Consider the following 60,992-nt stretch of genomic DNA (forward strand, 5'->3'; position numbering starts at 1 on the left):
CCAAAAAAATAAAGCATAGATATAATTATATATATTAAGGTGAATAATATAATTGGATCATAGATCCACGTTGAACTTATACGTAAATTACATAATTATATATCGTGGATAGTTAAATAAGATTAGCCCATCAATCTTTTTCGTGAGGTCAATATATTTTGTGGTCTGACATGGGCCTCATTTTTATTTTATATTTTTTGAAAATTTGTAATTACATTTTTATATATGCAACGAGTCTATCTCTCTCACAATTTTTATAATTATAAATATACGCACACATCAAATTTTGAAGTTTGAACTATTCATTTGATAAATATCTCTAACTCTTCTTCAAGACCAAATTTTTTTCATAAATTCAGTTTGAAAGTTTGAGAATAGGAAAACAAGGTAAAATTAAGGAAGATGGTAGCTACGACTTATGAATGAGCACAAAATTAGTCAATTAAATAATAATATATAGATGTATTAAATTTTAAAGGAATTTGGGAACATACCACCACCGATGTCATGTCATCTTCACCCATGATACACGTGGCATTTGCACATCAAATGATTGTAAATTTGTAATAGACATCAAAATAAAATATTAATATGCTAGCTTTGTGGAGGGATGCAAATGATAGTATGTCAAGTCGAATTATTGTTAAAACAATTATAATAAAATTTAAATTTTTTTATTTTACTGTATTATTATAGTAATGAGCTTTTAAATAACTAACTTTTAATTAATTGATAAAGTTTGAAATAAAATTATGATTATATTTTAATTTAATTTTTAATAAAATCAAAATTATTGAACAAACTGGTCATGGTTTTATTTTTTTTAGTCATTAGATTTTATGACATTCGATATCTTTATTTGTATTTTTAAATTTTTAGATCAAATAGTTATCACTTCAAGTTGCAACAGATTCTCTTCTGACAGTGCAGGCAGTCACAGCTGGTTTAGAGGATCTTGGATATATAGACACTCTTATTTCAGAGATCAGTGAGCGGCTGAAGAATCCTGTGATATCAGAATTAATACATGTTCGTAGTTCAGCCAATAAAGTTGCTCATAATTTGGCTCGTTTTGCTTTTTCTTTCCCTTCATCGTTTGTTTGGATGAATGATGAATTTTCTTTTTGGTTGGTTCAACTTGTAATGACTGATATTAATCAATAATATTACGAGTTTTTCGTCCAAAAAAAAAAAGAAAATGAATTAACATAAAAATTTTTATGTATATGCACGCATCGCGTGCAAGAAAAGTTAGTTTTTAATAAAATTTTAAGATGTTTTTCCATAAATTTTATTTTAATAAAACTATACTTGATTACTTTCCACAGTTAGAAATGATTTTCGTTTTTTTTTTTCAATTGGATAATTTTGTGATTTTTTCAAATAATTTAAATTTTAAAACTTGTTATACCAAGATACCACTATGCTTCTCTTACACAGTAAAGTGATATTATCGGATCGTAGTACATACGATTCATTGTTTACCTTAATTTTTTTTAAAATTAAAATTATTAAATTTTGAAATAAGTAAATTCATTTTTTTTACAAGGAGTAAATTCATTTTGATATACAAACTATTAAAAAATTGATAAATTGATACGTGAACTATTAATTGATACTAACGTCTCGGAGCACGCGTTGCGTGATTGTACAATCATAATTTTATTTTTTTCTAAATACTTGTAATTAAATTATAAAATAAAATATTTGTAAAAAAAAAGGTAAATAAAATTTTAGAAAAAAAATAATTAAGGATATTATTAGCATATTTAAAAAAGTCTCACCAAAAGTTAGTTACTATTCACTCATTTCCCTTAATTAAAGGTATAAATATTATTAAAAAAATTAATTTTATCTTTAACCTAAATTATTTTTAAGTAAATTACTATTATTCAATTAGGCACACAATTTTATTTTCAAGACTGTTTAATTAATTAATTTAAAAATATTATATTTATTTAAAATTATATTTTGATAAATTATCAACTCAAATTATATAGTAAATATTTCTTATTGTTGTCACTCATGAGAAATTATTACATTTTATGTCAAAAATACTACTTATTATAAATATAAATAGAGTTGCCCATTTTAACGGATGAAAGTCTATGAGATGGTCTCACAAGAGATCTACTCTAAAATAAATATACGTCGTCGGAGCGCTGTGATAATGTTTCTAGACTGTTAAAACAAATATATATAATCACAATTTCAATTTCCTGATATCTAGTATAATCTGTTGAAAATTTAGAAAAGAACATTCAAAAACTCTCATGAGATTGTCTGAGCTAAATCTGTAAGATGATCTTAAAATGAAATTTAAAAATCATTTATTTACGGAAAGATGGTATTTTTGGTCCACTATGTATTCTTTACTATCTTGATTAGGGGTGTTCACGATTCGGATAACCACCCGAACCGAACCGAAACCGAAAATTCGGTTTGAACCGAAAATCGAACCGTTTATTCGGTTCAATTTTCGAATTTTCGATTTCCTGTTCGGTTCGGTTTTTCCCTGCGGTTAATCGAACCGAACCGGAAAATTGTTTTTTTTATTTCAATTTCTTTATCAATCAAATAATATCTGGAATGGATCGATGTTGCCTTATACACATATCTGCATTATATATTATATTATTTTTTTATAAATTCATAAATTATAATTATTGAAATTTAAAATGTTAGCAGTTTTTTTGTTCTCAGTGCAGTTATTTTCAAATACATTTTTCGAAGCAGTAAAACACAAACATTTGATTGAATCAATTGTTAATTTTTCCCAAAAAATTATTTATTAACAGAATAACTAAAAAATCAAAATTTCAGTTTGGTTCGAGCTGTTCAGACCAGACCGAATGAACACCCCTAATCTTGATCATCTATTAAATTTCAATTTTCATAATGTAACTTTCATTTTTGACAATTGTAACGCTCAGAAATTCGTCACGTAAATTCGCATGCATAACTAGGAGATTTTATAATTTTATAATAATGTGAAAATGTGTTAAATTGTTTTTATGAGTGATTATTTAAATTAAATGATTTATTTGCATGTTTTAAATATTGTTTCGGCATTTAAATATGTATGATGTGATTTATGAATTTATTTGAGAAAGTTTATTTTATGATCGCGTAGGCGGGGTCGTGGACGGACGAGTTGTGATTTTCACCCAAAAATATTTTATGAGTTTATGAGCCTTAAAATATTATTTTAAGATATTTTGTCAAGAAAATTTTAGTATTTTATTATATATTTATTTAAGGATTTATTTTTAGCCAAATTAAGTCATTTTGATGACTTTTATTAAATTTTAAAAATCCCCTATTATTTTATTTCGGGATTAAGGATTTAATATCAGATTAATTCTTGTATTTAAAAATCTTTGAGTAGGGTATACTATTATTTTTTTTAATTAATTAGTAGACTAGATATTTTATTTTCTAGAAACATTCTAACCCTACCCCAACCCCACACCTCACGTTTTTACTCTCCCTTAGCCGCCTCCATCAACCTTCAGAAAGTTTTCCATCATCAAAAACACAGCACACACGATTTTCTTGAGGTTTTTTGGCAAGGATTTTTAAAGTCGTTCGTCCCGGCGAGCTCGATACGCGTCGTTTTCTTTGTTTGGTCCAAATCTTCAACAAGGCACGTTTCGAATCCATCTTTGAACACCATTTAAATCATATACAATATTTTTTTTTAATCATGAATGTTCTGTTAATGCATGATATTTAAGTTTTGAATGAAGTTATTTGAAGATCATGAAGTTACTCACGTTTTTCATGTGCATGGCCGGTTTCTTTTGTGATTTCTGCTTAAGGCTGGTTCGAGGGGCTGACCAAGGGCTATGGGTCTGATCTAGGGTCCTTAGGGTCGGGTTTGGAAGGCTGGTTCAGGGCTGGAAGCAGCTGGAACCATGCGGGAATGAGCCATGACAGCAGCTAGGCGTGCAGATTTTTGTATGGGATTTAGGGGCCTTGGCCGAGCCATGCATGGCTTGGCTCGGGCCAGGGCTGGGTCACGTGTTGTGACTGGACCCTGGGAGGGTCCAGTAGCCGGGGCTCCGGCCAGTAGTGGCCGGAGCAGGTCGAAAAGGGAAAGGGAAGTGAGTGTGTACAGAAGCATGTGTGCACAGGTTTTATGCTTGAGAAAACCAGCCATGGCCGAGCCATGCACTGCATGGTTCGAGCCAAGGCTGGACCAGGAAGGACCCACAGGACCCTGGGGAGGTCCTGTGGGCGGGGCTCCGGCCAGGGGTGGCCGGAGCAGGGCGGCCGAATGGCCAACATGTGAGGCTGCCGTGAGAAGTTGAAGGGAAGAGGGGCTAGAGTTGTGTCTTGTGTTTAAGTGGGCCGGGCTCGGGTTTTTTGGTCCGGGTCTGGGTTTTATTAGTTGGGCTTGGGTGTTTTTATTTTAAATTAAATAAGATATTAATTAACAATTAATGGGTTTGGGCTTGGTTAATTAATTAATTAGACTAATTTAATGGGCTTTAATAATTATGAAAGTGAGCCCACTAATTTTTCATGGGCCGTGTGATCAATGAGAATTATTGGGCCAAGCGAAGTCGGGTTTAATAATTTTATCGGTCTAATTTATAAGTTAATGGTTAGTTAATAATTTTATTAATTTAATTTTAAGTTAATTAGTTAATGGGCCTAAATTATGTTTTTAGTGAGCCCATTAGTTTCTCATGGGCTTGGGGGCCCATGAAGCTTAATGGGCCAGGTCAGGTTGGGCTTTTTGGTTTTTGAGCCAGTCTAGGAATTTTTGAGTTAAATCTAGTGGTCAGCAGCTCGAACAAGTCCTTGGAAAAATAAATGTTCGTAAATATATATTTAATTCATGCATGCATTTTTATTAGATATATAAGTATTATTTTTAAGAAAATAAATTAAATATATATTTACGGACAAATTTTCATGAAAATAAAGAAATAATGAGAATTTTTATGTTCATGCATCATGTAACAATTTTTATGATAATTTTAAATGCATGTTAAGAAAAAAATATTTTTATGGAAGTTGAAGTGAAAGTGGAAAGTGATGTGGTTGGAGGCCGGGATACCTGGGCCCGGTGACCTTCCTAATGATGTATAAGTATGATGAGCTTATGGATCCAGCTGAGAGGGCTGGTGAAGTGGCAGCACAGAGGTGGAAACCCCACCGCCGCGTACGTTGGTTTAAGATTGATCAATCGCTCAGTATGATGCCACCGACATGGATACGACATGTTGAGAACTAAGAAATCATGATATGTTATTTTTACGAAAATTATAAAGTATGATGAATTATGTTATAGCATGATGATTTAGCAGTATGATTATTTATTTATGTTTATATGCATATAATTTTAAGATCATGCACGTATAATTATTATTCACGTATTTTATATGATGTGTGCTTGTGTGTGGTTTCATTTTGTTATGTAAGGATAGAACGTGCTGAGCCTCTAGGCTCACTAGATTTAAATGGTGCAGGTGAGCAGAATGTTAATGAAGTTAATGTGTTCCCGACTGGCGGCGAGGGCGTATGAGTATCCAGGCGGCTAGAACCCGTGACCATTGCTCTAAGATGAATTTTATGTTGAGACTAGAACATTTATTTCCGCATATGTTTTATTATTATAGATTTTTCAGTATATGCATGAATTTTAGATTTAAGTATTTATTTTCTAAGTTTTCCTGAATTTTTGTGAAAGAAATATTATTTAGGAATTTTATTATGGCATTCTTATAAATTATTATTTAGTAATTAATTTTAAGTATTTGATTGCATGCGTGTACTTTTATTGTATCCTTTGTGTATTTGTATTTTAAATTAAATAAAGTTATTTTTATGTATGATATATATATGTATGTGCATATATATATTTATATTCATTATTTTATAATTAGAGATTTAAAAAAAAAAAAAAATTCACTAAAAGTTCTAGGATGTTTCAACAATTTTTCAAGAATACTAATATGCCACCATAGTGATTGACCCTATATTAGGAAATGATTAAAATTGCGAAAAAAATATAGACAACGGACTATGTAAAAAAAAAACAAAAAAACGTTTTTTCCCTTTATTTATAAAGAAAATCGAAGGTAATTTCTTCAACAAAATAGAAAACTGCATGACCAAATGTGTCAACGCCTCAACGGATACGGAATTAAATTTGAAAATGTAAGAAAAACATGACATTATTCGCACCCCCACCAATTATATGACTCAAATTTCAATTATAAACAAAGATAACAGACATTAATATATATTTTTTGAAACTTGATTTCAACAACTTTGGTTCGCTCGGGATATTTTCGAACAGCAGACCACAATCCAAAGGAACAAATTCACTCAATCATCTCTATACCTTGTAAACGACCACATAAGTTAAAAACAAATTATATGTATCCAAGAAAAAAAAAATACTGTGGTCAGAAGAAAATTTTAAATTTATATAAAGAAATCTATCATCTAAAAGGGAAGATGGAACCCAAAAAAATGCCCCTTACCCCTCCTCTCCAGGATTATTTTCTTGTTCTGAAACCCCAGGAAGCGTGGTTCCTTCACCGGCGACATTATCTTCCTTCTTAAGAATAGATGCTTCAAGGGTCGGTAAGGCGGTCGGCTTCCCCAAGAACATATCAAAAGGAAGAGTAGCGACATTCATCAATGTTGTCAGGCTCATGCCATCCTCTTCACGTAACGGATCACAGTTCAAATCCAATCTTCCCAATTTCGCCTCTTCCAAATGCATTCGATTTCCATCTTCGTTTTCCTGCTGGTGGTTCATGTCTAAAAGAGCATTACCGGCGATATCATCTTCTTCTTCTTCCTTCTCGAAACAAATTTTGGCAAGAGCGGACTTATCTTTCTCCTGGGCGAGCTCAGCTTCACGTTCTGATTGTCTCTTCTTCTTCCGCATCATTAGAGTCTTGAATCGGCGTTTTACGGTTGAACAGACATTGCATTTGCACGTGGGTTCGTGTTTTCCTTTCCCACTCGGAGGCTGGATGCAAACAATGCAAGAGCATCCTGGCCGGTGTCGAGGATGCCTTGTGGTGGCCCCAGCAGAAGACTCTGTCATGTCGCCAATGTTATCTCCTAGAACAGCAATGGTAGCCAACGCATCTAAGCCAGATGGCTCCCCTGCTTTTGACACATTATCTGATATTCTTCTCTTCTTAAACTCTGGAAATCATACACGAAACAACTCAAGACTCGTACACAAGAACAATTAATCGGTTAAGGAAACATATAGAAAGTGGTTTACAATAGACGTAAATACGTGGTACATACGGACTAACAATATAGAGAAGTTGCAATGTCCACAAAAGGAGGCGGAATTTTTACATTGAACAGTCCTTATAATTCATACCATTATTATAGGTAAAGAGAGCTTCCAGATCATGAAGACTTATATCGTCTGGAGCTGAACATGAACACCTGAAGCAAATAAACAGTACATCGATAATTTTTATTTTGCTCCGACTCTGATGGAGCAGTAAAGGCTCAAAATTACTGCTATGACATATTTAGAAATAAAAGAAAAAAAGTATTAATAACCTGAACGAGTTACCGATAATTCATAGAGAAGTCTCAAGAATATGGATGTGGGATCAGAATTATACAAATCTCAAGAGTGTTTTTCGTGTTAAGACTGAACTGAATCATTTAATCCTGTTCTAGTATCATTAGCAAGAAGCCGAAAGATACTCAAATTTGATAATTTTGCTTTTAGCATCCCTTTTTTTGCTGATGTTGAATTTTTAGGAATGACCCTCCAATTTAAATGAATTAAAAAAAATACCTTAAAAAAATGAATTAAAAAAATATCTGCATTGACCTTGAACATTTCTAGTCTACATCTATTCAAACAATTGTTCCAAAAATTTATTGATGCACTCAGAAAGTTCAAGAATTCGTGCTCTGAAGTTTATGGATTCAATATTTCCGTCTATATCAAACCTCTCAAAGTACTAACCTACTCGTGTCCCAAGTATTATCTGAACACGTCCACTTGGCAGAAAGAAGAGCATCAACGGGTAACCTTCGCCATTTTGAGCAAATGTCGCATTGTGCAAGTTGTTCCTGTTCTCTGGTAAAATTATCCAACATTGAAATTAATAAACACGCAAAAAGGAAAAAAAAATCTCACACTCGTTTAAATTTGACTCGCAGTCGCATATGATTTTTTTTTATAAAAAAAACAAAAACTTAAATTCTTACCCTGTAAGTCGAGAAGTGAAGATTGTCCTCTTCCCAAAAATTGGTGGCTCCTAAGCAACAGAAGAATAATTATTAATAGAAACTACTACTAAAGTAAAAAAAGAATTTTGCATCAAAAATAAAATAAAATAAGAATCTAAACAGCCAAACATTAACTCCTGCAACAAAAGTTACAGATGATAGTAAAAAGTATAACACAATGATTTACAAGTGAAACAGTCAATGCATCATGTTTCAATTGACGTGCCATGTTAGTAGATATACAAAATATAACAATAAAAAGTGAAATCCAAAAAATCATGACCATAGCAATGTACAAGGTTTCATAATCTTACACCTTAAAACATGAACACCATTTTATTAAATTAACATGTAGGATGACTGCATGAAACTTTTCTTACATCAAATTCTTCGAATTCAAGGTCCTCAACCAAGACGATGGTTGGTTTGGCAGATGGTGAGGGACGCAGCAACTCCTGTGCTTCTTCCCATGTAATCCTCAGCTCCACAGCATCATCATTGTGCATAAGAAGCCGTTTATTTTTAATGTTTCTCAACTTCTTCTCAGATGCATGATTATTCTGCTGCATGGAATCATCAGATGTTCGGCCTCCAGTCTTCCAAAGTTAGGGAAACAAGATTATACCATTATCATAGACGTAAAAAATAAATAAAATAATGAACTAAGCAAAAGAGCAAGTAATAACTTACGGGAAGCAGAGTGTCTGTAACACCAGAATACGACGTTTCTCCAGGAGAATTACCATTTAGAAGGATGGTGGCATGGGAATCCTACATGTTTCGCAATAATATTACATGTCAGTAATTTAAATAATCAACAGGGTCATGCATAACATGCTTACCAGCACATCACTGTTATTTATCGCCTTCCGACAGCCTATCACGAGCTGACCCCCAGGATCTATCCGACTAAACGTCACTGCCCAAAACACAAATAATGCACAGTAAGATAATATTAGTATCAATCAAACAGTTTAAAAAATAATCGTTGAAGGTGAATACTTCCAACTGATTTAAAAAATATATAATTATCTGGGGATGTACCTACGTCACCGGCTTGTACTTGCATATTTTGGATGCAAGGGGTAACACCCTCCAATACATACATTCGGCTGTTATTATTAGGCCAAAATCTAAATTGAAATGTCCAATGCTTTCCTTTTATGTCCTGAATCCTTATAGGTATACCTTCTGATTGATTAATAGGCGGAAAATATGCCTGCAGCAAAGATTATTATGATGATCATTACTGAAGTTTTGCCACTAGATGCTGAAAAGTGAAAAGAGTAATAACACTAAGCAAAAACAAAAGACTAACTTCAGCACAGGCTTTAGGAAGGACCAAGCGACCAATTCGGCCAGCATCACTTGCACTCAGGATTTTTTCAAACAATGGTACGATCGAGGATTTCAAGCTGAAAATCTGTTAAGGCAAACTCGGCATAAATTTTTCTTTTCTTACAAAGAAAAATCCGTGTCAGGAAAAAATAGGAAACAATAAAATTATATAGGATACTCTCCCGATAATTGCTGCAATTCTTGGTCAGTGATCTTAGGCCAATACCGAGGAAGCAGCTGAGTCCGACCCCGCCCATCAGCTGGAGGCCTAGCAAAACGTTTTTGTGTGATATTGCCTTTATTTGTCTCCGAACTGGCTGCAGCACTATTCTTGACTGGTTTTGACAATGCTGGCCTTGTACTTTTACCATGTTGGAAAGAATTTTTGCTCTGTTCGACCCCGTCAGTAATCTCTCCGCCAAAAGGCAGAACCGAACTTGAACTACCTAAAGGAGTTGCCAAAGAGAAATTTAGAGACTGCTGAGCCAGAGACTCGTATGTATCTTTAACTTCTTGTTTTGGTTGACCGATATCTGGTTTGAGAAAAGCAGGTGACGAACACTGCTGTCTGAGATTTGATAAGCATTTTTGGGTGTCCACAGTTTTCAACATGGATTCTTCTCGTCTAAGTTGCTCGAGCTTCGAAATCACGTCAGTTGCTCCCACAGCATTCGTCAACTGAAGAAGCCTCTCGGTACTAAATTTGTCGTCATTTCTTTTATGCTCGGGAACTAGTGGATACACATCTTTTACACCATTTGTAAAAAACGGGCCACAGAGAAGATCACCGGGAGTCTGCATGAATGATTCAAGCATAAATACCATGGAATCAGCCTATCATCTCATAAGAGAAGAGAGATTCAAAATTAATCACATCATCATGCATTACAAATAAACACAGTTCAACTTCAGAGGCTTTCAAAGGGACAACAATTCACAGACTGCAATCAAGACGAGAATCTCTACTAAATGTGAATACACATAATGTTAAGGAAATTGATACAATAGTAACTGACTTCTTAGTAAAATGGTCAATTCATAAAGCATGCAATACATGATCCTGGAATCCAAAGATGACAGTGTAAGATGGAATGAAATTTGTAATTTCAGATAAATAGTAAAAAATTCTGCATACCATAACACCACCCAAAAACAAAAACTATAAAAAAAAACTACACACTAGATTTACCACTCAAAATAAGCACATTTTCGTTGCATTTTGCAATGTTAAGGGAAAAATAACCTGAACTGGTTGCACAGGTTGAATTTCCATATGCGTTGCACAGCTTAGGCAAGTGATACCTCCAAAATCCATGTATTCATACAGATATCTTGAAGCAGTGCACCCACAGTGGAGGATCTGTCATGCCAAATGACAAAAAGATAGACAAACACAATTTTTGAAAAATAATTAAAAAAAATTAACTAACACATAAGAACAACTTTAAAAAGACGGTGTGGATGTCAGAATATTATTACCTTCCCACATACTCTGCATTCCCGCCAACCAGATTCCTTAAAGTGGAATGTCTCACAGAAGACTGCATTATCATATGCTAATCTGAATCCACATTAGGTCATATCACGACACGAATTGAGCAGAGCCACACAAATTAACTAACTGACTAAGTGAAAAGAAACTTCTTTGATTCCTAGAAAAAATCTAGGTCAGTAAACAAATACATACAAGATATAGACACAAAACTCTAGCACAGCCAGTGATGTATACGGATGAAAACCTTGATCTTTCAAAGAGATACAGATCCCATATATCTATATAAATAGCTCATGAGCCAATTTAAATACAGATAAAAAAAGTTTTTTTTTTTGAAGCTTTTTTTAAAAATTGAACAGATTACATAATGGAAAATAACGAACGAGGAAAAACTACGATCAACGGGAGGAAAAGACGAGGGAACCAAAATGGCGCAGATAATATAAGAAAAATTCTAAAAATAGGAAACACACAATGACACAAAGGACAGAGAAAACTTTATACAAGCAGAGAAAAACTCTCCAACGAAACGATATTTTAGGAATCAATAATTCACATCCCCAAATTACCCCCACGAACTGAAATCAGACGCGGATGGAGGTGATAAACTGTATGCAGAATTGAAAAGGGTCAAATGTGGCATTGAGAAATTACCCGCAGGTGTAACAAAGCGTGGCGAATCCTCCTGATTTCAAGCTCCAACCTTTCTTCCACTCAGACGACGTCGTCGTACGGCACGCCTCATTCACGCAATTCATTGACCCCATTTCTCGCAAGTTTCAACTCCCCAACTCAAAATCCCTATTAAACCCAAACACAAATACATCCAAAATCAAAACCCTAAAACCCCATAAAAATGAAATCTTGCTGACCTATATGGACAAAACAGTTAATTCTTCGGGTAAATCAAAAGAAAACCAAGAGAAACCTTCCCATGTACCTTAATTTTTCAGAAAAAAAAAAAAAAAGAATTTCATGTTCCACTCACCTCGTCCAAATCAATCAAATGCACGACGGCATGTAAAACATCTCCAGGCCGAATCAATCAAAACCCACGTCGCCAAAAAAAATTTTACATAACAAACTATAAATCTTGGATTGAATCTGAGATTCAAAAATCAAAAGTCAAAACGGGGGCGGCAGCCGGTGGCCACGTCGGTGGTGCTACTGATTCTTGCAGTGCCCAAATCAAATTAACTAAAATTAAATAAAAATTAGATAAACAATCGGATTAGACATAGAGATGTGTGTAGTGGTGTAGATATATGGATGTGTATGTAGCGTGTGTGTATGCGACAATGCGTAGAAAAAGAAATGAGAGAGAGAAAGGAGAGGGGGGCGTGCATGCAAACGGGAACAAATGCACAAAATGCATGCACGAAGACATAATTCACTCGATTTGTTTCTTTCGCACCCAATATATCGTGCATCGATATTGATAGACGATATACATTAAAATTACATCGTACACCAATATTTATAAAAATTTTATCACGAGATACTCTCATTAGTAATATCGTTAGAGTTTGTACTTTACGACGTTTCATGATATTTTGATAAATAGAATTTTTGTATTGTATTTTACAAGATGTAAAAATTGATGTACAAATATTATGTACATATAATATCACTCTTTTTTTCCAATCCCAAACTGAAGCTTAATCATTGAGAATTAATTCTTTTCTCAACAACTTCGTGAATGATAAATACTATACATATTTGTTTTGATCTTGTTATGCATTTTAAGATAATTAACTTAAATAACTTTCCTACGTAATTAAAACGTAAAAAAAATATTTTTAAAATATATGTTAGTTATTGTATTAAAAAAAGCTAGTAATTTCAAATTTCAAAACAAAAAATATTTATGGAAAACAAGCTTTTTCGTAATAATCGCTTATAACTGTGTTTAGTCTCACACAGGTATAATAATTCCTATTTTATTCCATATTTGTGAAAATTTTTAGTTGAAATTATTATTTATTCATATGTTAATTATCTATTTCAAAATAAATCAATCGTGAACGAATAAGACAATATACATATCTAACATTTTACTTTATATATTGTTACTATATTATAAATGATAAACCCATTAGAGAAACTAACTTTGGTCATTTTAATAGATTTTCAAATTTATCCTTATAATTTTTTTAAACATATTCAATGATTAAGAGGCAAAAATGTAATTTAAGATTCAAAAACTTCCCACCTCTTATTACCACTATCTCATTATCATAATTTTTAATTATAATTATCTCATTACCTAATGGAAGAAAACATATAAATAAATTCAATTCTATAAAAATATATTATGTGCACATGCATTAGTACTAGTATTTATAATTATTAAAATGGTAAAACTGTAATTCAATGATCAATCTCAAATTTTACCAATCAAGTCAAAAAAAATTTATTATTTAACTATGACTATTTCATATCTTACTCATATACAGATATACTTCAATAATCACAGCATTATTTATCATATAAAATCTCATTAACCAAATTAAATGCAATCTTGAATAATGTCACGTATAACACACGTTCTCAAGATGCTTAGTGTGTACATGCATACATGGTCAAATTATAATTTTCGGTTTCGTATGTGGGTTTTTTGAGATTTTTTTTAAAAAAGGTTTTTTTTGAGATTTTGTTTCTCTATCATATTAAATTTTAGCTTTTAAAAAAAAATAAAATTAATCCTTTGTTGAGATTGCATTGCAAACGGGATAATTATGTCTTAAAGTTATCCATGAGAAAATTGAAATCGTTAAAAATTCAAAAAAAATTATAAAGTACATTCCCTTATATATAAATAATTTGTCAATTAGACACCATCTTTTTTTTTTTTTTTTCAAAATTGCCCTTATACTAAATATGTAAATTTGATTCTATTTATTCATATTTTTCTCAACTAACAATTATAGATAAGATAAATAACTTTTAAATTTATTTATACATTATTTATAAATTAAAAAAATCATAATTAAATTATCATATTTAAAATCAATGTTTTCATAACCGGACCGGTGATCGAACTAGTCTACCGTAAAAAAATGGTCCAACCGGTCCGACCGTTTTAACCGGACGGTCGAACCGAAAAACCGTTTATATAATATAGTATAATTAATAATATATTTTAAATTTTAAAAACCTAAAAGATGTATATAAATAGACAAAAATATATTTATCATAATTTAAAAAATAAATAATTATATAAATATATTCAAAATATTAATTATAATTATACATATATTTTTGAAAATAAATTAATTAATTAAAAAAACTATAATAGTACTAAAATAAAATTTTTAACGAAGTACAAATTCCAAATAATCATGTATATATATATAAAAATATTAAATTAAAATTTAAAAATTTAAAAAAACACAATTTTTAAAAAAAATAAAAAAAAATTCGAAAAACCGATTTGACCGGTTTTCTGGCCGGTTCTTGGGACCGGTTCTTGGCCGGTTCGGCCGGTTTTGACCGGTTCTGAGCGGTTGAACCGTTAAAACGGTTGTTGGGGGTGTTTCGGACCGGACCAGTGACCGGTCGGTCCGGTCCGGTTTTGAAAACATTGTTTAAAATAATTAATGAAAAATTGAAATATATTATTTATATATAACATATAATGATAAATATATTATTTTATTTTATACACACATCGTGTGTGCATGATTATATTAAGGGTGAATTGGTGTTCAGTCCCTAAATCCAAAAGCAAATTAAGAATCAGTCCCTTGTCAGAAAAAATTTGTTTGCACTCTCTGGGCCCACATTATTTTACTCGGATAAAATTAAGTACAAAACATTGAAAATATGGTACAAATACAAAGTATTTGAGCACTAATTGTTCAAGATCGAGTACAAAATACAATTTTGAGTATAAAATCTAAACATCTTTATTAATGTGAACTTGCAACATGTGTTTGAGTACTCAAAAATCATATATTTGTACCAGATATAACACATTGGGTACTCAAAAATCACATATGGGTACCATATTTTCAATGTTTTGTACCGATTTTCCTCCAAATAAGATAAATGTGTTATTAATATCAATATTTTTTAGTTTTAGAAAATCATATATTTATACTAGATCTAACACATTTGATACTCAAATATCATGTATTTGTACCATATTTTTCATGTTTTGTACCGAATTTTATCCGAAACAAAACATGTGGGCCCAGGGAGTTTAAACAAAGTTTTTTTTTTCTGACAGGGACTAATCATTAATTTTTGTTTAGGTTTGGGGACTGAATTTTAATTAACCGTTATATTAATCTATACTATCTATATTATTATTATCTTACTATTTTATAATAGTTGAGTGAGTTAGAATAACCGTTGATTTTAGGACACCAACTTTCTTACCCATTTTACCATCTCTTCATATTTTTACCTTAATAATTCTTACACATCAATCTTCACTCTCATAATTACGTGAGTCATGATCCTCAATCCATAACTTCCCCACTATCCCACTAAATCCCCCAATTATTTCATGTTTATTTAAAAATAAATTTTATTTTACACACGTATAGAGTGTGTACTTTTTTACTAGTTATTTATAAAGACCGAAGACCTTTGAGTAACTGTTTTTTGGTGTATCATGACACACCTAAAATAACTTCCAATTTTACCTTTTATCCACATTTTTCTCAACTTTTTTTCTCTTCCACCTTTTTTATTATATTAGCATATTAAATTATTATTATCTTCTCAATAACTAATTTTCTATTTTTAATTACTAAATAATATATTATTTTATAAATAAAAATTCATAAAATATTCATATATTATATCACACACGCAACTGCGTGTGCTTCTGTTGCTAATTATTATATAAAAAGATGGACCTATTATACTAAACAACTTTGAGAACACTAAAATTCTTTATTACGTAATTATCCTTCATATCCACTATCCAACTAAACCTCTCACTTACTCCATTTTTTGCTTTAAAAAAAATACACTACATAAAAATCCTCTATTTTACACTTGCAAAGCATGTGCATTTTTCACTAGTATATATCTTACTATCTTACTATTTAATAAAGGAAGAGGGACTCATATTAACTGTATTTGGTATTTTAATGTAAACGTCCTAAAATACCTCTAATTATATTAATTGAAATGTAAAAAAAAAAACCAAAACAAGAAGGATAAAAAAAATAATATTTCATTCTCACTATCCACTTTCTCAACCTCTCTTTCACGTTCATCACCACTATTATAAAAACATAAAACATTTCATGTCCTTTCATCTTTTTTTTCACTCAAATTTTTCTTTCAATTATTGTATTTTATGTAGTTTTCACACACAAACGTATGTGTTTTTTTGCTAGTAAAAGATGACCACACACAAGCCATCGTAATTTTAAACACAAAAACTCTTGTGAGATATTTTTATTGGTAAATTTTTTTAGACGGATTTTCTGTTATGGTCACTAATCATTTTTATGTCAATTTATGAAAAAAATTGACTCGTCTCACAGATAAAATCCGCCAATCCATCTCACAAGAAATCCATTCAATTTGCTTCCAGAAGGTGTCCTAGTTGGTGGAGTACTAGGTGACATATTGACCAGAGGTCAGGAGTTCGATTCCCCTTGCCAACACTTTCTTGGATTAGCCTGTCACACAGAGTTTGCCCAGTGTGGTTTATCTGACTAACGTAATTTGCAGGCTATTACGTTAGTACGGGGATTTATTCAAAGCGCACTGAAAAGTAGCGGCGACGGGTTCTCATATTAGAAAAAAAAAAAAAAGAAAGAGAAAGAAATCCATTCAACTTTGAATAACTAGTATACACGTGGCATTTTCACATCAATTGCTTGTAAAAAAGACATGACGCCTAACTTTGGAGGAGACAACGCAATAACAAGGGTTTGAAATTGAAACTGCTCTCTAATCTACGGGTCTTATATTTTGTAGCATTCGATACTTGAATATATAATATTAATAATAATACATATAATAATTAGGTTGTATTTCCGGACAAAATTTGCAGAAATTATTTAGTGGATATTTTGCATGTATTGGAATGAAAAGATATTCCATGTGAAACCAAATTTCTCGAAACCAGACTAACATGTTTGGAGTTTGTTATATATTATTATTGGGGTTAATTGCATCCACACCCTCTGTAAAAAGTCTAAAAGACATAAAACCTCTTAAGAAATATTAATAGGCTAATGCATCCCTCAATTTTTTAAAATGTAGCACATTTCACCCCTATGTTATACAAACTCGGGCACATTTATACCCTCTCATAGGGGTTTTTATGCTAATTTTTTTAAAACATAGGGTCTAACATGCTATTAATTTTACACAGGAGATTTTATGTCTTTTAGACTTTTCACAGGGGATGTGGATGCAATTAGCCCATTATTATTGTCCTGGCAGCTAGCAATTACGATAATTGTAATTATTAGGCAATTATAACAAGTGCCATGCTACCAAATTTCAAGTCCATGCCCAATACCATTAAATTAAGTGGGGTTGGGTGGTTACTTCTTTTGCATTCTTGTTGTTATGATATAAACTAATATTATGTTTACTATATTAAATAAAAATTCATATAATATTTATTATGATGGAACAACATGGTCAGGACCAAAAATAGGGCTACATTTAATTTTAGTTGCAGGGAATCATGCTTTTGTCAATGGACTTTCATTTGTGAGAAGGTGTGGTAGCCATAAAATTTTTTTCGACACTAGACTCAAAATGCAACATCTAATGATATATCGATGAACATATGAATACAAAAACTCAGATATTGAATTTATGAAAGCGTATTATTTTTTATGTTTAAAGTATTATGTTTAACTACAAACATGTTTCATGAGTATAGATCTATAATATCATCTTATAAGATACATATTTATGTATTTATTACGATATATGATATAAGATCACCATATGCTAAGTTAGTGTTTGATGTTATGGATTACTAATTTATGTATTAATAATTTTATCTAGTCACATGTTTTTTTTTGCTATATTATTTATTCATCTTTCAATTATTTATATCACATCAATCAAAAAATTAATTATTTATATTACATCAATCAAATCATTAAATTTAAACTACTATATTACCCTTTATAAATAATATTATTTATATTTTATTAATTATTAAAAGGATAAAATGATAATTTACTATTTTTATATAAAATATAACCAATCAAATCAAACAAACCATAATTTATTAATCAAATCAAATCTTATATTAACTATCTTTTTTTATTTATTTTTTATTACAATATATTACTTATCTCTATATTATAATCTATTAATCAAATCAAATCTTATATTAACTATATTATAGAGTTATCATGTATATTTGGATTTGCCTTAAACATCCTCCCATCTTATCAAACCAACCACATGGTTAACTATATTATACTAGCATTTTTCTTTTTATTTATTCTCTCCTACCAATACTATTTCAAAATTTAATAACTTATATTTTAAAAATTTTAAAAAACAATTCATTCTTTAATTTTTATAGATCACACATTGTGCATACCACAATGCACCGATAAAATTATTATTTATATCGTTTAAATATTTATTGGTGCTCACGCATAAAAAAAAATGAATGATGGATTTGTAAACGTCACAACCACGATACTTACCTGACCTATAGTAGAAAATAAAGAACGATGAGATTATTACCATTGACCTTTTGGTATTTTTCTCATAAAATTCCCAAAAGAGAGAGAAATAAAATCATAAGCATTGATCGGGGACTCGGACCAAAACTAATCCAAAGTCCATACATCAAATTTTAAGAAAAAATATACAAAAACAAAAACAAAAAACAACCAAATGTAATTTCGATCCTTTTCCTTACTCCTAAGACTGGAAATTTTTATTTCAGCACTTGCACTTATGTATGTATTAATGTATATACGTATATTTGTCTGTATATTTTTTTTTGTCTGTATATTGCTTAGGAATATTTGTGCGTATAGGATGGGTCCAAGGCCCAACAAGAAGAATGTCACGTATATAATTAGAATTTGGAAGAGCATATAATAATTGATCTCTGAATTAATTATTAAGAATAAAGATACTACAACTTGGCATGAATCACGAGTCAATCAGGCACGGGTGATCACGAAACTGCCATGATATATTAAATTCATTTCCGACGTCAGCAATGTGGTGGTGTGACAAAAAGCTTCCGCAAGTAACATGTGCATTGCATGCATGTATTTTATTTACAGAAACAAGACTTCCATTTGTAAAAATATTGTTAATTACTTAATTATTGTAATATCATGAATAGATATTTATCGAAGATAAAATCTCTAAACTTGTGAATATGTCTGTATTTTATGCATTCTACAATTACTTCCTTTAACGTATTAAAAAAAATAAAATGTCAAATACATGAAGTTCTGGAGAGACGAACGTATATATAATCGAAAACTCGTACATCTTATATTTTTTTAATTGAAATGTGATGAATAACTGCACAAGATATTAGATATGGTCAGGTCAACTAATTAGAGGGATTTGTAAGCTTATTATTTTCCCTCATTTTCTAGTCTACTAGCATTTGTTCACAAAAAAGAACTTCATTCTTGGCACAAAATCTATAAATTTACTGAAGAGTTAACCAGCAAGACCGCCTAGCGTAGTTGCATCAACACTCATGTATTGTCTTACATTGCAGGTGCCTGGAATTATCACAAGTCACAGAATTGATATTAAAACCACACAAATCCCAATCAATCTGATGCCAAAATAATGAAACTAACCAAACCTCATCAACCCACTGGTGGCGGATCCAGAAAACCCGGGGAATCGCTTAATGTACTTGAAGGAGGGGAGGGGGGAAGGATGCAGAATTTTAGAAAAAAATTGCATAAAATTTCGATATTTTTCATGTGATATGAACTCCCACCCCAACTGCTTGATCAACCCCCACACAAAATCAATGCCTTCATAGAATGATAACAAAGACGTACCACTCAGAACAGAGTGAACAAGAATTTCAGAGAATTGTGAATAATCTGAACACGATGGAAATCAAATGATGCTGTTACATTACATATATATCCCAATTGTCGACCATTTCAACATCAAATAGCTGTATTCAAACTGTAAATCACAGAATATCATGTAGAATATCTACCCCACTGATATGTACAGAGGAAAAACAATTCACCGACCTTACCCAGAACTGATCATTCTTGGCGGCTTATAATGTATACCAGCGGGAATCATCTGGCAAACCATACTGATAATAGCGTTTGGTGCACTACTTTCTATAATTCTTTCTTTACTCGAAGGTTCTTTTTCAAGATTTCTTGGTTGCATCACCCCTCACTGAATGCAAAAAATTAACCACATTAAAAAGGTTCACAATTGAAAGAAGAAATGCATACATATATGTGTGTCTGCGTGCTCGTGTCTATGTTGCGGAACCTTAGTATGTCAAATTGATAAACTAACCTGCTGTGGAAGAGCATGATTCTTCACTGTGCATGAAAAAATGAAATTTAAATGAGTTTCACGGGAATAAAATGGAAAAAAATTGATATGCTAAACAGGAATGAGAAATGGTAAACCTCATCCGACTCATCTCTCTTGTGTCTTCACTCGCAAAGCAGGTAGAGTTATCTTTATCCTCATCATCAATTCTGATAGTAGTGAACCTGCCATTATGCAGAACCAAACTCTTAGAGAGCACAATTTTAACTTTAAAATTCTTCAGATAATTTGAATCTCACCTTGAATCTGAAATTTTGAAATCAGGATATTCTTCCAGTATATTGTACTTTGGATATGGACTAAGTGTATCTGATAAAATGAAAAAAAGCGAACATAAATTTTTTAAATGAACTTCGAATGGGAAAAGAAGCAGCAATATATGGTGTCCAGAATCTATCATTCTTACTGGAGAAGCTGATGAACTTGAAATGGGAAAAGAAGCATGAATTTTTAAAGAAAACAATAGACGAAACTACGCTCTTGAACTTGAGGAAAAATTTGAAGGAAGTTGAAAATGCTAGAAGGTTGAGTCGGAAATCTAATTTCTGAAGGATTGCTGCAGGAATGAGAAAACTGAAACTTAGGATAAAAAATTTAAAAAATTTATTCTAGCAATTGGTGGTTAAATATGTTGATTGTTTCCCTACAGCAGCCTAAGTCAGTATATCAATTTTGCCCTAGAGGCTAGAACAATGTTTAGGCTTAGTAATACTGAAGATGGCATGCAACTATTTTACCACACCAAAGCATACAGAGAACCTTCTTTTTTCCCATAATCAGAGTTCTTTGTGCCATGTGATTATGAACTCACATTGATGTTGTACCATAGATCTACAAATAATGCAGAAAACTGAAGAGAATTCATGCAAAATTTAATGAATCCTGTACTTTGATTGGTAAAATATCGAAAAGAAAAATTACCAGCCACATCAAAACTTTCATTTTGTTTGGTACTGAACCTGTAGTCACAAGAGATCTATCAGTAAAACACGTGAGAAGATTGGAGAAAATATTTAATATGAGGGGCAAACCTTTTATTCTGTAGATTCCAGTCTTCAAAGTTGAAATCTTTTTTCCAATGATTTTCCATATTGAAATGATCATTAAACCCAACATCACTAGGATCTGCCCGAGTATTGCTAAAAGATTCATACTCTCCCAAGTCCCCAACATCGGCATCTAAGAAGCTTGGACCTAAAGAATGGCAAAAGAACAAATGATCGCAGTGCTATCATTTTGATATAGTAAATCAGTAAACAGAAATTGGCTTGGCCAATACAATATGATATGTACCAACTTCTTCGCATATAGAATAAAATATTACATGGCATTGGTGAAACATCAGTCATTAAGCAACCTAAAGGACCAACTCAAGAAAGTAATTCCAGGAAAAAAGAAATCTGATGCCCAAATTTTCCATGATAAGTACTAGTAGCAACAAAAATGTCATGATGATGCCTTTCTTATGAGGCGGGATGTCATTAATAACCCCTTAAAAAATTACAAGTTAAAGGTGGGTGCTAGCTAGTTCACCAGTAACAATTGATTTGAAAGAGCATGTTTCAAATAACAAAGGCTACATGTTTAAATTAGAGTCAAAGAAGATTAGCACTTATATACACGGTATGCTGGTAAAAAAATTTCATAGGTGTTCCGAAAGCATCGGACTATCAAATCACAGAGCGACAAACAGATTCAACTTCCTCTCGAGATGTTTGATAGAGTCCACCAAAAATGAACCATGGACCCAAATACTACACCCTTTTGGCGAAATGAACTTTTAGATTCTTTTGATCGCGAAAATTAGACCAGATGATGCATACTCAACAATTCCTCGTATATCACTTCAAATCATAAATTAAAACAAAGAAAAATAGGCTATAAATGAAGAGGTATATCGAACAACAAACACTACCATTCCAAATGATTCTGCCATTCTCTCGGCCGTTGCAGAAGAGCTCATCCTTGCTAAAAACACCGGGCGAATCACTTCCATTCCTATAGAATGGAGAGGACTTTCTAAAATTTACGAATTTTGGGTTTGGATCACCAATTATATTCACCTCATCTGTTGAGCAGAAAGGGTATTTTCTAGAGCTGGCATAAGGTGAAAATTCAGAATCTTGCATCATGACGCCCTGTAGTTTTGTCCATTTGATGTATTAGTCTGAAAGTGTGATAAATATACCCAGAAATACTGGGGTTAAAATAACTTGGCAGGTAACATGTAGATGTCCGCAACTGCAAATAATGGATAAACCAATAACAAAATACAAAGGTATTAAACCACATTCACCTAAGGAGTGATTCTCCTAAGTGGCAGTTAAGGACGCCTGAATGATTGGAAATAATAAAACATTGGTCTAGTAGTAAATTTCGCTGATTACCACTTAGGTAGTGATTGAGATTGCTTAAAGAAAATTCGCTGATTACCACTTAGGTAGTGATTGAGATTGCTTAAAGAAAATGCTTTTGACCTTCTCCTTCCAAAGCACTTTTTTAAAGCAATCTCAAACACTAGAAATTTTGTGGAGAAAAATGTCAAAAGCACGTTTTTTAAGCAATCTCAAACACTACCTTAGATCATTTCTAACAAGATAATTTAGACAAGTGCTTTTAAATAATTAAACAAAATTTAAATTGTTGGTTTGCTTTACAATCAGAATTTTTTGGCTACCATCCTTGACTTTTTCCTGCATAGCTGAAGATATAGAATTTTAACCGACAGTATCATCAAGTACTTACCAGGCACTCCAATTAATACACGCTGGTAAACACATGTTGAGCACCTTAGCAGGTGAAGGTTAAATAATGCAAGTAGAAAACGTATCAATAAATTTTCTGGGCATACTAAATAGCTTAGAATAAGAATGCAACCCTGCACAAAAGATTATACCTGGGACCTATAGGCACGTCTTGGTATTAAGCCCAGAATCATTTATAGGGCTGAAAATCAGATATATAAATGCTCACCATTTGGAACCCAAGGTCGTCAAAACCATAATCCATGTATTTGGATGCTGTAGGTTGTTTCCAGGATTTCTTCGTTGAAGAATAACCCTTTAAAAAGAATCTGTAAAATTGAGCAAAAAGTAAGTGGGTACTAATCAAATGGACATTTAATATCGGCAAGAAATTATTATAAGAAACTTTAAGGGCCAGTATATGATTACAAAGTGAAATTCAAGATCTTCTTAAACAACTGTGTGCAGTTAGACTGTTTATTACCACAAAGTTCACGTACAGAAGATTCTAGAATGAGAAGTACCAAACAGACGCTTCTTAAGTAGCGTCCGGTGCACGAATCATGTCAGTTGAGAGATACGAGAATGAAAATAAAAAATCCATAGCCAAATTCTGTATGTATTGCTAGAAATCTCAGGATTTAGATCTACAGAAACCATGGCTAGAAGATCAATTCTAGACTTGACCGAATTTTCGTAAAGTATGCCCTGTTATATGACCTCTTCCATCAGCAATTTCACGATATTACCTCCTAGGTGTCTTTGGTGACTGAACTGGAGTTTCTGCTTCCACTTTCCCTAAACCTGAAATGAACATGAGATGCGTAGTTATTAATTCATGCTAAATTTACAAGGCTGGCTAATAATTCAAATGATCATATAATTTTCATAGAAAAAAGAGTTTCTTCAAAGTTTGGAATTACGAATGAGAGTTTATCTGCGATAACAAACAAAACCACTGTAAGGTAAAGCTCTGAAGTTTTAGAGAATGATTTCTCTAGTGAGTAGACAAGGGACTATAAAGCAAAAATGACAAAATGATACAAAATATTTTATCATGAGAGTTGAAGGACATATAGCGTAACAAAATTTTCAGACAGCACAATACAAAAATTTTATAGCATTTTCAATTGATGAACAAGAATTGTATCTTCACTAAATTATAGAAGCAAACCTTCAACTGAAAATGCAACATGAGCTTCCTGCACATGCACTGAAGTTTCCTCCGCGTTGCTGCTTGCTCTGCCATCACCAAGCAAATCCATAACTGACATCTCTGGGAACATTGAACAAAGATGAAATTTAAATTCCAGCCGAGTTTCACAAACAAAATTTTGTTGTAAAATCTCAATCGTCAATACTGCTGCAAACGAAGCATCGATGATAATGGCATGGACAACCATCACTCCTAAGAATGATTCCCCGGCAAATAAGTGACTTTCATTTGGCAGCCAGGGAACAACATATATTCTTTGCAAACAGTAAGGTAACTAACACAGATCAATCGATGCTCACGCTGTGCAGATGACAACATGGAATGATCAAATTTGTTGCCATTCCCAACAAAATGGTCATTTGGATCAGTCAAACGAACCAGAACCCTGTGAATCATTGGGTGTTAATTCCGTCTAAATAAGACGTTTTTTCTTTAAAGAATAGATTGGAAACAGAAAACACGATAAAGCACAGAATCCACAGAAGTGTTGACTACCAACAAAATTTAGTAAACAAGTCATTGCTGTGGTGACATAATTTAATAGATGTACAAATTATTAAAATTGAAATAAATTCATTAACAAATTCCAAAGTCTGTATACGATTTACATTTGACCGCACTCACTTCTTTGAATTTCCACTATCTGGGTGGTGGCTAGTTGATGTTCCTGAGGCTGAACAATAGAGAATGATGCTTACTCAAAAAAAGAGTATTGATAAACAATAAAGTATTTGACCTAGTCAGACGAAAAGAAAAAAATGAATTAGAATAAGAAGCATACTTTCTTCTTTTGGTTCAGATTGATTTACCACAGTGTCTCTACCAGTGTGACTAGATGGGGACTGGTAGGCATATTGATGATGGAATGCGAAACCATCATCATGATTTGAGCTATCTCTTGCTTTTGAAGTATGGAAAGAAATATTTAAAATATATTAGAGAAAAGATAAGGTCAAAAAGTAAGAAACCTTCGAAATTTGAACAATAAATGCATCATCAAATATGGGTGCATGGACTACAAAGTCATGAACCAATATGTCGATCTAATTTTATCAGTTGTACAGCTTATGAAATTCGATGATGTTTAAGCAAGTCAGTTTGCTTATGCATCTCAATCAACTCAGTAAAAATCCATGAAAATAGTGAAGATAAATTTACAAGTTGTAGGAGATAAATTAACTCAACTAATCACTGACTTATGTGACAAATAAATATGATTCACACCCCTACTGGTCCTCAGCAACATAAAAGAATGAAAATCTCTGAACATCTTGAACGTAAAAGCACAAAAGTCATGCAAATTACCGTTCAAGCTACTGGTCTCGTGCTTTTGAGCTATAGACGATACATTTACCAAACTAAGTATGTCTAGTGATCTACTATTTTCACAATTTTGACTGCACGAAGGTTTTCCATCGACATAGCCTTCTGATCCTGCCGCTTGCTGTTGTCGTTTCCTTTGTTCAAAATACTGTCTTTGCCTACATTGTTTAACTCAAGATCAATTAAGGACAAAGTATACTCACTCCAGCTCCACATGGAAAGTACTGATAATTTCAATTGCTGAACGATCAGCATGAAGAAAGGTCAAGATGATACGATAATGCTGTAGAGAAAGTTTGCACCTTTTATGGGTTGAATTTCTCGACTGCATTTTTTCATCACGAGTCACCGGCATGAAAACAAAATGCTAATGTTAAACAACCAATGAAACAAACTATGAAACTGAAGTTGCAACATAATGCAAGGATTGCATGATTGCATCAATTTTTATCATGTAACTGAGTAACAGGAAAAAAAAGGTATAGCACATGAGAACTAAGACGTCTATTATAATTTTATCATTATAAAATTATGCAAGTGCTGCATTGCAATGAAAAGATTTATCCCTAAGTGCCTCTTAGAGGATACAGAACATGCATGCTGGCTAGACTAAGCTAACCAGTATTGATAGAGCTTAAACTGTCACGTTGGACAAAGCTTCGATGAACAAAAGTTGGATCTAGTAAGACTGTAAGAGCAACCTATAAGCAGGGCCGCCTCCATTGGCTGACCTTCATACTCTATGTGCATTTGTTATAAGATAAATCCTTGATTTGATGGTCATTTTGACATTATGAACATATGAATATATGGCATCAGTTATTGCAGTGTTTTCAGTCATTTATCCAACTAAACATGAAGTACGATTACCAAATAAGAAAATATCTCAAACAAAGTACTTATAAACCTTGTATGAATGGTTGTTTCTCAACTAAATAGGCGTAATGCCTTTTTTTTTTAATAAAAAATAAAATTTGTGCAAAGCTAGGAGTTCCCAAAATAGTGAGGTAAAACGGAAAGAAGTCAGCTGATGAAAACTTACTGTTGCCACTTTCCGCCTTGATCCACCCATCCATTGTAACATGGTGTACAGTATACTCAGACTCAACTAAGACACAGAAGGATTGAAGAGAAAAAATAATCAGAAATGCAGATCATCGTAATAGAAACATAATGTCGTAAAACATCAATCTGGTGAGGTAACAGCTGACCTTACCTGCGTCTAGGGATTCAGATATGATTTTGTTCAAAAGAAATCTAACCGACAAATCTATAGATGTAACACAGAGAAACAAAATCGGGATTTTAGAATCTAAGCAGAATCATACAACGGTCTGTTAATCAAAACGCCAACTCATCTACATAATACCTAATCACTATTCAGAATCAGAAAATTCATCACTCAAATCGGTAACACGAAAAGCCTAAAAGGATCGTGACAGTGTAAATGGAAAGAGGCAATCAGAAAGAGCAAAAACTTTTGAAATTACTACCTCTGATCCGAGATTAGACGGAAAACGGAGATGGATTGCGCGGAGTTGAAAGGAATTCGATTTTCCCCCGACCGCCCGTAGTGATTGACGGCTTGAGTGTAGTGCAAGGAAGCAAAAGAAATAGCGGGAGTCCGGAGTTTTATATAGCAATGCTGACAAATAAGCACATTGTTTCATTTGAGTTTAATAAAATAATAAAAAAAAAGGTAAAACTTTTGTGTGACGATTTCATCCGTAAAACGAGTCAATTATATCCATATTTATAATAATAAGTAATACTTTTGACATAAATTGTAATACTTTTTAATGAATAACCCATATAAAAGATCCGTCTCATAAATATGACCCTTGAAACCGTCTCATAAAAATTTTTACCAAAAAAAACATTATAAGTTCAAAAAACAACCCACCCTATTTTATGGCCAAGTGTATGATATGTTATTGTGTACTTTTTTTTTATCAAATGATCTTTCATAGGATTATTGTAAAAAAAATAAAAATACATGAGGGTAACTCGTCCGATCTATATGTTAATATACGACAAATCCTATTTCATTGTAATATTTTATCTAGATTTTAGGAAAGCACGAGAAGTCATCCATCTTACTCATGTCTAACTCAATAAACAAGACATTCATATGAATGACCCTACAGAAGGGTATATTACACCCTCTGCAAATTGGATGACCCGCATTGGCCAAAACACAATTTTCATCCGGGACCCACATGAAAATTATGGGCCCCAGATGAAAATTGGCCAATTTGAGCCATCCAAATAAATACCTCTGTAGGGTCGAAGGACCCCATATGAGATCATATTATATAAAAACAAACGATGTGTGTTTTTAAATTTACAAGTTCATATGATGGGAGTAACACCAGGGTCATTGGTCCCTATAGGCTATAGATTGGAATGTTTTTTTTATTTAATTACTATTTTTTATTATGAAGATGTTCGAAACTAGCTAGGAGGGAAAACATGTATACATATATATATATAGCTTTATTATTTGAAACTAGCTAGTATAGCTTCATTTTCACTAATGGCAAAGGATACAGACTGGATCAGATGGAGATAATTCATGGATATAAAAATACACATGCATGTATTATATTTCATGATATAAATGAATGCATGTCTTATTTGCGACAATTAATATCAATAACGATGCATGAAGTTGAAATCATGAAATCACACATGCACGAGGACATACCATGCCCAATAGAAGAACATGCACATATTTGCTTATTATTATTATTATTATATATTTTCATCAACACAAACACAAAGACACCGATCAGTACTTTTCAGATAAAGATCTCGGCTTCAGCACAATGGTGTGGCGGTTGAGGATGCGGGTAGCGAATTGTCCGTTATTCTCGGTCATATCGAGCTCGGATCGTCCCGGCGGCGGCGAAAGCTCGAAGTTTTGGACCAACCTCCCCAAGGTGATCCCGATAGCAGCCAGGGCCATGAAGATTCCGGGGCAACTCCTCCTGCCAACCCCGAAAGGTATGTATTTCACGTCGTTGCCATTGGCTTCCACCTTACACTCTTCTTCCAAGAATCTCTCGGGCCTGAATTCTTCGGGCTTCTTCCAGTGTGCGGGATCGTTCGCCAGCCACCAGGCGTTGACGAAGATCCGGCTTCCTCCCGGGATGGTGAAGCCCTTGAGATCAACATCCTCCAGGTTCAGGTGTGGGACCAAACAGGGGACCACCATTCTTCTTCGAAGAGTCTCCTTTGTTACTGCCTGGAGATATGGGAGCTTGTGGATATCGGGCTCGGTCACCTGCGCGTCAGGCCCGAGCACGGCGTCCATCTCAGCCCGGAGTTTGCTTTGAATCACAGGGTTGTTCACCAGCTCTCCCACCGCCCACTCTATTGCCCATATGGTTGTCTCGATTGCTGCTCCAATATCGCCAAATTAATTAAAATCTATATATATATATAAAAAAAAGTTTGAAGAATTTTAGACGTACGTACGTACCAGCAACATTCATGTTCTCTACAATGTATAGAACATTATCCTCATTTATCTCTCCCATATCCTTGGCTTCAAGAATGTGATCGATTCCACACTTGCCACCTTTGTAATTCTCTGTTTTTCTCGTGCTTACATTTTGTCTGTTACAATTTTCGAACCAAAACAAAAGAAGAAGAAATATGAACATCTTGCGTACGTAAACTAGAAATAGATCGACGACGTAAACTAACTTACAGCTTCCTCTGATCGACAAAAAAATCCTTGTACAGCTTCAACCTCCTCTTTGTAACCTCTTGGCAAATGTTCAAGTAACCTCTCAAGAAAGGCCTCAAAATGGGGACAAAATCACCAAAATTGTACTCAAGACTCTGCCCCAACCTACTCCTCTCCGCGTTCACCGTCTTAACCTTAAGATACAGAGGATCTTCGACGCCGGCGAACCCTCTCCCAAACATGATCTTGTACACATTATTGTACACCATCAACTCTATCCTATCCCTCAGAACAATCCCTTCCGTGGCCGCCGCGGGGTTCTTCCTCACATCCTCCACAACAGCGGCCGCCTCCGCCTCCCACTCGAGGCGGTTCTGCTGCACCACCTTGTTGGTGAAGAAGGGTACGGTGACGATCCTCCTCATCTTCCTCCAGTGATCCCCGTACTCGGTGAAGATCATGTCTTGGCCTTTGCCAGTGAAGATGTCGAAGACGATGTTCCTGGAGCGGGATCCGAACTCGACTCCTTTGGTGAGCAGGACTTCTTTGGCCAGCTCTTTGGAGGAGATCACGGCGATCTTCCTTTGGCCCATCCTGAGCAAGAAAACTTCGCCGAATCTGCGGGCATATCTGATCAAGTCATGGTGGTCTAGCTTGTTGCCGATTTGGAGCCAGCTTCCCACAATGGGGAAGGACAAGGGGCCTGGCGGGGACTTGAACCGCTTTCTCCGTAGTTTGGACACTAAAATGGCGAACGTTACTGAGACAAGGAGACTCACCAGTGTTTTCTGGAACAGGGAAAGATCCATTTGCAGGGAAATTAACGTATGATTTTACAAGTAGCTAGTGCGTATACGTATTTTGCCACAGACGATTCTTATCGCTATATATAGAATTATTTACCAGCAATCATGAACATTCTACGTAGGTAAGATAGTATTTGCGACCTCTAAAAATAACATGAGAATCTCTCTTACTTAGATTCCGAACAGCATGGGTCATCGCGATTTGTTTTAATTATTCAAAATCAAATGCAATGCCAACTGATCAAATTTGGCAAGTAGGACAATTGATACACTGAATCTGCAAGTTTGTGAGATTGAATTCAATGATCTTAATTTGTACGTATATTGTTTTTTATATGATATATATGTATTTTGGGGTATATCAAGAAAAAAATTATTTATATATATATTTCTAATAGTATGGCATCAATAGTACATTCAAGAGAATTAATGTAGGAGACAGTTTTTTTTTTAACAAAAAAAAGAAGAGAAGGTTATATGTGTTTTTTTTTAAATATTGGTAATCAACTACAGAAAAATATTAATAGATAGGGCGTTGGCATCAAAAGTCATGCAGTAAAGGAGAGCGACGTGACATAAGCCAGCATGAACTTGCATGTAAAACTGCCGGCTAATGTTTATATAATTGTGTTATGGGACTATGGGAGTATGCAAATATTCATGAGGAGTAATTAATTAATGATTTATTTATATAAGTCTTTTCTTTAATTTGTTTGAACGCTAGTGTATATATATATATATATAGAGTTCTTTTATGGTGCCCAACTCATATGCCCAACTCCATGCCCACCATGTACAATATGTGAGTTGACCAACACAATTGATGAGTTGACTTATCACATATTGTACATGGTGGGCATGAAGTTGGGCATATAGAGTTGGGCACCATAAAAGAACTCTATATATATATATATATATATATATATATATATATATATATATATATATATATATATATATATAAAAGGATGCTGTTTTGGAAGAAAAATTGGTGACAGCGTGAAACCTAAAGTAGTGTCTGTCTATAATTGCAGATTTTGGATGGCTGAAGAATTTATACGTATAATATATACTAGCGCACACACAAATGCAATGTATGTGTACAAATAATTCATAAAAATTAGAATAGTAATTGGAGGATCATGGGAGTTGAATATAGGAGAAAATGTGTTATACCTTATTGTTTTGTGGTTTACTACATTTTAAATAAATAAATGAGAATTATAAAAAAATTAAAACATGTTGTTTAAAGGAAAATTTTGGAATTAAAATTTGACTTCATCGAATAACAGTTTCTTATGGGAAACCCTCCTTTTATATATAGTAATAGATTAATGTTACACAATTCAATAGATACAATTAATTAATGCAGTCAGCTTAGTTATATGATATTTGATTGGTAAGTTGAGTATAGGTTTAGTATTAGTAATCATTTTATCAAATCTGATATCTGAGAATTATTAATTGGCTAGATATCTATTTTATTTCTTTTCATTTATCATTGGGGTTGATAAACTAAACCAAATACTAAAATCGTAGCTAAAAAATATGACAAAAATTTATATGAGACGTTCTCAAATGTCATTTTTTTTAGACGAGTCTTTTATATGTGTTATCCATTAAAATTATTACATTTTATGCTAAAAATATTACTTATTATCATAAATATGGATAGGATTGACCCGTTTCACGGAGGAGGCCGTCTCACATGCAGGAGTGTTACTCCAAAAATATATTTTTATTTATTATAATGGCTAGATAATTATTTTGCAACTATAGTATACTAATTTGTAGGTATTAAAAAAATGACAAAAACTCCTATGAGAAGGTTTCACGTATGAGTCATTTTTGTGAGACGAGTTTCTTATTTGAGTTACTCATTAAAAAATATTACTTATTATTGTAAATATGAGTAGAGTTGATTCATCTCACAGATAAAGATATGTGAGACCGTGCTCTTAAAAAAAACTATAATCTACTTTAACCCGCCGTGGTTTGTGAAACATTCAGGTTTAGATTGCGTCTGATTGCATGAAGTGGGCTTTATTCAGAAAAGGGTCGAAATTGTGAGAAGGCCCAAAGCATATATTTCAAAGGACCGCTTAAATAAGCCCAAAGACTTGGGAACATCGAATGGTTTTTGAGGACATTACTATTTTTTCTCTACTTGATGGCTGATGCATGAAAATTGGGAAAGTTTGAAAAATGACCTTGGTCAACTAAATTTTTTGATTTATGACCTTCTTTCAAAAACAATTTGCAAAATGACCTTCAAATACAAAGAAAATGCAAAAACAAAATAAAAAAAAAAATTGAGAAGGTTATATTTTCAAATCATGGTCAAACGGAAGTTATTTAGTTAAATAAATCTCATGAAAATTTATTAAGTGATTTGATGAAAATGATTAATCTCTAGAGTAAATAGACCCAAATCGAAAAATCTGAACAAATATATCACCAATTTAAACGTGAAATTAACACCAAATTTAGTCATTTTAAAAAATGAAAAAAAAGAAAGAATAGGTCTTGTGAGACGATATATCTATGACACGGTTTAACCCGACCTACATTTATAATAAAAAGTAATAATTTTGACATAATTTTTTTTTATGGATCGGACAAATAGAAGATAGAAGATTGATTTATCTCACAAAATTGATCGTAAAACGACTTCATAAGAGTTTATGTGTGTTAAAAACTAAGCATGCCCGCCACATTATTTTATGTCTTATTTTACTTCTTTTATATCTTAATTAATGAAGATATTTCAAGATTGACATTTAATTTGTTGAGACATGGTGATGGATTGCTTCTTTTAATTAAAACAGATTTCTCGCCTCCACAAGATGCTTGAGAATCGACACGCACAGACGTCTGTTTTCCAAGATATAACGGAAAAACCAGTAGCAAACTAAGCACAAATTCACTACTCCGGCGAACTTGAATCATACCTTCACTTTATCACCAAAACTTAACGGAGGCCAAATGAAAAGCTAACAATATGAAATGCAAGAGAATACTTGAGTGAGATATTGAATATTGTGTGTGTGAATTGAGGAAATGAGCACACTATTTATAAGCTTCAAAAAACACACCAAAAGTCATAAAATTAATTAACTCAATTAATCTTTCAATTAACTCAAGCATGTGGAGAGCCTAAAGTCTCAAATTAATTCAATAATATGAAGAGCCAAAAAACACTCTCACATCCGTAATCCATAATTTTCATTCAAAAATTTTAATTTAAATAAATTTCCAACAAGGAGACCACGAATCATGATTCTTCTCCAAGTATTTTTTTTTTTATTTAAAAAAAAGCAAAAACAAATATTTCATTTATAGTCTATATGCCCTCAAAGCCATCCATGCTATTCAATCTCACTGTAGCTGGAAAACATGAGTTACTAGGTTCTCTCTATCAATTCACTAGATATCTACGAGGCTAAGCTTCTAAGTATCTACCGGAAAAGTGCAGACTACTGAGCATGACGATGTGAAGTTAGTCTTGGTGATAGGAGGACATCAAATTGCTGATTGAGGAAAATTATTTTGCCAATCTGTTCAACCTTCCTTCTGAGGGTATTATCAGTTTTTCGGAGATTCCCACCCAAAAAAAAATATAAAATTGAAAAACAGGTGGCCTCTGAGCTCTTCCTTTAGCTCGCTCGAGTCTGCTTTCGGGCGGATGTCTTCGTTTATAGACGCAATCCCTTTGTTTTTCAGTAAAGATATAAACCATGACTCGTTGAATCATTTAATGATTGATGTATTCAATTTTTAAAAAACAAACAAACAACACGGGATTTGTCAAGAACAAGCATCACCCAATGACACAAAATACAAACATTACAAAACATGTTTTGAGTGAATCCAAAACTCACTCCCATTACTCTTATGATTCAAACCGATGATATTTTATTATGATACTGGCTTCAAAACAATGGTGGAATGATTCAAAATACGTAAACTGAATTGACCACCGCACTCGGTGGTGTCGATCTTAGACTGCCCCGGAGGAGGAAACAGCTCGAAATTCTGCACCAGTCCTCCCAAAGTGATGCCAAGAATTGGCAATGCGAGGATAATTCCAGGGCAGCTCCTCCTGCCAGCCCCGAACGGCAGGTACCGAAAATCGTTGCCATTGGAATCGACTTTCGACTCCTCTTCCAAAAACCTTTCGGGCCTGAATTCTTCGGGCTTTTTCCAGGTTTCGGGGTTGTTAGCCAGCCACCAAGCGTTCACCAAGATCTTGCTTTCAGCCGGAATGTCGTAGCCGCTTAGCTTGGCATCATGGAGGTTCATGTGGGGTACTAGAAGAGGAATGGCCATTCTAAGGCGGAGCGTTTCTTTGACCACGGCTTGAAGGTATGGTAGTTTGTGGAGTTCGGGCTCCGTAACCGGTGCTCCCGGGCCGAGCACGGTGACTATCTCATTCCGAAGCTTTTTCTGGATCTCGGGGTGGTTGACTAATTCAGCAATGCCCCATTCAATTGACCACAATGTTGTTTCAATTGCTGTTCATGGAAACACACGAGTTGTTACATTTGTCTTTGAGCATGAACCATAATTTTCGGGTAAAGTATGGAACTTTTGTCGAGGCAATCACTTAAAGAGTTCCGAGTTTATCAATGCAAATAATCTTGGTCTCAGAAAAATAAAATTTTAAGTTTTGATTTTATCTTTCATGAGCTATTCCCCTCAGTGAATGGAAAAAAAAAGTGTTAAAAGTTTTGACTTTCAATTTTTTCAGTTTTGGTGATCTAAAATTAAAGTGCTGTCATTTTATATCTAGGAAGGTACATAGAGTGCGTGGGGTTATTTGAAACCACTAGTTGTTAACTGGTGAGTACATTTGAACTACCGACAAGAACATACGAGAGCCTTGAAATGGTCTTTGGGTCATTGTCATATATTCAAATAAATATATATTAACAATCAAAGTCAACAACCCCACCCCATTTCCACACTTATCAACAACACAATCAAGAAATCATTTATACCAGAAGAAAATTCAAAAAATGGTAAATTTTTCCAGGACAAAATATAATTAAAAACTTACCAGCAACGTTAATGTTCTCAACAATGTAAAGGACATTGTCTTCATTGATTTCTCCTTTTTCTTGGGCTTCGATGATGTGATCAATGGCACATTTTAGGCCATCATTGTCCGTAGCCTTCGTGCTCGCAAGCTTCCTATAACATGAAATTCAAGCTATTGAACAACATTCCCAAAGAAAAAAAAATCACAACTTTTTTCTTAAAAAATGAATCTTTTGAGGGAAAAGTATCCCTCAAAATCATAGGTCATAATATGCCCATACCCCACCAAAATTTTTGAGTTTCCAAAATGGAAAAGGACCAAAAGAAGTGAGTTAGAGCAATGATTAGAAACAAGAAAACAAGGTGGAAATTAAAAGAACTTACTTTCTCTCATCAACAAAATAGTCCTTGAATAATTGCAATCTCTTGTCTTTAACTTCCTGGCATACTTTGAGATAGCCTCTCAAAAATGGCCTCAAAATGGGAATGAAATCCCCGTAATTATAGTCAAAGCTCTGCGCCAATCTGCTCCTCTCCCCATTCAGAGCCTTGAGTTTATTGAACAATGGGTCCTCTTCACTCTCAAACCTTCTATCAAACATGATGCGATACATATTATTGTACATCATCAGCTGGAGTCTCCTCCGGAGAACGATCCCTTTCGTGGCAGCTTCGGGGTTCTTCTTCACGTCCTCCACCACGGCGGCCAGCTCCGCCTCCCATCCGTGGCGGTTCCTCTGCACCACTTTGTTGGTGAAAAACGGAACCGTCATGATCCGCCGCATCTTCCGCCAGTGCTCGCCGTAGACGGTGAAAACCATGTCTTGACCTTTCCCGGTGAAGATGTCGAAGACGACGTTACGCGTGCGGGACCCGAACTCCACTCCCTGGGTGTGGAGGACCTCTTTGGAGAGTTCCGGGGAGGAGACGACCACGAGGTTGCGCTGCCCCATGCGGAGCAGGAATATTTCCCCGAATTTCTTGGCGTAGTCTGTGAGGTTGCGGTGGTTCAGATCATCTCCGACTTGTAGCCAGTTTCCGAATATTGGGACGGGGATGGGTCCCGGCGGGAGCTTGAACTTCTTGCCGCGGAGTTTGGAAATGACGGTGGCGGTGATTATGGCGAAGAAGAGGCCGAGAAGGGTCTTCTCGAGGAGGAGAAGATCCATGTTTAGGAGTACCCGACCCGGGTATCGGAGGTCTCACGGCGGAAGACGGCGGTTGAAATGGTGGTGGGTTAAGTTAAATGTTTGCCGAGTTGTCCTGTTCTGTGAGAAGGCGACGCAATGTGGAAATTTATAGAACTACGGCAGGGGGAGGCAGAATTTGACGGCGTCAAAGTTAACGGCTGTTTGGGGAGAAGTTGATTAATGTGGAATTGACGCCGTCAAAATACCTGCGGTGAATCAGAAGTCAGATTAGAATTGGTAAATTTAAGGAAATGGTTAGGGAGTAGGTAAGGGGGTTTGGTACGGCTCACAAAAAGTCGCATTAATTATCCTCTTTCTTTCTTCTTCTTCTTTTTTTTTTTTTTTTTTTTTTGAACTTTGAAGTAATTTTTAATTCTTAACTTTTACAAATTGGCTAATACTTTTGATTATTATCAGTAGTTTTTTTTAAAATAAAAAATATATTATTAGGAGTGGTCGATTCCACGTCAATATGTATTCAACTTCGAATGCAAGCAATTACGGCTGATCAAGAAAATATGGGATATCCGGGTGCGTGTGCTACAGAAATCAAAGAGAGGTTTTTATAGCTTTTGATATTGTTCATGGTCGCCATTCGACGAATTTTGTAGCTCATAATATTGTTGATTTTTTTTCTTCCTCCCATTCATCGTTTGTTTGGATGAATGATGAGTTTTTCTCGTGGTTGGTTGAACTTGTAATGGCTAATTATAATTAATAAAGTTACAAGTTTTGCCTAATTAAATAAAAAAATATGCGTTTGAATTCCATTTTTTTCAAGAATTAAATTTTTTTTAATTAATCATTTCGAGTGTTTATTATTATACCAATTTGGTTTTAGTTCTATCTATGTTTCAAACAAAAAGTTTATATGTTAGTCTAATATATTACTCTAACCTAGGATATTACATGTAACTATAAATATAGATTATGGATATTAAAAACAAAAAGTTCTAATTTCTTGTCACATATAGGTTTCAAAGAAAAAATTATGGATATTACATGTAACTATAAATATAGATTGTTGAAATTACATTTAGAACAATAAATTTTTTGTGCTGAATCTTGTGAAATTCTAACGATATATATACTTTCACTAAATGAATTGATTCGTAAACAACATTTTAGAAAAAAGGTTTTGGTTACCTCAAAAAAAAAAAACCGGTTTTGCTCTTCAACGTATCACAAGATCCTGCGCATCCAATCGAGTTAATGAGGGGGGAAAAATCCTATTTTCCCAAAATATTTCGCTCTTCAATTTTATAAACAATTATTTAATTTGAACCAACTTAATTAAAATAATATGACTTTTATTGAACTTTTCTTATTATCTTATTGATTGGATATAATTATTATATATTTTATTTTATAGGTATGTGAACCAATACATTACATAATGCAAAATTTTTTTATAAGTCGCTTTATAATTATTTGATCAATTATTTGGCAAAAGACAATACCTTGAAGGCATCAGTTAGTTTAGTGAATATGATAATGTATTATGTATGGACAAAAAATGCATTGAGATTTGAGATTATTGAAAAAATTGGATAGAAATGAAATAAATAATAATGTGTTTAATTTGAATGAGAAATTTAACCGCTCTAGATCATATTCGTTGGATCCTCGTTGATTTGATAGCAAGATTATTATTATATTATTTTTTAAGTTAAGCCATCTATTAGAATCAATTACTTAATTCACGAAATATGACAGCAGAAAGCCAATATAGTGAATCACATTTATTAGAATCATATATGATAAAACTCCAACGTATCGCTTTGTAGGTATAATGGGATAAATAATACTTCCTCCATCTCAATTATATTGTCCATGTTTTCTTTTTTGTTTGTCCCAAATATATAGTCATACACCATATTTAGTTTTACACTTTTTTACTAATTTACCCCTGTTAACTACACCTTGAAAATTGTGCAATCATTTTTTAATACATTAAATAGGGATAAAATAGGAAGTTTATATAAAATTTACTTTTCCAATAAATTTTTCTTAATTCGTGTGAAAACTAAAACAAGACAATATATATGAGACAGAGGGAGTACATAGATAAGTAATATAATGTAATAAAAATAAATAAAAAATGATAGTGAATATAATATTTGATTTGATTGATGAATTATAATTTACATATTTGATTGATAAAATTTTATATTAAAAATGACAAATTAACATTTTATCCTTTTAACAATAAATAAAATATAAATAATATTATTTATAAGGGATAATATAGTAATTTAAATTAAATGATTTGATTAATATAAGATAAATAATTGATTATTTGATTGATGTAAAATAAATAATTAATAGATTGATAAATAATATTATAAGAAGTACGTGAGATTTAATAGGATAAGTTATATACATATTAATAATATAGGCTACCAAACAAAGGGAAGAATTCGAACAGAGCAATGAGCTAGCCGATCAAGATTCTCTCCCCCGCCATTAATTAATATTCATGACTACTTTCAAGTGTCTCGTAAAATTAAATTCGTACAAAATTTTATATCTCAGTTGACTTTTTTTACTAACAAATTATCTAAATTGAACCGAAAATGTTTTTTTTTTTCTTTTTTACAAAAAATGACATACACAATGAATATTTTATATATAATTATACAATAGCTTTGAAATTATAAACCATCCAGATCAAGAGATCATTTTATTAGTGTGCCTTAGATAATTTTATAATTTTAAAGATAACAAAAATAATCTTTTACATGTAGCATTAACTCAACATGTCTCAAACTCGCAGCAGGGGTGCGAGCCGCTGAAAAAAAAAATTACAAATCAACTGCGCATGTGGAGTCGAACGTTGACTGCACATATTAAGTAGCAAAAAATCAAAGCATTCATATATAGATGAATCATGAATGGATGTTAAAAACATATTTTAAAATAAATAACATTTTTAACCTTATGATATGTATTTATTTATATATTATGTATGAGTTGGCTCCAATTTGGATGCATGATTGAAAGTGTTATCACGATGGATCAAAGCGTATATATTATATAATAATAAATAAGTATAAAAAACCAAATGAAAACATCACGTCGTTGGAGGAGAGGTTGACCTTCATGTGTTACGAATTATGATATTCCCTTGTGCCAAATGCTTTTAATTTAATAATCATGTAATTTAATATCGGACGCTATAAGTTGTATGACAATTTAATATAGTGCCTAATGAAAATATCATATAAAAAATAATTGAACAATAATTAAATGTCCCTTATTTGTTTTTTATATTATATTCATCTTACTTCTGAAACATTATTATCACCATCACAATTATTTTCTTATTTATAATATACATCGGAACGCCCTTTATATTTTTCAAACCTACCTCCACGGATGGGGGCAGCATTTTCGACCAAAACCTAACCCCCCAAACTCCAAATTACAAGTCCTCAAATTTGCTTTAAAAAAATATATGTATACTTGACGCTAAAGTATCAAGATTGCCATAAAATATCGAGTTAAAATTTCATCGTATCAAACTTTTCACTCATTTCAAAAAAATATCATTAATTTAAAAACAAAAACTCTTGTGGGACTGTTTTATGGGTGAATTTTGTGATACTTATATCTTATTTGGGCCACCTATAAAAAATATAACTTTTTACGCCCAAAATATTACTTTAATTATAAATATGGATGAATCGATTGATCCGTCTTATATATAAAAATATGTGAGACCGTCCCACAAGAGACTTCGCAAGAAAATCATACACGATGTTTATCCCGCATATGAGTATTTATTACAATGATTTCAATTATATGTAGGGGTGACAAAAATTTCCGAAATTCCGACCATTCCCAAATCCCATCTCATTCCCGTCCCGAAAAAATCCCAACCTGAAATTTTTTCGACCTTAACTTTCGTGATTTTTACCATCCCGATTAATATCGGGAGAGGGATCAGGAATAAAACCTTATCCCTACGGGATTTTCGATCCGTCCCGAAATAATATAATAATATATTTTATTAATAAATTTGTTAATATAATAAGCTAAATATTCTTAAGTTTCATCTCATATAACACTTAATTGTGGACTTAATTCACATAATTTTTATTGTTGAAACGATAAATTGTAAAATCACGAAATGACATTTTATTTTTGTGTATTTTTTTAAAATAAATTAATAATTTAATTAATTCATATTTATAATTATCTAATTAGAACAAATATGTAGAACAAGACTCAAGAGATTAATTTGACAATCTATTTAACTAAATTTATTTAGTAATTGTATCCGAACATTTTATTATAATTATCCGATACATTTTTTCTTAACAAAACCTTGAAATATTTTCCAAAATATTTTAATATTATATGTTTTAATTGAATATTTATTTTTATTTATGAATATAAGTTTCTATATAGTATATATAATATCATAATCACATTTTTTTATTTGTTTAAACGAAATTTTGAATATGAAAAAAAAAATCGGGATTTTTTCTCCCTACCCGACGGGATCCCGAACATTCGGGATCCCGAATAGTCGGGTCCCAAAATGTTTCGGGTACGGGATCAGGAAAAAAAAATTTCAATTTTTTTCGGGACGAGAGTTGGATAACGAGTTTACGGGACGAGTCCCGACCCTATTCCACCCCTAATTATATGTGTTTATTGTCTAAGTAATGATAATATTGGCTAATAATAGATTTATCATACTGAAAAAACATAAAATTAGTTTTTTTTAGCGGGAAAGTAAAATCCAAAAATTGTTAAATGGCATGGATAAAAAACATATGCCATAATAATATAAAACATAATTCTAGCTATCACCGTATCACGTTAAGCGAAGTCAACTAATCTTAAAAAGAGCTTCTTCTTATTTACTTTCTTTTGTTTAATTGTGAACGCAATATTAGTCAATAATATCCTCTAAAAAAAAATAAATAATAATAATAGTCAATAGTAAGTTTACATGTATTAAGTGAGTGTTTACAAAAGATTATACTTTTGCAGAAATGATTAAATTTATAGATTATAAAAAAGTTAAGAAAAATCAAAAGTTGGTAGTGTTTGAAAACAAATGTGAAAAATCTAAAAATCAAAGTTGGGTAGTGCTTGATAAATAAGTGATTAGAGTGATGTTAATTAAGGAAGTGTTTGATAGATATTCTACAAAGTGTTTCTTATCTTCTAGCTGCATAGAATTAAGTGCTTTTGAGTGTTTGTGAATGTTAAATTTTGTTTTAGCTTCTTCAACGTTTACCCAAAAGCAAGAAACTAAAATTTGATGTTTTTTTTTACTTATGTTTTTTTAAGGTATAAAATTACAAGTTGACATATATATCCTTAATAAACTTATCATATTACATATGATTTTATTATTATTTTTTAATATTTTTTAATTTTACATTATTATTACAAGTATTTTTTAGAAAAAAATATTTTTTAATTTTACATTATTATTACAAGCATTTTTTTAAAAAATATTTTTTAAAATTTTACATTACTATTACAAGCATTTATATATATGTATATATATATATATATATATTGCATTTTCATACATTTGTACATATCTATTTATTCAAATTTTTTCATTTTTTATTTTTTTATTTTATTAATCTTATATATTTTTTCAAGTATTCATCTTATAAAAAATAAAATATTTTTGATACAAAATTCATAATGTAAAATATTATATAAACTCATTTTTTATAGTGTGAGTATCAAAAATTAAATAATCAAATAAGGGTATGATTGTCATTTAGTTAAAAAATTAAGCTTGAAAGTAATTATTCTTTAAATACTAAACTTTAGTTTGTATTAGCTTTTAACTTCTATTTACAAACACTCTCTACTTTAGCTTCTCATCAACTTCAAAATAATCTCTACTAGAATCACTTTTAAATAAGCAAAAACTCTCCAAAACACTCCCTAACATTGACATTTTTTATTTTTAATTACTTTCGGAGAATCAGAATCATCATACGACTAGCTTTTGGATTTTAATTAATTTAATAATAAGCTAACAAATAATTTGAGTTTAAGTAACACACAAAAGTAATTTTTTTAAGCCAAAATCTAACAATAACTTTTTTTTAGTGATTGCAAACGATTTGTTGTGACTTATGAATATCAACCCGTAGACTCACCATTTTAAACAATAACAAAATGAAAAGCATGGATTATTTTTAAATACATGGGACCAGCAGCGATTGCATATTTCGTTTTTCCTCCCCGGATCCTTTTGTTTGGTCTAATGGGAGTTTTTCATTTTGGTTGGTAATTAAATCTTATAACTCATGATATTTATTAATAAAATTACAAGTATTACCTTAAAAAAAAATTCAACTGAACCAATTTTTAATTAGGCTTATTGGACGAAATTTAATTTTTCCAGATTAAAAAAAAAACTCTACTTGGTTAAATATTTTGACTGGAACTTGGTTAAATATTGTTGTCCCAATGTATGCCACTGGAAAAAAAATAATGATAATGAAATGGTTAGGTTTTAAATTCAATGCATAGCTAATGCAAGTGATTACTAAAGTTGGACTATTTCATAAATGCACCGGTCACAACCCGCAGCCACTTTCCTCCAAATGAGTAATGAAATATTATTTTCAGGGTAATATGTCGAGAGTTCATTGATTCATTGATTTTTTCGTGTATTTCACATCTATTATTAAATATAACTTTTAAATGCACTTTTATGATACTAAGCCAACGCTAGCATGAAATTTCCCACTCCACCACAAAACTACCTTTCATAGAGAATATCCTTCCATCTAGAGGCGGGAAGAGTCTATGCTACCACATGACACTGCCCATATGGATATCTAACAACCATTTTTTTTTATGTAATACATAAACAGTGCTCATGTGCTAGCATAGACTCTCATCTAGAGGCGATACTTGTTTACTCGATATCGGACCATTCATAGTGATCATATCCATTCTACTATTTTAGTAAGTTATTCACTAATTCCTTTTAGTTATCAACTTATTCTAGTTGATCTTGTTATTGGTGTTTTTTCAAGGAGTCATTTCAAGCTTTGCTCTCGCTGGACTTCTTATATTGGGATATGGATCAAATTAATAAATAATTATTTTAGGTGGATTAAGGGATGCTACTCAGTTATTGAGCAATGAAATATCATTAACTCTATTATTAATATCTATGTCACGTGTGATTCAATGAAACATAAAATTTCCCCTAATTTTTTTTATTTCTAGCAAGTGTGCTCTAGGTGTGAATTCATGTTATAAAAAATAAAACAAGGATTCAAACCTGTGATGGAAGTGAAGCGATCCAAATTTACCATTAAAATTGTTTATAAAATCAATGTATATCTAGAGATAATGCTCTAAATATATAAATACTGAAAGGGAGCCAACTCCTCATACTGAAAGGGAACCTGCTTATCATTTAACGAAAGAAATCTCTGCAAGCAGGCTACAAGACGACGGCTGTTGTTAGTTTCATTCAGTAGTATATATAATGCGAATGGTGCCTGAGAAAAAAACAATCATCAACAAGGAAATGCAACACATTACACTTAAGAATCACATCTTTTTTATTTCTTCCCCAAAACTCAAAGAGACGACCGTAACAGCATAAGTAGTAGTTCATCAAGTTCACGAAGCTCAAACGAATCTACGGACGGACTAGAAACATAGGACGAAAAAAAAATTCGGAGCTAAGACAGTGAGTGAACAATGAACATGATATGCCAACTTAAGATGCCATTATAGGTAATCGCTTGTGGCCGAAAACGACCTGGCGAAGCTGATGATAACCGTCGCGGTAATGCTCGAGCGAGAAGCAAAGCTGCCTGATTGCTTCTCGTTTCTGTTCTGCTCCTTCTAGAATGATCTCTTGCTTCCTCTCTACTTCCCTTTCCAGTTCTTTGACCCTCGAGCCCAGCTCCTCGGACAATTTACGTGCCCTCTCGGCTCCAGCGATCACTTTGACGTGCTCCAAATGCAGTTGGTGCAGGTGTTTGCTCATTTGATCGATCTGTTCACCTTTCTTGGACATCATGCTTTCGTGTTTGAGCTTTAGTGACTCGAGGGTATTGTTTAGTTCTTCCAAACGATCGTTCCTCTCGGTAATATCAGCGTTTAACCGATCTATTTGACTACGGAATCCACCTTCCTTTTCGTCTTTTCTCATTTCTTGCTCTGAGGATTGGCACGGTGAATCCAATTCTTTTAGTTTATCCTCCAAGTGAGTTTTTTCCGTCGTCATTTTTGATATATGTGCTCGAAGTTGCTCCTTTTCTTCAGATAAGTTCTTATTGGCATTAGATAATGATTCCATTTGACTTTTGAATTCACCTTCCTTCTCGTCTTGTCCGGCCTTGGCTTGTCTTAGTTCGTCTTCTAAGGATTGAAGACGTAAATCCAATTCTTTTATGTTATCCTCCAACTGAGTATTTTCTGTTGTCATTCTTGATACCTGTGTTTGAAGTTGCTCGTTTTCTTCGGATAAGCTCTTATTGGCATTACATAACGATTCCATTTGACCTTGGACTTCACCTTCCTTCTCATCTTGTCCAGCCTTGGCTTGTCTCAGTTCGTCTTCTAACGACCGAAGACGTGAATCCAATTCTTTTATGTTATCCTCCAACTGAGTTTTTTCTGTTGTCATTCTCGATATCTGTTCTTGAAGTTGCTGGTTTTCATCGGATAAGCTCTTATTCGCATCAGATAACGATTCCATCTGACCTTGGACTTCACCTTCCTTCTCATCTTGTCCATCCTTGGCGTGTCTCAGTTCGTCTTCCAACAACTGAAGACGTAAATCCAACTCTTTTTGGTTATCCTCCAAGCTAGTCTTTTCTGTTGTCAGTCTTGATATCTGTGTTTGAAGTCGCTCGTTTTCTTCAGATAAGCTCTTATTGGCATTAGATAGCGATTCCATTTGACCTTGGAATTCGCCTTCCTTCTCGTCTTGTCCAGCCTTAGCTTGTCTCAGTTCGTCTTCTAAAGATTGAATACGTAAATCCAATTCTTTAATGTTATCCTCCAAGTGAATCTTTTCCTTTGTCATTCTTGATATCTGCTCTTGAAGTTGCGCTTTTTCTTCGGATAAACTCTTATTGGCATTAGATAACGATTCTTTTAATCCCCTGATTACTTGATCACTATCTGAAAGGCTGGTTTTGTACCTGGTTATCTCGTCTTGCAGCTCCGAAACCTCTCTTCTCTCTTTCTCGAGTTTGTTTTTTGCTTCTGATGCCTCAGTTTGCGCTGATTCGAGCTGATTCTGGAAGTTCTGAATCAACGAGCCCTTGCTCGTGAGTTCCTGCCTCAATTTCTCTATTTCCTCCCCTGAATCGCGAAGCTTCTCTTCCGCGATTCTCAGCTCTTCTTCTAGCCTCTGAATTTTGTAGACAGAGTTCGAATCCTCTTCCGAAACTTTAGGATCACTAACAGGATTATTTGAATCTTCCAAAGACTGTTGATACTTTTGAAGCTCCATTGTCAAGTGAGTAACTTCTTCTTCGGAATGCTTTGTCTTTTCTTTAGCAACTCGCAGCTCCTCTTCATAAACAGCTATCTTGGAGGAAAATTCAGCATTGGCATCGTGGGATTTCTTGTGCCCTTGTTCAATCTCTTGTTGGAGCATCTGCAGCTTCTCCTTCACCTCCCTAAGCTGGATCTCTAACTCAATATTCTTCTGTCGCAACTCTTGCGTCTCCGCGTCATTGCTCGTGGTGATATTGTCATTATCAATGAAGGAATCATCAGTCTCCGATTCAGAACTCGATGACTCATCTACTTTACTTCCGCCGCCACCAAGAAAAACATCAAATCCTGCAGCACGGGAACCGGACTTAACATGACTTTTCTTTCGACTCGGAGAACCGGTACTTCGTTCTGAGCCCACATCAGAAATTCCGGAACCTTGAGACACAAGATCTGAGGGCATGGCTTTTCGGAGTTCCCCGGAGACAATATCATATCGCTCAGCCAATGATCGATACATGCGATAAAACTCCTCCACCAGATTGACCAATTCTGGTCTCTTCTTAAAATACAGTTCAGCCTTTTTGGCAAATGAATCCGCGTCCTCTTCGATGAGTTTTAGTATTCGTTTGACAAGCTCATCCATTTCTGAAATCAATAAACTCATCATATTTTGGGTCATAGTTTGTATCAATGTGGTGTGCAAGAACATTATAGTTGAAACCATTTTCTAATTTCCATTACTACTGTTGTTGCACTTATCGTGTACCCAAAAAGAAATTTTTAAGTCATTGAATACATACGAGATCAATGAAATGGACAAAGGTATTCAAATTAATAATACATGTTCAGTTCCAAATATCTAACCTTCAAGATTTTCTTGTAGCCACTTGGAGTTTTTAGGACTAATGTGGCTATCCCACCACCAAGAGTGAGACTTCTTTGATTCCAATCTCTTCATTCTATTTGGCTTCGCCTATAGAAAAGTAGTTTTAAGATCACATTAGAAACGAGCAAATGGAAACTGGGAAAATAAACAAACTAATCTATAATAGTTACAATGTATATGTATGCATCCACTGTATTACATTAAACTATTGATATGGACTCTCTCAAGTTCCACCCACTAGTTTACTGTTAAGAATCGTCCGCAAATTAGTACGGGGGCGTAGGGCTGGACCTAGAAGGAGTGAGCAGGGCTAATATCTCCCATTTAAACAAACAGAAACCTTCAAATTCTACTGCTAACACAGCTACATATTACTTCACCAAATGGACTGAAGAAATACCAATGGATGGCCTCAGCCGCGGATTGGAAAGGCGTGGAATGCTTAATCTACATTCATCTTCTTTATGAATAGGTCCTCCTAAGTGTATATAGCCCCACAACACTAAGTCTCCACATCGCTGGAGTTCCCCGATCTGTTACGGTTTACATGATATCTCTCATTCAAAACTAGTATTCCAATTAACAAACCTATGCCTGGAGGATTACATTTGCATTCTTGAATAAAAAAATATAGTGTTGAAATAAGTTTCTTACATCTTTTGATGCCATTACTGCAAACTCAAAGCAACCTGATACTTCTGAATTCTTGGTAAAAGCAAATGAAACACCTGGATTAGCCAGATAATATGTAAGCATGGATTAATGTAAAGATGGAAATCATCTAACAAATATATATATTTTCTAACTAACTCATTCATAAGCATGAACTATACTGTATCAGACTATCAGTTGCACCTAGAAGTGTATTCTACAAATTACATGCTCATAAATTCTTTCAAATCGCGTATGAGGTTTCGAAATATTGATTACTGTAAACGTTGCAATGTTTAATTTAACAGTACAAGAGATTCATAAAACAAGAAATGATTATTGCAGCCACAGTGGCATTAAACATGCAAACACACCATATGTTCCCACAAACAGCAGTCGGAAGCTAGAACAACAGAATCAACTACCGTTGCTTCGATCTAGATGTTCACAGGCATTCGAAACAGCACTTCTACTAGTGGAGTACGTTGGATCGGGAAAAAAAAATTTCGATGTTCGATCAAGATTTTGTTATTTCAAACATAAACGTTCATACTCAAATACACCAAAAAAATTAGCTTGCATGACCTCTGTTTCATCTCTATGTGAAAGTACTAGATAACTAATACACACAAACAAAAAAAATTTTTTTTTTTTAAAAAAACAAAACTACAGGTAAATGTCATATCCCTACTTGCCTAAGATTCAAAGACTTATAAAAGCATAATATTTTTTTGCAATTAAAGAAATTAAATGTCTAATAACTAAGTTGGAATAGCAAGCGGCCGAAAATATAAATAGAATTAATGCCAAGTGGGCCACATTTGTTATGTAGGCCCATGGGCCAGAAAATAAATTAGTGGACCGATATTATCTTACTGCTATTAGTATGCAGAATGCGTACAACTGTCCTCACCAGTCACCACACACGTAAATCCACCAACATACATTTATTGTTTTCCTTTAATAACTCGTGAATTATTCTCTCTCGTCTCAAATTTAGAGCTAAGTTTGTTTGTTTTTTTTTTCCCTAGAGAATTAAAATATTTTATAAATAAATTTTTTATTTTATTTTATTTATTTCATTCATTGAATGATTATGTATGTATGATTATTTTACATTTCTACTAAATACTAGAAGCTGAAATATATATCTTAATTTATTTATATTTATATATTAAAAAACACAGATAGTCTACTTTCCAAGAAAGGAGATAGATTCAGCAAGTTCATCGTGATAAAGACAGCTACTCATGAACTATAATATCATAGAGTACTTTAGTTCCATCCCAAAGATAAAAAAAATCAGAAAAACCAAAATTAAATCTTTTGCAGAAAATTAAGTAAAATGTGAATATTATTGTGATCACATATATAATATCTCATTTTAAAACGAACAACTTACAAAGATGGGAAATGTTTCGAGTTCATATTCCAACAGAAGCTTTGCGAAAAAAGGTTCAAATTTCAAGATTTGCACATACCTCAGATCAGGAGCAATTGCATGCTTAGCTAGCTATTTCCAGTAAATCATCATAATCCCCAGCAGCAAAAACTATAATTAAAAAAAAACAAAACAAAAAGAAAACAAGAAACAAAGAAAATCAGTGGAAGAAGAATTGAATTCTTCTGAGAAGAGGGATTTTCAATTAAAATCTGAAGAAGATTTTGGTTGTGGAAATTAAAAGAAAGCAAGAGAATGGCTGACCTTTTTTTTTTTTTTTTTTTAATCTTGTTGAATCTAACTTCAGCAAGAAAGAGAGATTGGGATATATAATTATTTTTTTTGTGAATGCATTTATTTGAGGAAACGTACATGCAAAACGATATGGGGCAAGTCAAATCTTGTGTTTACATGTACCTGTCTCATATTTGTCTATAAATAATGTATTTTCTAGAATTAAAAATGTGTTTTTTTCAGCTATTATTAAATATTTAATATCAATCTCATCACTTATTCGAGAATTATTTTGAAATCTATATACTCTTTAGTCAACTTTATTGGTAGTAATATTACTGAGACTTAAAACTATTAATTTAGATTAATTTATGAAACATCCTAGACTTATAAATTTCAAAAATGCGGAAAATTTAAAAATTTTTTCTTTTTCTTTTAATTTAAAAATAAATACTAAGTAAAATATTTATATATATATATATATATACATATATGCCCATACATATATGTACAACCATAAAAGAGATTTAAAATTTAATAAATAATTATGCAACATAAAAATAATTACTAAAACGTCTGAATCGTGCAATACTTAAAATAATTCAAAACAATTTAATCAACAGTGCATACACTAAAAAGTTGCGTGAAAATAATACTTAAATCTCAACACTGAAATAAAATCTTCAAATAAAATAGTGTTTAAAATATTCATGCATAGAACACTAGCACGATGCAGACTACGGTCACGGGGCCACTGCAGCTCCGCTCATACGTCCTCACCACCGGTAGGGGTAACCTGCTCCTCTACGTACCCACCTGTACCATATCAGTGTAGTGAGCTTAGAGGCCCAACATGCATACTAACAAGGGTTTAAAATAATTTAATACACTTTCATACATAATACTTAACCTATAAATGCATGAGCATGCCTCAAAAATAATAACATAAATGTTGCTTAAAGAAATCACTGAATTATATGTAACATACATAATATCATACATACTTGAGTTGTTGAGCACTTATTTTCTTAACATCGAATGGTCCTATCCGTAAGTGTGACCCATACTTATAGTGCGACTGATCAGTCTAAGAAACCATCGTACGAGGCTGGTGGCGAACCACCCATACATAAATGGCAGAAACTGCCCATACATAAATGGCCACACTACTTCAATTTCCACCTAAAATATTTTATTTGCTCAACCATAGAACTTCAATCATAGCATAAAAATTGATTTCATGAATGCATGTACTTAAATAAATTGTGTGTGTCCTTCATATATATTTAATTTAATTTTTTACTAACATATAAATATTAAAAATAACTCCAATGCATAAAAATAATTAAATATATACTCAGGACACATGCAAATTTTTCATGGATTGTACTGGACTGCTGGCCCTAACACTCAAACCCATTTACTTAAATCTGGCTCATTAACACTGAGACTGGCCCATTAACATACTTAAGCCTAATAAAATAATTCTAAGCCCAATAAAATAATTTAAAGCCCATAAATCATCATAGGCCCAATAACAACTTAGACTGGCCCAATGAGCCCAAAAACCCAAAGACTGGCCCAATAACTTTTATGGGCTTAAAAGCCCATAAAATTAATGGACTAACTTAATTAAAATTTTAAAAGTCCAAATAAAATTATTTGGGCGTCCAAATAATTTTATTTCAAATTAATTGACCCAAAAACCCATTAATTCATAAAATATTTTAAAAATAAAAAGACTCGAGCCCGGCCCACCAAACCCGGACCCGGACTCACTTAACCCGACCCACGACCCACTGACTTGACCCGAACCCAAGAACCCGACCCGAACCCAGCCCTAACCCTAAAACCCGAACACACCCTCCCTCTCCTCCTTGGCCGCCGCGTGCAGCAGCCCTTCTAGGGCTGCTGCCGCCCTGCTCCGGCCACCCCTGGCCGGAGCCCCGCCGCCCAGACGTAGCCCACGTCTGGGCGGTTCGAACCTAGACCCTGGCCCAGCCCCATGCAACCCACAGAGCCGAGCCCGAGCCACCTTCCTATAATCCTAGCCTGCGCACGCCTATGACCGAAACTGCATCAGCTGGTTGTCCCGGGCTCGTTTGGCTCGAACCACTCGAGCCACTCGAGTCCAGGCCGTCCCCACACCTCCTAGGACCCTGAACAGCAGACATACCATCCATGGTTAACCAAAAACGTGGGCATGATTAAGAAACCAAAGAACAATGCGCATCCAACCAACATCCGAATAGATTTCTGAAAAATTCTTAATAATTTTCGATGCACACACAACACACACGTAATATATACTGATATGGCACGAAATTAAGAGAAAGAATCATGCATTTCACCGAAGAACGAAGAGAAACGAGCGTGAGACGACTTCCGGGACGACGGGACGATGAGCAAACTCGAAGCTTCGAAGAAAATGGCTATGGAGTCTTGGAGATGTCTTGAATCGATGAAGAAGATGATGGAGGAGGGTGAGATGTCGGCTGGTGTGATAGAGATTGGCGTGGGGTTGGGTAGGGTAGAATTAGGTTTTTAAATTAGTCTAGGTTTTTAATTTAATTAAAATAGGTTTTAGAATAATTAAAAGTTTTAAATACTCTAAATAAAAGTTTAAAAAATCTAATAACTTAAATTAAAACATAAAAATCTCGAAATTACAAATTAAGGGAATTTTAAAAATAATTAAAAGTCATTAAAATGGCTAAATTTGGATAAAAATGGACTCCTAAAATTATATAAAATTAAATACTAAAAATTTTAAGGAAATAAATCTCAAAATAATATTTTTGGGCTCAAATAAGACTCATAAAAATAATTTGGATAGAAAGTTGTCATCTCGTCCGTCCACGGTCCCGTCTACGCGATCAAATAATTAAAATGCCATAAATCATAAAAATCACTAATTATGGGTTAAGTGCTTGAAAATAAATTAAATCATGCACAAATAATTCACATAATTATTTAACCCATAAATCACAAATTTAAATTATTTAAATATCCTAATTATGCATGCGGATTTACGTATTTAAAATACCGGGTGTTACAATTCTTCCCCCCTTAAATTGAATTTCGTCCTCGAAATTAAAGTACTTACCCGAACAACTCCGGGTAGCGAGTCCTCATGTCTGCCTCGGTCTCCCAAGTAGCTTCCTCCTCCGAGTGATTCAGCCACTGGACTCTGACCATCGGTATGACCCGCGTCCTAAGCCTCCGCTCCTCCCTTGCCAAGATCCGCACTGGCCTCTCCTCATACAATAGATCTGGTGGCAACTGTAAGGGCTCGAAATCCAACACATGCGACGGGTTGGAGACATATCTCCGAAGCATGGATACATGAAAAACGTTGTGCACCGCCGCTAGCCCTGGTGGTAGAGCTAAACGGTAGGCCAACGTGCCAACTCTCTCCAAGATCTCGAATGGCCCTATATACCTCGGATTAAGCTTGCCTCTACGGCCAAAACGCACTACTCCCTTCATAGGTGACACCTTCAGGAATACGTGATCACCTACAGCGAACTCCAAATCTCGTCGTCTGCCATCTGCATAACTCTTCTGCCGACTCTGAGCTGTCCTCATCCTATCTCGAATCTGAGTCACAATGTCAGCTGTCTGCTGCACAATCTCTGGACCCAGTAAAATCCGCTCACCAACCTCATCCCAATGCACAGGAGATCTACATCTCCTCCCATACAATGCTGCATAAGGAGCCATACCTATAGACGACTGGAAACTGTTGTTATAGGTAAACTCCACTAATGGCAGTCTAGTCTCCCAAGAGCCCCGAAAATCAATGACACAAGCTCTCAGAAGATCCTCGAGAACCTGGATCACTCTCTCAGACTGACCATCTATCTGGGGATGAAATGTTGTACTGAACAGAAGCCTAGTCCCCATAGCCGTGTGCAGACTCTTCCAAAACGCAGATGTGAATCTCGGATCTCTGTCTGACACAATAGACACTGGTATGCCATGCAGTCTAACAATCTCTCTAATGTAAAGCTCTGCATACTGTGTCAAAGTATAAGTAGTCCTCACCGGCAAGAAATGAGCTGACTTGGTGAGTCTATCCACAATCACCCAAATCGCTGTACAACCTCTGGCACTCCTCGGTAAGCCAACCACAAAGTCCATCGTAATATTCTCCCATTTCCATTACGGAATGGGAAGAGGTCTAAGAAGTCCTGCTGGACGCTGATGCTCTGCCTTGACTTGTTGACAAGTCAAGCACTCTGACACCACTCTCCCGATGTCACTCTTCATCCCGGGCCACCAATACAATAGCTGCAAGTCTTTGTACATCTTCGTACTTCTGGGGTGAATGGAGTACGGAGATGTGTGAGCCTCTGCCAAAATCTCAGCTCTCAACTGATCGACGTTCGGTACCCACATCCTACCACGGTACTGAACGATACCATCCTCCACTGTATACAAGAGATTACCTCTAGCCTCATCTCTCTGTCTCCATCGCTGTAACTCCTCATCAGTAGACTGTCCCTCTCTAATCCGATCTCGCAGAACTGGCTGCACCGTCAACACTGACAAGCTCGGTGCATGGCCACTCGGATAACACTCCAAGCCAAAAATCTGAATCTCGCTCTGTAGTGGTAACTGTACGGTCAGACATGATACTACTGACGACTTCCGACTCAAAGCATCGGCCACTACATTAGCTTTACCCGGATGGTAGCTAATGTCACAATCATAGTCCTTCACCAACTCCAACCATCTGCGCTGTCTCATGTTCAACTCCTTCTGTGTGAAGAAGTACTTGAGACTCTTGTGGTCTGTGAAAATCTTGCACTTTTCGCCATACAGATTGTGCCTCCAGATTTTCAAAGCGAAGACCACTGCTGCTAACTCCAAGTCATGCGTCGGATAATTCTGCTCATGAATCTTTAGCTGTCTCGACGCATACGCAATAACCTTACCACACTGCATAAGCACTGCGCCTAAACCCAGTTTAGACGCGTCGGTGTACACCACTAACTCCTCATGTGGCACTGTCATAGCTAACACAGGTGCTGAAGTAAGTGCATCCTTCAGTTGATCAAAGCTCCTCTGACAATCTGGACTCCAAATATACTTCGCGTTCTTCTTGGTTAAGGAAGTCAAGGGTACTGCAATAGAGGAAAAACCCTTGATGAACTTCCTATAGTATCCTGCTAAACCCAAGAAGCTGCGAATCTCCGAAGCATTCTTTGGAATCCCCCAATCCCTCACTGCCTGCACCTTGGACTGATCCACTGCAATCCCATCCCTAGAAATAATGTGGCCTAGAAACGCCACCTGCTTCAACCAAAACTCACACTTACTGAACTTTGCAAACAGTCGATGCTCCCTCAAAGTCTGCAAGGCGGTATGCAAATGTTGTATATGCTCCTCAATGCTCCTCGAGTAGATCAATATGTCATCAATGAATACAATGACAAACTGATCTAGATACGGCTGGAAGACACGATGCATGAGATCCATAAAAACTGCTGGAGCATTGGTCAACCCAAAGGGCATCACCAAGAACTCATAGTGCCCATATCGTGTCCTAAAGGCAGTCTTAGACACGTCTGAATCTCTGACTCTCAGCTGATGGTAACCAGATCGCAGATCGATCTTGGAGAATACCGAAGCTCCCTGCAACTGATCGAATAAATCCTCTATCCTCGGTAGTGGATACTTATTCTTCACTGTGACTCTGTTGAGCTCCCGGTAGTCGATGCACAATCTCATGCTGCCGTCCTTTTTCTTCACAAACAACACTGGAGCTCCCCATGGAGAAAAGCTAGGACGAACAAAGCCCTTCTCCAACAGCTCCTGAATCTGCTCCTTCAACTCTCTCATCTCTGTAGGAGCAAGTCGATACGGTGCCTTAGAGATAGGCACAGTATCCGGCAACAACTCAATACTAAACTCCACCTCCCTCACTGGTGGAACTCCTGCAACATCATCAGGAAAAACATCTGGATAGTCACGTACCACCTCTATATCTGATAAAGATCTGCTAGAAACGTCTGAGGTAGTGACCACACTAGCAAGAAAGCCCTGACATCCATGGCGCAATAATTTCCTCGCACGAACAAGTGATATCATCTGAGGAATACTGCTAGACTGAGATGCAAAGAAAGTAAACATCTCACCTCCTGCTGGCTTCACTGACACTGTCCTACGTCGGAAATCAATCGAAGCTCCATTAACTGATAGCCAATCCATACCCAAAATCAAGTCAAACCCGGTCAATGGAAGAACCACTAGATCTGCTCGAATGGAGTGTCCCTGCAACTCCAATTCCAGATCCCTGATAACACTAGTGGTAGTGATAGTCTGTCCGGATGGCATGGTAACTTCGTAACCACAGTCGACAACCTCCGGTGTAATGCCTATCCGTCTGATAAAATCTCGGGAGATAAACGAATGCGTGGCTCCTGAATCTAGCAACGCAAACGTGGAGTTGCCTCCAACTAGAATTCTCCCTGCACGCAGAAGATTCCCAACCATTCATACCACTACGCTCCCAAGGTTAAAACACTACAATCCTTAATTCTAATCACAAAGAAACAAAATTTCTTATTCTAGCATGCTGATAGTTAAACTCAAGTAACAGGCATTCAGATATAATCGCAATAAACAAAAGCAAAGAATTGAAAAAGTTCTAGGGGTTAGGTATACCGGTGATCAAGGAGGTATCTGGGTCTGCCTCCTCTGCCTGCATCACATATACTCGCCCACTGACGTTCTGCCTCTGCGGGCAGTTGGCAATCTGATGCCCCGGCTCTTTGCAACGATAGCAGACTCCTGCACCCATAAGACACTGCCCGAAATGCATCTTCTGACACTTCGGACATACTGGATATCTCCCTGGAGTAGGGGCCCCGCCCCTAGTCTGCTGCTGTAGCTTCCCCTGAGGCCTCTGCTGATTCGGGCCCTTAGATGGCCCTGTAAACTGCTTCTTCGCAGGAGGCTGCGAAGATGGTCGCTGATACCCCGTCTGCTGAAACTGCCTCTTACCCTGCTGCTCTCTCTGGATCTCTCTCCGACCCTCCTCGGAACGCAAGGCCCTACTGACTGCAGACTCATAAGTAAGTACGTCTGCCATGCGAACATCATGCTTGATATCCGCCTTCAAACCTTCCACAAACTGCCTCAACTTCTCTGGTGGACTATCAGAAATCATAGGCACAAAGCGACAGCCCCTCTCGAACTGTCTCACATACTCGACCACTGTCTTGTCCCCCTGACGGAGACTCATAAACTCCCGGATCATGCGACTGCGCACATCCTCAGTGAAGTACTTGGCGTAGAAGATACGCCTGAACTCGGTCCACGTCAGTGTAGGTAGATGGACTCCTCTAACTGCACCCTCCCACCAAAGGGTTGCATCTCCTCTCATCATGTACGTCGCACAGCTCACCCTGTCAGTGTCTGTGATCCCCATATAATCAAAGATGGACTCAAGAGATCGAATCCATCCCTCAGCCACCAAAGGATCGGTGGTACCAACAAACTCCTTGGGCCCCTTCTTCTGGAACCTCTCAGCAACGTCCTCCTCATGGGACAGTCTGGGACGTGCAGCCTGCTGCTCCAACAGAGCAGTAATACCCGCCATCATATTAGCATTGGCCTGCTCCAATGCTGATAAAGGATTCTGCGGAGGTGGCGGTGGAGGCGGAGGTGGAGGTGAAGGTCCCCCACGTCGGTTCACTGGTCTGGGAGGCATTCTGCACCACCACATATTACTTTACGTAAATCGCCATGCATAACTAAGTGGTTTAAAAGTAATGCTAACTTAAATTCAAAGAATTAAATCATGCTATAAACACTTAAAACTTACAGACCGGTAGCGTGGATTTCTGAGCTAGCATAGCAGTAATGACCCCTCCAAGGACCGTGCTCTGATACCAACTGAAACATCCTAGACTTATAAATTTCAAAAATGCGGAAAATTTAAAATTTTTTCTTTTTCTTTTAATTTAAAAATAAATACTAAGTAAAATATTTATATATATATATATATACATATATGCCCATACATATATGTACAACCATAAAAGAGATTTAAAATTTAATAAATAATTATGCAACATAAAAATAATTACTAAAACGTCTGAATCGTGCAATACTTAAAATAATTCAAAACAATTTAATCAACAGTGCATACACTAAAAAGTTGCGTGAAAATAATACTTAAATCTCAACACTGGAATAAAATCTTCAAATAAAATAGTGTTTAAAATATTCATGCATAGAACACTAGCACGATGCAGACTACGGTCACGGGGCCACTGCAGCTCCGCTCATACGTCCTCACCACCGGTAGGGGTAACCTGCTCCTCTACGTACCCACCTGCACCATATCAGTGTAGTGAGCCTAGAGGCCCAACATGCATACTAACAAGGGTTTAAAATAATTTAATACACTTTCATACATAATACTTAACCTATAAATGCATGAGCATGCCTCAAAAATAATAACATAAATGTTGCTTAAAGAAATCACTGAATTATACGTAACATACATAATATCATACATACTTGAGTTGTTGAGCACTTATTTTCTTAACATCGAATGGTCCTATCCGTAAGTGTGACCCATACTTATAGTGCGACTGATCAGTCTAAGAAACCATCGTACGAGGCTGGTGGCGAACCACCCATACATAAATGGCAGAAACTGCCCATACATAAATGGCCACACTACTTCAATTTCCACCTAAAATATTTTATTTGCTCAACCATAGAACTTCAATCATAGCATAAAAATTGATTTCATGAATGCATGTACTTAAATAAATTGTGTGTGTCCTTCATATATATTTAATTTAATTTCTTACTAACATATAAATATTAAAAATAACTCCAATGCATAAAAATAATTAAATATATACTCAGGACACATGCAAATTTCTCATGGATTGTACTGGACTGCTGACCCTAACACTCAAACCCATTTACTTAAATCTGGCCCATTAACACTGAGACTGGCCCATTAACATACTTAAGCCTAATAAAATAATTCTAAGCCCAATAAAATAATTTAAAGCCCATAAATCATCATAGGCCCAATAACAACTTAGACTGGCCCAATGGGCCCAAAAACCCAAAGACTGGCCCAATAAATTTTATGGGCTCAAAAGCCCATAAAATTAATGGACTAACTTAATTAAAATTTTAAAAGTCCAAATAAAATTATTTGGGCGTCCAAATAATTTTATTTCAAATTAATTGACCCAAAAACCCATTAATTCATAAAATATTTTAAAAATAAAAAGACTCGAGCCCGGCCCACCAAACCCGGACCCGGATTCACTTAACCCGACCCACGACCCACTGACTTGACCCGAACCCAAGAACCCGACCCGAACCCAGCCCTAACCCTAAAACCCGAACACACCCTCCCTCTCCTCCTTGGCCGCCGCGTGCAGCAGCCCTTCTAGGGCTGCTGCCGCCCTGCTCCGGCCACCCCTGGCCGGAGCCCCGCCGCCCAGACGTAGCCCACGTCTGGGCGGTTCGAACCTAGACCCTGGCCCAGCCCCATGCAACCCACAGAGCCGAGCCCGAGCCACCTTCCTATAACCCTAGCCTGCGCACGCCTATGACCGAAACTGCATCAGCTGGTTGTCCCGGGCTCGTTTGGCTCGAACCACTCGAGCCACTCGAGTCCAGGCCGTCCCCACACCTCCTAGGACCCTGACCAGCAGACATACCATCCATGGTTAACCAAAAACGTGGGCATGATTAAGAAACCAAAGAACAATGCGCATCCAACCAACATCCGAATAGATTTCTGAAAAATTCTTAATAATTTTCGATGCACACACAACACACACGTAATATATACTGATATGGCACGAAATTAAGAGAAAGAATCATGCCTTTCACCGAAGAACGAAGAGAAACGAGCGTGAGACGACTTCCGGGACGACGGGACGACGAGCAAACTCGAAGCTTCGAAGAAAATGGCTATGGAGTCTTGGAGATGTCTTGAATCGATGAAGAAGATGATGGAGGAGGGTGAGATGTCGGCTGGTGTGATAGAGATTGGCGTGGGGTTGGGTAGGGTAGAATTAGGTTTTTAAATTAGTCTAGGTTTTTAATTTAATTAAAATAGGTTTTAGAATAATTAAAAGTTTTAAATACTCTAAATAAAAGTTTAAAAAATCTAATAACTTAAATTAAAACATAAAAATCTCGAAATTACAAATTAAGGGAATTTTAAAAATAATTAAAAGTCATTAAAATGGCTAAATTTGGATAAAAATGGACTCCTAAAATTATATATAAAATTAAATACTAAAAATTTTAAGGAAATAAATCTCAAAATAATATTTTTGGGCTCAAATAAGACTCATAAAAATAATTTGGATAGAAAGTTGTCATCTCGTCCGTCCACGGTCCCGTCTACGCGATCAAATAATTAAAATGCCATAAATCATAAAAATAACTAATTATGGGTTAAGTGCTTGAAAATAAATTAAATCATGCACAAATAATTCACATAATTATTTAACCCATAAATCACAAATTTAAATTATTTAAATATCCTAATTATGCATGCGGATTTACGTATTTAAAATACCGGGTGTTACAATTTATGTATGGTATCTTATTATAAACATAATGGTGTCATTATGTTAAAATGATAAATGTCTCGCTGTTTCTTTGATAAATTATTTTGCTTGTAGGTCGGTGAATAGATTTCCACAAACACGCACTGAAGTGCCTTTCATTATTAATGACGTGATTAATTCATTATTAATAGCTACCTTGATTTGTCAAACTTATAATTAACAAATTTTCTTTATTTTAATATATATATATATATATATATATATATATATATATAGGTATAGTTTAATTTTGATATATAGTTATATGTTTATCTAATTTGAGAACAATGTTTTTCATTTTTTGCATCGTAAACAAAAAATTATTGTGTAAGTCATCTAATATAAATATATCAAACTAAGTACTGTTGGAGATTCAATTGTAATTAACGCTTAATTGAGTAAAAAACAAATTATTGCTGGATGATTGAGACCGACAACATATAAATAAACATGGATAGTGTGAAAGTACATTATCTATGGTAGACGGTATTTAAAATATGATATCTATATTATCGAATTGAAATTTTAGAATATATTCAAGCGTCAAATTTTAGTAAATAAAAATGGGGACGAGACATGTAAAATATAACGTACGTAACAAATAATTTAGGAATCATTTCGCTGTACGATTGATAATTATTGCCATAGTTAGTAGTTTTCAAATTTTATCGATGATTGGAATACGAGACAGGTGGAAATCGGCTGATATATTTCTGTTTTAAAACACACTGATGTTTCACCTCCATAAGTGATTAAAAATAATGTTAGTAAAAATATGACATTCGACTTTTTGTTTATGCATCAATCCCATTATGCTAAAATTAAAAATAATACTCAATACATCTTGAATGTGCATAACAGATTATTAGAAAAACAATATTTTATTTTTATTTAACAGATATTTCAATATGATTAAAAAAATAGATATTGTTTAATATATTTAATGATATGAAGTATATTGGTAAAAAAATAAATAAATAATACTACATATAAAAAATAAACTATATAATTGAAACAAACGGAAAAAAAATGTAATATTTATATTTGAGATGAAAGTATCAGAAATTAAATACTTTCTCCGTTTTATTGATACAAG

General features: G+C 34.3%; 5 protein-coding genes across 6 annotated transcripts; all 5 read right to left on the bottom strand.

Annotated features, from left to right (window-relative positions):
- Window positions 1-6,280: 6,280 nt before the first annotated feature.
- Window positions 6,281-12,448, bottom strand: LOC140877603 (B3 domain-containing transcription repressor VAL1-like). Its single transcript, XM_073281136.1, has 14 exons — window positions 12,060-12,448; window positions 11,726-11,872; window positions 11,056-11,137; window positions 10,820-10,936; window positions 9,755-10,371; window positions 9,557-9,653; window positions 9,283-9,457; window positions 9,081-9,157; window positions 8,929-9,009; window positions 8,619-8,834; window positions 8,218-8,267; window positions 7,973-8,086; window positions 7,367-7,434; window positions 6,281-7,179 (listed from the first exon to the last, which is right to left on the bottom strand). Exons 2-14 carry the CDS (start codon window positions 11,836-11,838, stop codon window positions 6,497-6,499), a joined length of 2,490 nt encoding a protein of 829 aa, XP_073137237.1. The 5' UTR covers window positions 11,839-11,872; window positions 12,060-12,448; the 3' UTR covers window positions 6,281-6,496.
- Window positions 12,449-20,108: 7,660 nt separating this feature from the next.
- Window positions 20,109-27,497, bottom strand: LOC140881787 (uncharacterized). Its single transcript, XM_073287368.1, has 17 exons — window positions 27,370-27,497; window positions 26,919-26,984; window positions 26,179-26,201; window positions 25,859-26,034; window positions 25,335-25,454; window positions 25,178-25,226; window positions 24,853-24,938; window positions 24,512-24,613; window positions 24,087-24,141; window positions 23,567-23,666; window positions 22,509-22,731; window positions 21,625-21,787; window positions 21,515-21,552; window positions 20,833-20,902; window positions 20,671-20,757; window positions 20,555-20,580; window positions 20,109-20,428 (listed from the first exon to the last, which is right to left on the bottom strand). The coding sequence occupies exons 2-17, from the start codon at window positions 26,958-26,960 to the stop codon at window positions 20,400-20,402; spliced, it is 1,389 nt and encodes a 462-aa protein (XP_073143469.1). The 5' UTR covers window positions 26,961-26,984; window positions 27,370-27,497; the 3' UTR covers window positions 20,109-20,399.
- Window positions 27,498-28,667: 1,170 nt separating this feature from the next.
- Window positions 28,668-30,379, bottom strand: LOC140878488 (trans-cinnamate 4-monooxygenase-like). Its single transcript, XM_073282089.1, has 3 exons — window positions 29,592-30,379; window positions 29,361-29,497; window positions 28,668-29,278 (listed from the first exon to the last, which is right to left on the bottom strand). Exons 1-3 carry the CDS (start codon window positions 30,377-30,379, stop codon window positions 28,668-28,670), a joined length of 1,536 nt encoding a protein of 511 aa, XP_073138190.1.
- Window positions 30,380-34,126: 3,747 nt separating this feature from the next.
- Window positions 34,127-36,698, bottom strand: LOC140881252 (trans-cinnamate 4-monooxygenase-like). Its single transcript, XM_073286416.1, has 3 exons — window positions 35,801-36,698; window positions 35,436-35,569; window positions 34,127-34,890 (listed from the first exon to the last, which is right to left on the bottom strand). Exons 1-3 carry the CDS (start codon window positions 36,583-36,585, stop codon window positions 34,295-34,297), a joined length of 1,515 nt encoding a protein of 504 aa, XP_073142517.1. The 5' UTR covers window positions 36,586-36,698; the 3' UTR covers window positions 34,127-34,294.
- A 7,464-nt stretch (window positions 36,699-44,162) lies between these two features.
- LOC140880371 (uncharacterized) lies at window positions 44,163-49,230 on the bottom strand. 2 transcript variants are annotated; one of them, XM_073284741.1, is made up of 5 exons: window positions 49,093-49,230; window positions 47,615-47,688; window positions 46,939-47,047; window positions 44,336-46,719; window positions 44,277-44,297 (listed from the first exon to the last, which is right to left on the bottom strand). In XM_073284741.1, the coding sequence occupies exons 2-4, from the start codon at window positions 47,627-47,629 to the stop codon at window positions 44,336-44,338; spliced, it is 2,508 nt and encodes an 835-aa protein (XP_073140842.1). In that variant the 5' UTR covers window positions 47,630-47,688; window positions 49,093-49,230; the 3' UTR covers window positions 44,277-44,297. The 2 variants fall into 2 exon arrangements, with proteins under 2 accessions (XP_073140841.1, XP_073140842.1); XM_073284740.1 differs by having other exon boundaries at window positions 44,163-46,719.
- Between the last annotated feature and the right edge of the window lie 11,762 nt (window positions 49,231-60,992).

The sequence above is a fragment of the Henckelia pumila genome, chromosome 2 (assembly GCF_033568475.1).
Source record: "Henckelia pumila isolate YLH828 chromosome 2, ASM3356847v2, whole genome shotgun sequence".
NCBI classification, from domain to species: Eukaryota; Viridiplantae; Streptophyta; class Magnoliopsida; order Lamiales; family Gesneriaceae; genus Henckelia; species Henckelia pumila.

Excerpts from the sequence above, each read along its gene's own strand:
- LOC140877603 (XM_073281136.1), bottom strand. The coding sequence starts at position 11,838 with ATGGGGTCAATGAATTGCGTGAATGAGGCGTGCCGTACGACGACGTCG. Across the intron at positions 9,158-9,282 it reads AGTACAAGCCGGTGACGTAG|TGACGTTTAGTCGGATAGAT; the intron begins GTACATCCCCAG and ends TGTTTTGGGCAG. Across the intron at positions 8,268-8,618 it reads TTGAATTCGAAGAATTTGAT|GAGCCACCAATTTTTGGGAA; the intron begins GTAAGAAAAGTT and ends TCTGTTGCTTAG.
- LOC140881787 (XM_073287368.1), bottom strand. The coding sequence starts at position 26,960 with ATGTTACAATGGATGGGTGGATCAAGGCGGAAAGTGGCAACA. Across the intron at positions 26,035-26,178 it reads AGAAATTCAACCCATAAAAG|GCAAAGACAGTATTTTGAAC; the intron begins GTGCAAACTTTC and ends TAAACAATGTAG. Across the intron at positions 24,142-24,511 it reads TGTTGCATTTTCAGTTGAAG|GTTTAGGGAAAGTGGAAGCA; the intron begins GTTTGCTTCTAT and ends TGTTCATTTCAG.
- LOC140878488 (XM_073282089.1), bottom strand. The coding sequence starts at position 30,379 with ATGGATCTTTCCCTGTTCCAGAAAACACTGGTGAGTCTCCTTGTCTCA. Across the intron at positions 29,498-29,591 it reads TTTGTCGATCAGAGGAAGCT|ACAAAATGTAAGCACGAGAA; the intron begins GTAAGTTAGTTT and ends AAATTGTAACAG. Across the intron at positions 29,279-29,360 it reads AGAGAACATGAATGTTGCTG|CAATCGAGACAACCATATGG; the intron begins GTACGTACGTAC and ends ATATTGGAGCAG.
- LOC140881252 (XM_073286416.1), bottom strand. The coding sequence starts at position 36,585 with ATGGATCTTCTCCTCCTCGAGAAGACCCTTCTCGGCCTCTTCTTCGCC. Across the intron at positions 35,570-35,800 it reads TATTTTGTTGATGAGAGAAA|GAAGCTTGCGAGCACGAAGG; the intron begins GTAAGTTCTTTT and ends TTCATGTTATAG. Across the intron at positions 34,891-35,435 it reads TGAGAACATTAACGTTGCTG|CAATTGAAACAACATTGTGG; the intron begins GTAAGTTTTTAA and ends TTCCATGAACAG.
- LOC140880371 (XM_073284740.1), bottom strand. Across the intron at positions 46,720-46,938 it reads GCTACAAGAAAATCTTGAAG|AAATGGATGAGCTTGTCAAA; the intron begins GTTAGATATTTG and ends TATTGATTTCAG.